We start from the raw sequence: 62,496 nt of genomic DNA on the forward strand, positions 1-62,496 counted from the left end.
AAAATGCCTGACTTTTGGCACACTTCTGTTTGTGCAGTTCACATGGCACCCTCAGTGTTTTGCAGGGGCTGCACAGGACTGTGGTATCACCGATGTCTGACCTGGCAGACCAAGTGCCAGGGAATTCTCTTGTTGAACATTGGTGTTTAAGTTTCATGGAAGAAGCACACTTCAGAAGGAAGGGGAGAAACTAATAAAGTCACCACCACCATGAGCCTCATTGTTTCATTTCAACTTTTTTGTCGCCAGCCTGGTCTTTTTCTCCCTTGGCAATTTTTTCAGATTTCTCCTTCTGAAACTGGTGAAATAATAGACTAGAGAAGACCCAACTGGTGAGTTGTATTACTCCAGTTCTGACTTTTAAAATTCAATGCTAACATGATTGGAGGCTGTGAAGAAAAATAGTAAAACTATCTTTTATTTAAAGGTATTTTTGTCCTGCTGGCACAGTAATCATTCCTACTAATAAAAAAATATTGTATAAAAGTAATAAAAATTGAAGGAGCTACAGATCTCTGTCTTATATTGAGTACTGAGTTCAGAATTAAGTTCTGCAGCCTTAGATTAGGCTGTAGGAGAAGCAACAGACAAATAAACCAAGGAGAGGATGAATGACTCTGTGTGTGCTGTGACAGGTCCAGAGCTAACAATAGTAGCACAAGAAATCTCTCCTGTTTCAAGCATTCCCTCTGACGCTGGACATGCAAGACCAGGTTGGATCACAGACGTTTTCTGGCTCACTGCTGCACACCAGCCAGGTCCAGGAGCAAACAGTGTGTCATGTGGATGGGATGGGGATGCTGTCTTTGATCTGGCCTGGAAACATTTGGAGGTCCTGCCTTATAAAGAGCTGGTCTCCATGCCCTGTGTTGAGTGAAGAGCTAGAGGAGCAGAACCATTGGTATCTCTGTCCTGCATACATCCTGCATAAAGAAGTAAATGGTCTTTCCTTTATCCTGACTGCCCACAGGACATAAAAGGAACATGGGCTTGCAGGAGAGTCCAGTTAGTGGATAATGTTTTTCTCCATGTTTCACCCCATCTTAGACCAGGCTGCCCTTGAACTAATGACACTGTGTAGCTGTGGCAGACACTTCCAAGGAGTCCTCTCTCAAGGTTCCTGTCTCAGCTCTCTCACACACTTTTCTTAGGCCGTGGCTGGAGCAAGGATGGAAGGTCTGACTGATCTTATGTGTGTACAAGCATGAGCTTCAGAGTGTGCGCAGTGCTGCCTTGGAGCCAATTTGCTGGTCCTCCCTCAGGTGCCCCCTTCAGGGTTTCTCAGCAGAAGAATGTTAGGGTTATTTGGGCTAACACTGTAGAGGCCTTATGGCTCTAATAGGCCTGGTCTCAACTCCAGCAGTTCCAACTTTCCCTCTCCCTTGACTTCTCCAGTCCTCCAGCTCTGCTCTGCTCTGCTCATGAAGAGGAATTACATGGCAGGCTGGCAACCCACAAGGTGATAACTGCACAATCCTAGCGTGTGTTGGTGAGCAGCTGTCTGCTGTCTGCTTTGGGCTTTATGGGTGAGTTTTCTGGGTGGCTTTCCATTAAAATGTGCAGCTTCTCTCTGTTAAGATAACATGTCTCCTCAGATGTAAAAGCATTTCTCAAAAGTTACAGCAAAAGTAACATAGGTGACATTTACACCGGGTCCACCTTCATTTCAGGAATGTTATGAAGAAATGCTGGATTTGTTCCAGGCAGAGGGTGCCCTTCCTCTTCCCTAACAAAGCCACACTCTATATTCGCCTGTGAAGGGCCTGTGGTGAGACTGCTGTGGTGCTTCCCTGTCCAGAGCTGGGCAGCCTGAAGTCTCCACAAAGCAGTACAAATGGTTCTCCTCTCTTGGGGGATGAGACTTTTTTCTCTTGCAGATCCAGTGAGCAGGAACCTTCACTTACTCCACTGTCATAACAGTATGACAGCACAGCCTGTAGGTCACTGAAATACAGCTTTCTTAGAGCAGGCTTTGTCCTGCCTAAAGGGAAATGACCAGCTCTCCTCCTGCCAGGGTTGGACTGATGTAATGCCACTTCTCATCTATCCTAGTGAAAGCAGTCTTGTTCTAAATATTTGTCTAGAACCCTCATCATTTGAGAAAGGTTGTTACCTTGTAGTTTCCTAATAACTGCTGAAGGTTTTAAGTTGTGGACACTTTATGGTGCAGACTAACATCTTCTAAAAGGTCAGTTCAAGCCAGTGGACACAGTGCTGCCCTTCAGTTCTTCTTGTAGGCCCCTGTATCCAAGATCTTTGAATAAACAAGGCTACAGAAAAACTTTTATGGTAGTTTTAGAAGTAGGGATATAAAAGTAGAGATAAATAAGCAGCTGGAAAGAGGATATGGGTGAGGTCTGAGAGAAATTTATATTATGACCTATATTATTCTAAATACTTGTAAGTGATGTAGGAAGAAAAGTGTTCATCATGAGATGAGGGGGGTTGCTGGTCACAGAATCTAGAACTGTTTGGGTTAGAAAATACCTCTAGTATTATTGAATGCAACTATTAACCCAGCACTGCCAAGTCCACCACTAAACCATGTCCATAAGTGGCACATCTACAAAATTATCCCAAGTTATCTGAACTGCAACCAGCTGCAGACAGTTGCAGAAGGATCTCATGGGTATTGATTAACTGGAAATAAAGGCAGAGATGAAAAAATGGTGTTATTATGTTCATGGTAATTCACACAGGAAAAACAATCTTAACCATATACATATGTGTAATGATGGGCTCTCTATTTCCTTTAACCACATAAGAAAGGTCTGGTAGTTCTTTGAGAATATAAATTCACTGTTAAGTAGTAAACAGACTCTTGGTCATTACTTGGAAAAGAAGGGAACACAAAGCAGGATGCATCATTACACTATAAATTTATGCTGTGTCATCTTTTCATATACTATCTTCCTATCTCAAAAAGTTATCATTGAAATGGAAAAGAGGAGCAGGGCATAACTGGAATTTGCTGTATAGATCTACTTCAAAAAATTACTGAACAGAATATGATTCCTCAGCTTGGGAAAGAAATGACTGAGGAGAAATACGACATAGCTCTATAAGATCATCTGCTGCATAAGAAAATTTATTCCCCGCTTCTCATGGAACCGGGGGGGTCACTAAATGAAACAGTCAGAGACAGAAAATAAAAAGGAGCACTTTTTCATGAAAATTGAATTTTCACAAAATACTGATTTTTAAAAATTTTTTTTTAGCTCATTGCCAAAGGATGTTGTAGAAGTCGGAATTATGAACAGGTCCAAAAATATTGAGGCAAACTGATACAGGAAGGCAGGCAAGGGCTGTGGAAAACTAGAGTGCAGATACACACTGGCTGGGACAGGAGCTGGCAGTGGGTCCTGGCAACAGAGACAGCCACCAGCATCTGGGGCTACAAAAGCAGGAGCACCAGCAGGAGCTCAGAGTAGGGGTTGTCACCTCTGCCCAGCACTCGAGAACATCTGGGTACCACCAGTTTGGTGATCCTCAACACAGAGAGGTGCAGATAACCTGGAGTGAAGGGTCTGAGAGCTCTGAGAGCTGGAGCATGGGCTCCATTTGCAGAAATTGGGGCAGTGAGGCTTGTCCAGCCTGGGGCAGAGACGGCTGCAGGGTCACCTCACAGACATCCCAGTGCCTGTGGGGAGGGGATGGAGAGGAGGCAGCTGGGCCCTTCACAGCTGTGCATGACAGGACAACAAGGTACAGAAGGCAGGAACTGAAACGAGACAAGTTCAGTGTGGGCACTGAAACCTTTGCCACGAGGACAGGCAGAACAGGGGCAGGCAGAGGAACAGGCTGCACAGGGAGGTTGGGCAGGCTCCATCCTGCGGGGCTGCAACACCAGCTGTCCCTGCTTGGAGCAGAGGTGCACAAGTGACCTCCTGAGGTCCATTCCAGCCTGAATTCTCCTGTGATCCTATCCTCTGATCCTCTAATCCTATTTCCTTTAGGGAGAAATTGTTGGAGGTCAGAAAGCTGTATGGAGGAAAATATGATATTAGACAAGAATGTCCCTGAGCTGAACTCAATGTATCTGTTTACTTTAATGTATTCTTACAGAGAAATAAATGTAGACAGTAAAAAAAAAAAGTAAATTTTATGACAAATGGAGTACAGTTCTGGAGATACTAGAGAACAATTCCGTGAGAAGAAACCCTGAAGCCTGAGAGTGACCTGAGCTTTATGACAATATGAATCTGTAACAGCAGTTGATTCATGTCTACCCTATGGAGCTATTGCAAGGAAGACAAAGTAGTTTAAGGCATCAACTCTGTTTTGTGCATCCTCAGCCGGTTCCTTTTGCAAGTTCCTTTCGCACAGCTGATCAATCATTCCTGCCCTGTGGCTGCAGAGGTGTCGATGAAAGCCTTCAGCACCCTGCATGGTCCTGAATGCACTCAGCGGTGTGTCAGGCAGAAAAAAAACCAAGCTCAGACCTATGTTCCTAGGCTGAGTTTGTAGGGTTTGTGGCTGAAAAGACGTAGCATAGGTGATTTCCAGAGTGACTCAAGCTACTGAATCTGTAGTGCAGCAAACACAGAGGAGGCAAGGCCATTTTCATCTATTTTCAGCCCATCTTTTGGTCCTGAGTGAATTCATGAAAGTGACAGCAACAGTGGAAGACCTGTTGGTCACTTGGAAGTCCCATGGTGATGTTTGATAAAGGTTCATGGTTCTGTGAGTGGGCTGGTTCCCCCTCAGCCCCAGAGCAGGCTGCAGCACACCTACAAGTGCAGAACAGTCGCTATATGGACTGTAGGTTGGGAACAGGGTAAGAGACAGTCCCAGCTCTTGGTTACAGAGAAATCTCTATGGTTCAGCAATACCCATCTTTTCATAAGGCCAAAACCAGCTCCTTCTTCACATTGCTTTGCTCATGCAATAGGACTCTGCAATAGTTCTGTTTTCATGAGTCATTTCAGGATGACGCATATTCAGTTTTACCCTCAGGTAGGTTTTAGGCACAACCAGCTTTTCACGGGCTGAAATTTAGACCCAGCACTGCCATTAGACAATCACAGAATCACAGAATGGGTCAGGTTGGAAGAGACCACAGTGGGGCACCTGGTCCAAACCCCCTGCTCAAGCAGGGTCATCCTAGAGTGCATGGCACAGGATTGAATCCAGATGGTTCTTTAACATCTCCAGTGCAGGAGACTCCACAGCCTCTCTGGGCAATTTGTTCCAGTGCTCAGTCACTCACACAGTAAAGTTCTTCCTCATGTTCCAGTGGAACTTTCTGTGTTCCAAGTTCTGCCCATTGCCTCTTGTCCCATTGCTTGGCACCAACAAGAAGAGCCTGGTTCTGTCCTCTTGACACCCTCTCTTCAGATACTTATATAAATTGATCAGGTCCCCTCTCCGTTGTCTCTTCTCAATGCTGAACAAGCCCAGCTCCCTCAGCCTTTCCTCGTAAGGGATATGCTCCAGTCCCCTAATCTTGTTGTTCTCCACTGGACCTGCTACAGGAGCTCTACATCTCTTTTCTACCAGAGTCCAGAAGTGGACACCTTCGATTATATCTTAATCAGTGCCTTGTTCCACTTTATGTAAGAGCTGATGAACAAGATTAAAGAATCCTATCTTTATATCCCTAAACAGCACTACCCAACTCCCTAGGGTGAGATATCACACTTTCAAGTTAATTGATATAGATGTTTCCAAACGTTGATACCACAAATCAAGCAAGACATTAATTTCAGGGTGCAGGAGCCCTGTACTTTCTTTCCCTCTCAAGTAATTTCCAAATGCTTCGCTTTCCAAGTTTCTCTTCTTTTCAATTACTATTCTCCCATGGTAGTAAATAAATTTCTTTCAAACACACATGTTTTTCTTCTTTTCTTTTACAGTACCTTCTCAAGTAATTTAATTTCTTTCAAGTCTTCAACACATCCAACTTTCTCTCCAACAAATATATATGCCAGGTAACAGAAATGCATCCTAGGCTCTTCCTTTCTATGGAGGTTTTAAAAGGTGGGGTTTGTCTCCATTAACTCTGAACTGACTAAAGCTGTTCAGCAAGAGGTACACAGGCCATATAACATATGAAAACTGCACAAGTGGGTTTTTGTTTCGGTCATCTCCTTTGGTTCCAGCAGCCACCCTAATCCAGCCACAGGAGTGATAATCGGAGTGTCTAATGTCAGAGTTCCAGCCTTATTTTGATGAAATTTACTTATTTTAATTTGCAGCAGTAGCTGGTGTGACAGTGAAACCCAAGATGTCTTCATCACTAGCTGCTGTAGGCTGATGCTTATCACTGTCTCGTCTTCACTGAGCAATAGATGTACAGGAGGGTAGGATAGTGAGGTATGGCTGGAGGTCTGAAGGAACTGAGTTCAAGGACTTCCTCAGAGTTGAGACTGGGATGATCTGTACAGCCTCTGGTTGTTCCAGGACCCACCAGATGTGTGGCATGAAAGACTGGAGGACAAAGCAATCTGCCAGTATGTGTACTCTATATCCCTCCTGCAAAAAAAACATGGGACTAAAGTGGCCATATGGCTACCTTCCATATGTGCAATATTATATATTCAAAAAAGGAAAGGTGGTGAAAAATGCACACAAATTCATTACAACAAGTGCTCACCTAAACTGCCCACACAACAATAAGGCAGTGAGGTGGTACATAGCCCTCAGAGCAGCAGAGATATGTGATTGGACTCTGGGGTATGTGTTAATTCATCCAGTTTAGTCAGTAGCTTACTGAACAGGCAAAAATATTTCTCTGATCCTTTACTACAGCCACCTGTCAGAGGATGGGTAGAGCAGTCAGTAACGCACAGAGATCCTCAAGGAACTTTCTGCTGCTTTTGTTCGTTTAATCACAGCAGCGAGGAAAGATGATTCAGGTTTTCATGAGAGCCGTATAAGGGTTATGAAAGTGAGACAGCCCTCTGGAGTCAGCTCTCCTGAGCTTGTGATCTGATCTCTACAGTTACCCAGCCCTGTGGCCCTGAGAGATCACTGAGTGGGCAGGTTCGCTCCTCTTACACGGTACTGGGCAGATCGACTTTGGCGTCTGTGATGGAGAGCCACTACCAGTTCCTGATGGCCATGGGAAACAGATGTTCACACTTGCTGACATTGTGGACATCGAAATAGAAAGCACGTTTCTATCTTCAGTCTCCTCAGATAATTGTGGTTTATTTCTTTCGGGATCTGGCTTTTATGTGCACCCTGACTGGCACCTGCTGTTTTTATTTATTGAGTATTTGATGACATTCTGCCTTCTTTTTTTTTCTTCTTTTTTTTTTTTTTTTGGTTTTTGTTTGTTTGGGTTTTTCTTTGTTTTTGTTTGTTTGTTGGATTGATTTTTTTTCTCTCCCCATTTCACTGAATTTGCAGTTCATTCAGTAGCACCTTAATTCCCAGGATCTGTCACAGTACTCAGTCTGTTTCTTTGCCTATACAATACCATTTCCTTCCTTTCAAAGACTTGTTTTCCTAACATGTAAATTGTGCAGAGAAGCCCATATGTTCCCATAGACCATGTGCTCTAAAGCACAGCAAATTACTATTTAGCAAAAGTGCTGTGCAGTCCCACGTGCAAGCCAAAATGCAATCCTTAGCATGATGCCATTTCCATTTACACTACAAAGTAGTCTCAAGGAGAAGGTTCTCAAGAGGGCACCAGAGCTGATGTGCACAGCAGAAATGTAGGTGCAACCAGAGACCAACTCAACCAGTACACTCAACTTGCAGTATTCTGCAAGATAACAACCTCCCACATGTTAAATGCTACAGAAGGCACATGCTGAGCCCCCTTTCCTGCAAATGTGAAGTGATTAAACTCCTTCAGGGATTCCTAAGTACACTGAAACCCACCTCGAACCATTTGGAGCAGAAAAGGAATTGTGTGGGAATGCACAAAGTGTTTGCTGGGGCTTCATTAAATGGCTTCCCACTTTGCTTTTGTTCTTTTTCATTTTTTGCCTGTCAAACATCTGTTCTTAGAACTGTCTCCTAATTTACTTCCCCCACGGTTTGAGAAGGGACTTTGTTTTCACTGTACCAGCACAGCTCCTTGAAAGCCTTAGTAGCAGAAATTATGAGAGGGACTAGAGAGTTCTTCTGACCTGCCACAAAACCCCACCTACTCTCTCCTGGCAGCCCCTGGCTTCTGGTGAGCAGGGGAACTGCACCTTGTTAGTAGCCCAGGGCATGGCTGGGGAACATCTCCTGTTGCAGGCAATAGGGTAGGAGCTGTGCTGCATCTCGCTAGGGAGAGCCATGTGGCTCTGCTCACCTTTGGGATCAGACACTGGGAAGGGATGGAGGGACAAAGTAGCTGCTGGAAGGATTCTTTCAACCTCTTAGCTGGTTATCCTCTGTTCCTGTCCTGTTTGATCCAGTTAATCCTTTTTGGGATGGAAATTGGACATGCAGTCTGCTTCAGTCTTCCTGAAGAATTTAGGCTACCACAAAGCAGTGAAGCACTGTCCGTGACTGAGACCTCCTTCCCATCCTCCTTCCTCCTGTAAGCTCTGCATCTCCATAGCTGCAGTTTGATTTCCCAAGTATTGTTTTTCCTTTTTTTGTTTTGGTTTCTTTTTCAAAACAGAGTTGGAATAATCAGTTTTGTTTTCTCTCTCTCTCTCTCTTTGTCAGTGCCACTTCACTTTCAGTTTTAAGGTATTGCCCAAGCTCTGCACACCCTCACAGAGTGGCAGAACAGAGAGTCTAGAGCGGGGTGAGAGCAGAGCTGCACTCTGGACTGCAGACCAGAAATAGTGTACCCATGGATGGCAAACTTTATACATTTGTGTTGACTGGGAAGTCAGAAAATGAGACCTGAGGTGAAGAGGTGCATTTTCAGCCTGACATGCTACAGAAGCAGGATGTGGAGGAAGACAGTTCTTTAATGTAAATCAATAAATAAATCAACCTTTCTTGCAAATAATCACAGTGGGACACAATGTGTAACATTAATATTATTTAATATTTTTGGATGTGTTCCTATGGAAAGCATATAGAAGAGGAGGACAAAAGACAACATCTCAGTGTTACTGCCACTATGTTGAACCTGCTGCTGTGGACGATGGCTTTTGGTTCCATCCTATCATGGACTGACTATGTAAGTCCTGGGTTACATTCTTAACTTCCTGGTATTGCTGTTGCAGTTATTATTACTGTCATTCCTGGAAGCCCTACCACTACACTGGAATGTCACCGCACTTGTTAACATGAAAACACACAACCAAAACCATCAGCTTTTGTCTCCAAGTATATGCAACCTACACGTAGGACAAGAGATGAGTAGTGGATACAGGCAGGCAGTACAAGAAATCAGAGAAAGTGCAGGTCAAGGTTTTAGTATCAACCCATCAGTGCTTCAAAAAGTATGGAAAGGGTTTTTTTAAGGCCATTCTTCAAGGAAGCATCATAAGGAGCACAGTAAAATATATGTGAAAGAGGAGTTTCACTTGAGCTTGGGATCTTGCACAGAAAACCCCTGAAGATGTCTGCTTAAAATTTCAGCAATTGGGTGAAGGAGCTGGCAGGATGGCCCTTGCAGAATCAGCAAGGTCAGACTGTAACGAATGCTGGGTAATGAGGACTGGAAAAGAAAGAAAGGCCTTGAAATTGATAGAAAACTGCATGTAGTCAAGTAGTCAAGGAGCCCAAGGAGGAGATAGGGGAAGGGATTATGCAACCATATCAATAGGGTAGGAAATGGTCCTGAGGGCACTGAGGACCTTTCTGTCCTGACCCCCAATCTCACAAAATTCAGACTTACTCTATATACTGTATTCTGTGTATCTCTCAGGCACTTCAGTGGTGGCACCAGATGTCGTGGCAGATCACTTGGAGGTTTGGAGTTCTTCTGATACCCCTAAGTTCCCCATGGACTTCTGCTCCTGGACATCAGGACCCAGAGCACGCAGTTCCTCAAGCCCACCCTGTACTTAGATTGGACAAATTTATTTGCTGCTTAAGAGAAAGGGAAACCAAACATCTGTACCAGGTAAAATGGTCACTGTTTGGTTTTTGTACAAGGTACACACTCAGGCCTCTTGAAAGCAAATGACTGTGAAGGATGTACCTGCTGTACTTCTAGAAAGGTTGTATCTTGCTAGTCATAGCAGACCTGGTCTTTGCCTTTTCCTTTTCCTTTTCTTCCCCCTTGCTACTTCATCTGCTTCTCCCAGCAGTAATATACCTTAAGACATAGGTTTGACAGCATGTGCTTAAACTGGTGTCAGTCATTGTCCTGAAATGACACTAAATGAAATACCATTTCTGGAAGCATTCCTTTCATTCAAAAATAGTTTTTCTTTATGCCTATTTCAGTCTTTCACTGGTTTCCCTGTCAGAACAAGGGTAGTGATACAATAAGACAGAATATATTCAGTGCCTGAATTAACTATTCAAATTCAGTAAATTGATTTTGAGTCCAGGATCTGAGTTTACACAGCTTGGAAGCACATCTATCCTGAAATCTCTGGATTTCTCATCACTGGAACTCATCTTGTCTCATCATTGGATTTTTGGATTTATCTTTCTATACTGGAAAATCTCTGGTGAATCCTTGAGAATGTGTGTCTCATGGAGTCACCCATAACAAGAATTCCACCTTTCTGCTTCTTTCTCCTTACTGTGTGGATAGTTCATTGGTCATTTTCTGAATTTCTTTCAGGATGAGGCAATCACATTCCTGTTTGCTGTCTTCAGTCTCACACTACCCAGCTGTCCTGTCCTGTGCCTAACTCAGTTCTTTCACTCTGCAAACTGAGACCAAGGGATGATCTTATTCTCCTGTCTTTGGATTCAGCAGGATTATTCCCTCAGCTGTTCTGCCTTTTACTGCTGGGGTCATGGCAGGTTTAACCTCAAGCAGAGTACCAAAGACCTAATGATTGTTATTTTGGGCTTGGAGCCTCGCTAACCTGGTTACAGAGCATCCAGCTGGCACATGTCTGGCTGGGTCTGTGCTGTGCTGTTCTGAGCAGCTTATCCACATCTTGAGAAATATGGGGCTGTTGCAGTCAATGTGCCCACCAAGCCTGAGTCATTCCCAGCAAGCAAAGCATCAGGGCACCAGGGACTGGGAGGGCTGCTCGTCCCAGTGCAGAGGGTTCTGCCAGGAATGATGGCCATTCTGCCACTGCCCCTTTCCTTGCATCTGGAAGTGACTTTTAGTTTGAAATTAGTCTTTCAGAGCAAAACTTACCCTGCACAGTGGCTTCCAGGAGCACTTCTTAGCTGCTTGCTCTGCACATCTCATGACAGTGTCCTGACTGCAGATCATGAGTAGTGCCCAGGTGTCCATCAGTTCACCTTGGCCCCTGCTGTCCCTGGGAAGGCAGCACAGGTGTGCAGGCTGGACCAAAGCCACCAATCTCAGCATGGCCCTGGCTAAGAGACAAGGAAAACAGGACCGATGGTTGAAACAGGGAGCATGTGTTGAGCATGAAGTGAAAAGACCAACTCCTACTCAGTGCTGTAGTGGTCATTTTGTAGATGCAGGTATACAAAACTAGTGCAGTATTTGAAGCAATGGCAGGAACTCCATCAGGGTGTGCTGCACACCTGCATGTGCAGAGGTCACCTGTCCTGCCCTGCAGCAATCACAGGTGTAATTGATTGACATATCATTTGGAAAGATCCCCATTATTACTTTTCCTTAGCTCACATCCCAAAGGCTGCTTTCTGGCAATGGTAACAAGATTTGCTTTGGTCTTAAACTTCCTAAAGTTCTGCAAATACTTAACTGATAAACCCTTTATCAATGGTGACACAAACTCCTTTGCCCTTGCAGACCACACGGCAGGTCTAGCACATCAGCTCTGCCCTGCTGATGGGCAGGTGTTGCACTGTTTGGGAAAAGCTGCCTTTGCAGATCAGTGGAAAGTATAAAGGTGGGTGCTGCCACTGTAGTTCAGATCCTTGTTTCTTTTGAGATCAGTATGGATGATGGTGATTCTTTAGCTTTAATACAGCTGCTGGTGTATTTCTGCCTCCTGTAGAACTGCCATGCACCAGAGGCCACAGGACAACCACCCCTAATAGATAGTGCTCACCTACACCACAAGGCAATTGTTGTGCATTCAAAAAAGTGGCAATCCCCTCCGCACAAGTGACAATCATGTCTTTACACCATTGTCGTAGTTGGTTACTGTCAGCAGTGCCAACATGCACCTGCAGGGTAACGCTCCAAGATGAAGAGAGAAAAATCTATCTGGCAAATGGTGTCCAGCACATCAGCTAATGGAAGATGTCTGTGATTTATTAGTATTAGAATTTCAGCTGAAAATGAAGATTTGAGACATTAACTATGAACATAGTCCAATAAATAAATCTCTAGGCGTCTTATTAGCTGTGCTGTATATAAAGAAATCCTGAGGATTTTATAGTTCTTAGAATTTATGAAATTTTCTGGTTGGACACCTTAAAGTTGGGAGAATTGCTTGATCCCAGGAATCATTTAAGTAAGTGCTTCTCTGCATCATGCATGTATTTTTGCTTGGTTCTTCTTACACTGTGTACCTGCCTGATTTTCATAATTTTTCTTTTTGGTACAGATTTTTATGAAATATTCATATTATAGAATGTGTCAAATATGAAATAGAATAAACTGAGATTCCAAGCTATGGACATGATGTTATGGAGTCTTGATCCAACTCACAGCAACCTTTAAAAACCGTGAGAATAAAACCAAACAACCCCCAACTTCTCCTCCCCCAAACAAAATCTGGCAAAACCTGCAGACACTATGAAGTTTGTGGCTGCCACAGGAGAGCACATGTCTCTGGTCAGATTGAGCTGCCAGCTAGCACTAAAAAAAAAGCACTTGACCTTTTGGTAACATCAAAAGGGGAGCTCTATTAATACGTGGGATTTCCTCTGTAGTAAGACTGCATCCTGCCTTTGCAGAAAAAGGAATTCAGACAAACTTACTTTTTTTAACTTACAGTTTTAGCCTGGCAAGAAGAAATATAATTAAGACTATGCAATTTAGTGTTGTGTTCAGCTTTAAGTATTTGGCTATTTCCCTTATGGAGCACTGCTCAAATCAGTGATTGAGCCAGGACACTTGTCTTCAGTGTCAAATGTGTGTCTCCTCTGACTGCACTTCAGCCAGTTGAGGCTAATTCCTACTGATTTGGAAGTGGCTATCAAGTCCTGTGCAGCTGAGTCACCCAGAAGCAGAGAAGTTACTCATTCAAACATGATTTTTGGATGGAGAGGCAATGCCTAACTTCCATTCTCATACTACAGGTAACAGATTATGCTTTTTTGGTGGGATATAATTTTGACTGTGGCAAAGCTTTTAAATTGGATTTTAATGAATGTTCATAACAGGGCCAAATATATGGCTCCGTTATGAACTCTTGCAGTGTATTGAAAAAAAATATTACAGCCAGATATGGTTTTAAAATAAACCATCTGCAGTAAAACAGAGTTTTTTTGATCCTTGCCTGTGAACAACCAGGCACCCATTTGAGACAGGAAACTCTGGGGGAAGGAAAGAGAGGTGTGAAATGTCTGGGAGTCATTAAGTAGTGTAGCAGAAATAGTTACCAGTTGCCTGGAATAGTAAATCCTGTTTACACAAGACTTTTTTTTTTCTTTTTTTTTCAGCTGGGTCTCAAGGATTTCCTACCCTGTGGAGCTGCGGTTCCCAGTCCTGCAGCAGCAGGAAAATGGGATCTCCCTAAGTTACCATCTTCCATTCCTGCGTCTTCTGTTGCAGCACAATTGCTGCAGCTCTCAACACTGTGCAGCATGGGAAGCTTCCCCTGCACTTCCTCTCTTTTTATCCCTGTAGGACCTCCACAACACTGCTCCATCCCCAGCTCACCTGACTCCAAACCAAGGCATCCAGGACTTCCTCCTTGGAACATCAAGAAAATAATTTTAGCTGTACCTTGCCACAAAGCCATACTTTAGGGTTAGACGCAAATAACAAAAAAAATCAGAAACAAACTCAAATCTTATTAGAATGTCAGAGAAGGGTTTGTTTGTTGGGGTTTTTTTTTGTTACAAAGGCCCCTGGAAAGCACAATTAAAAAGAATCTCTCCAGGGTAGCAACCAGCCTGGAGAAAATGTGACAGGATTTGAAGGTGCCAGTGTGAAGCTGCACATGTGTTACATGTAATGGCACCAGTAAGGGAGGAGCAGTCCAGTTACCTCACCCTCTGTTGCTGCTGCCCCACGTGCCCAAATCAGGGGACATAAAGGCCATACTGCGCTGGCTGTGTCAGTGTGGGAACACAAGCTGGGCAGGAAAGTGCTGGAGGGAAGTGCAGTAATTCACTGACTGGGATAAACTGGTGGGACACAAAGTGAGCAAAGTGTTCAAGGCTGTAGCTCACAGAGTGTGTGTTACTGGTAAGTGCTCATACTGTAGGCTGGCTGGCTCCAGCATATGCGACAGCAAGGAATCCTCCATCTAAATGTGTTTTGTGCTCAGGACTTCCATGTTTTGTGAGGCAGCTCTTTTGAATGTACATTTGTAACTGGAATGGCAGATGCTCCTTAGTGATTTGTAACTTGGATATAAATACTAAGCTGGGGTTCAATTTCAGGCTGCAGAAGGATGGCTGTTAAAGTAGTGAAATACACTGTACTGCAATGTCTTTTGCTATCTTGTGGAATGCAAGTTTGAACAAGGATCAGGATCTGACCACAGTTAGGTGCAAGACCAATGTTCAGGAAACAATCAGGGATTGTTAAAATTATTAAAGACTGTAACCATGTATGAAGTGGTGTAACAGTTCCCTTTTCCCTCTTCCAACATTGTGAAACTTAACTACTTGGTCAGAAATATTCTGTATTAAAATTCTGCCCACACCTGTGCTTATTTGTATTTCTGCCAAAACTGCCAATGGTTCTGAAAAACAAACTAGGAAAGAGCCTACATTTGGAAGGAATTAGGGCAAACACCTCTGCACAAGCCAGAAAGAAAGAAAGAAAGTGAAATTTCATGCAAAATTGAGTCTCAAGCAAAGAGATAACAAGGACAGTGTATTCCACATGATATTTATGGTTGCTGCTATTGAGTGAACTCTAGGCAGATGGAAAGGAAACTTTTGTTTTGGACAACCATTCTCAAAATCAAGACAATAGTAAGGCAAAGCAACACCTAAAAAAAGTTTTCTTGATAAGTCTTGAAAATCCCAAACTTGGAAAAAGGTCCAAGTGTGAACAGTCCTACAATTCTACTGCCCTTGTCAGGCAAAAAGGTTGTGAGAATTCACCTCCAGGTGTTTAAAAGACAGCAGTCCAGGAATTGCACAGCACAGCGTAAATCCAAACGGCTCAGCGCTGCTGTCAGCAGAATCTGAGACCTGGCAGCTCAGGCCTGAGGAGGGCCTGTGAGCTGTGCCAGCCTTCTTGGACTACCTCAGTTGGTTTAGCACAGCAAAACCAGATGAGACTTCCGTATTTTAACAGCAAGGGATTTAAAAACAAGGCCTCTACATCATCAATAGTTACAAGTCCCTGCCCATGGCAGTGGGTTTGGAACTAGATCTGTAAGGTCCCTTTCAGGCCAGGCCATTCTATGATTCTTTATACAGACACAGACATAGCCGGCAGAACTCATTCTGTGCTGGACAATGGAAGTTCTTCACCTACTAACTCATTTACCAGAAGTGCAATTGGATCTATTAAGCTCATTACTTTTATGATTTTATTGCTCACATGTATCTCAAATTACAAGACAAACTGAAAATCTGGAAATGCCAAATAAACATGAGAAAACTTTTTTCCTGAAAGGGTGGTATGTGTTCACAACAGCACTATATGCTTGGGGGTATATCCACCAACTTCACGCATGTTGGGATTCTGTGACTCTTATTTCGTGTTCTATTGATAATTATGGAATAATTTAAAACAAAGACTTTAGATGGCCTTTGCTGTAAGTACATACACTGTCTCATAGAACACCTGTAAAAAAAAAGTCTTGGAATTCTTATTCGATGTTTTTAAAACGATGCATCTCAGCTCTTGGCTGAGGCATACTCTGTCACAGGCTTCTACATTTACCAAAGATGAAGACACTCAGCAAACCCACACAGGGTGTCCACATCGTATGGCTCTCACTGGTCTTCTACATTTAATGGTAACTTAACAATTGGCTTTGATGGGGCCTGACAACACATACAGACCTTGAAATCTGTGTCTCTGTTAGCATGTGGCTGAACATATAGGCATAGAAGTGCTTCTTAAAATAAAGCTGTAAGTTCTCTCTTTGATTTTGAAAGACAGTGTCTTCCAAGGTATTTTTAGGTGAAAAGATGTGCAGAGCAAGTGTATGAAAACCAAATGTACACACATTTTCAAAACGTTGCCTTATGAACACAGTCTAAATCTTATCATGCTAAAATTGTGTACCTAAAATTCCACCATCACATGCTCATTTAGTTGCACCCAAAGAAAGCCCTTCAGGGATCAGTTTACAGCCCTGGAGGTAAGATGGCAGCGCTCGGTATGAGTTATTTGAAGAAGCACAAGAAAGCATATGGAGCAAACTCAGCAAACACTATGAAGATCCCCAGAACCAAATGCTACAGCAAATGCCAGTTACTGTGTTATGTGCTGGGTTTAAACCCAGATTTAGGCTTTGGTTTTTAGAGTAGGCCTTGGATTATCAGCTGACTTGAGCTGGGTCAGGCCAGCTGACTTCTACTGGCCAATGAGTTCATACATCATCTCAGTATAAAAAGAGAGGGAGGAGGGAACTTTTGGTCTTTCTGAACACGGCTGCAGCCCTAGGAGGACGTGCTGCTGCTGTTCTGCTGACATTAAGCCTCACTGCTGCCCCACCTCTGTTATCTTGGGAAATATTTTTTATTGTTAGTTTTTCTCCTCTCTTGCCAAGTGTCTCTTGGGAGGTGTCTTTTGAGGTGCTTTATGGATCCAGAGTAATGAGATCTGCTTTGGTGGGAGGTGGAGGTTGGTTGTTCTTTCTTATCTTTGAATATACATGTTATACTGTAGTTTGCTTTTAATTTTCCCTTTCCTGTGTAAGTATATAAACCAGTTCTGAGTTTTCGTTTTTTTCCCTCCCTTTTCTTGGCGGGGGGAGGGAGCTTTGTTGCTGTGGTTTACACTTTGCATTTTGCCAAGGTTTCAAACCAAAACACGCTACTATGATGGTAATAGCACATGTTCCTCTGGACAGCACATCAGCAAATTAAACCACCAAAGAACTGTCTGGCCTGGCCAATTACCTACAAAAGAACTGGTCGATTTTCTTATCAGTGCTACTCTCAATATGCTGTGAGCACCTTGTGTGAAGTAAACCACTTCAGTGTAAAGGCTATTTAAAATACTGACTTCTCCATAGTTAGTAGCATTTTGCTTAAAAACGTTTGAAAGAGACTATAATTTTCTATAAAAATCAGACAGGCAGTATTTTAACCCATTTGAAGGCTGATATAAACATCATACACAGAATATCCAGTATGTGCTTCTGTAATTAAGTCTAGGACAACTTACTGGGCTGTTCCCATTTGCTTCCACATATTGACAAAATGATGAAATTCCACAGCAGCACTGAGAAAGATTATGAAGAATTATGACCTATAAACTATTAAAGGCTTCTCAAATTGCCACTAAAATAACATGTAAACAAAATATTCAGATACGATGTAATATGTTTATTTTTTTAATCCAATTGTAAAGGTCCCTTTTTAAACAAAACAAGAACAAAAAAATCAACACATTTCAGAGGGCTTATCTCATTTACCATATTCTTCTCCACTCTTCACTTATAACACAAGCAGCAACTTATATTATTAGTGCTCATATAGTGCACCTATACGAATTTTGATTTGTGTATTAAGCATTATAATACAACATATTTTCTGTGAGCATAGCCCAAAGAGTACACAACATTACATTTTCAAAGCATGTGTTAAAAAAAAGACAATAAATGTATATCCAAGACAGTCAAACTCAAATATTTTGACTTGGCAAATTCTATAACGAGTAACAGCAATTTTAAACTGCGTACAAAGCAGAACAGTGCCAACATGCCTCTGGTCTGTGAGCTATGGTAAAATATCAAGCACACACATAAAGGAGAGAAGCCACCACAGAGCTAACCTGAGGCACACCCAACTGCGACCAAACTTTCCCACTCTGTAATGCAAAGAGCCCAACAACAAAAAGCACTTCTATGCTACAGAAACAGTAACTTCTTCCAAATTTGTCCCTGCGTTTCTAAATAACTTGTTCAAAAAATTTAAAGATGAACATCTACTTATACCAAACAAATATACAAACTATAAAGTCAGAGAAGCTCTGGAAGATTGCCACTTTCAACCTTGCATAGTGAGAGCCGGCATTGATATTGCTACCATAGCTTCAGCAGAAGATACAGAAACGAAAAATGTTTACCTCTAAGTGATGCACATACGTAACATTTTCTTCACAAAATTCAATTAAACATTGTTTTAATAAAACAGCTCTAAAAAGGGATAGTGTTCACAAGCTTAGAAAAAAAATACAAAAACCAGAACATTCCATAATAAAAAAATGAAAACAATAAACATTCCATCATGACAGCACCTATTTTATCACTAAATAAGCCCCATACATGCAACAAACTACAACTATTGTATAAGGCCATCAAATTAAAGGTTTACTTTTCATATAAACAAAGTGTAAAAATAGCAACAAGTTGCAATCTTCAAATTTAATGCTATGTGAGGTTTTTCACCCCGGTTTCATTTGGTAGCAATTTCAATATGCATTTGATATAAAGGTCATTTATCTAGGAACCATGATACAAATACATTGTGCCTAGGACAGTATTGTCATATCTCTGTTCGACCTTGACAGAATTGGAATGCTCAACAACACTACTGAGTTCAGGGATGCTTTCAGCAGTATCCCCAAAACCATGATAGTGTCCATAGTGCAAAGTATCTCCAGGGTCTTCCACCCACGAGGGCCGGTTAGAAACACAGCTACTTGGGCTTCCATTCAGATGGAGAGATCCACACATATCGGTGGAATTACTCATGGCTTTTTCTGGTTCCTCAGTGCCATTACTGGTATGAATTCGATGCCTACTGGGAGAAGTTATTCCAGGAATTATTCCGTTAGGTGTTAATGCTAAGCACTCCTCACGCCTGGCATCCATCCCACTGAGCTGTTGTGCGGCGGTGAAATCCAAATGTCCATTGATGGCACATCCATTTGTCAGTGCATTCAATATGGAGCTACTGCTATTCATATCTGCATTAAGAAATACACCTGTCACCAACAATTAAGAATAAATGCAAATACATCAAAATGTCTCCACTATACTTCACTTATTTAAAAAATGTTTCCATACACAGCTTTGAAAACAAATCTACCTTTTCATTATAATGATGTAGGTAGTTCAAAGTAATGACAGCTGACCAGTAAGCTTGTAGCATGGATTCTTATGTTGAAAATGCAACTATCTACATTTGACTTGTAAATATGCCTATATTAATCTTTGCAAAGACAATGTGAACTTCTCAGATTATTTTTCTTTTAACTGTATGAAGTAAGTGCAGCAGACCACATTCTGGGCAGTGTTTTCAAAGGTGGATCAAAAGGCATCTTTCCACCTTAACTGTAATGGCCTCTTGAGATGAAAGACTATGTACATACAAGAACTGAGTATTTGTGAGAGGGTTGGGTTTTAATTTTTCAGATATAATTTAACCATGACTCTTTTTTTTTCTTTTTAATGGTAACTCTCACAGTACAGTATGCACAGAAATAAGTCAAATAAAGAAATGTTTTGTTGGGGCGCTAACATAAAATGTTTCCAAGTTCCTTTATTCAGAAAGTACTTCAATTTACCTAGCAGCTTGCCAGACAACATACTGGGCAGGTTTGTTTTTAATGACAAGTTTATAATAGCATCTGTACAAACCACACACAAAATGCCACACAACAGCAAGAGCAGAGTGCACAGAAGACTAAAAAGTATCAGTAGTAGGAAATAAAATTCTAAAAATATGCATGCAAAACCCACTGACAACTGCTTTGAAGCAGTTTCTCCTTTGAAGTTAGTAATCAGTACAATTAGGCTTTGTTTCCATGAACAGATTTCATCAGTCTGTCTGAAATGCATGTTTTTGCAGTGGTACTCAAAAGTACTAGCACAAAAAATGCGTGATATACTCTGACTTAAAAATGAAATTTATGTCTATATTGGTAAAGATGAACAAGGCAAACACAGACTCTGCAGACCTACGCGGTGACGTTTATAGATTTTGCATTCTGTAGTTATCCTTGGATACATGCACGTATGTTTATGTATCCATGAACGCATGAACTCCTGTGCAAAACAGGACTGCATTTACTGCGTGTATCCAAGTTAAGCCAGTTGGTCTGTTGGCAACTTCCCACACCTGTTAAACATTGGCTCCCGTTTAAATGACGCATAAGGAGTACCACTGTTTGACAAAGAAGGATCTGAAGTTTTGGTTCTCTCTCAGTCTTTTGCATGGCTATCATCAGAAATACAAATTACACTACTGATACTCAACAGACCCCAATACGTAATGCCAAGAAATGTGTTCAGTTTGTAACTCACTGGAGTTTCCTGTTTAGTCCCTACACAGGTTAAAATAACCACATCAGCTGAACTAACTATAAATTCTTCCTAAAAGTGGAAAAACCCCTACAAACCCATCAAGACATCAAAGCTAGTATTTCAGTGATGAAAACGCACAGAAGGAATTTCATATAGTGTTTATTAACTCAAAAGTGCAAAATTTAACTTTTAAAAATCAACTATTATAGGTTGGCTTTGCCAAATCAAATATAATAAAAATGGCACTTCTATTAGGTAATATGCAAAAGTAGGTAATGAATTGTTCTAGTGATAATTATAGAACGTTACTATTTGTTAAAAATGAGCACCTATAGTAATAGAGTATATTTATGAAAGACAATCATTCTCCATATATAAGAACACTTAGTAATTATCACTGGAAAATATCATAGTCCACTTTTAAAGTATCGATTATGTATATGTATATACATTTATTCCTAATATATTAAAATATCTATTAATTATCATTCCCTTTGGTGAATCTGATCTGTGGTACAAAGCGTAAACATATTTATGGCAGAACAAATCAACCAATAAATAAGAAATGAATTTCTGAATGTAGTAATGCACTACCATAGTAATTCCATGTCTTAACCTACAAAGTGCATGGAAAAAGCTGACCCAAGAGTTTGAATCAAACTCTATACACATCTTGGGGTTACCAAAAGCATCTTGATTAAGCAGCCCTTAAAAAACCTAGAGCATTAATATTCACTAACACTAGTAACATTTTGACTGTCTTATGAAGATCAGTACAAAACACAAAAACTGTTTTCCAAGGTACACTTGTTCCAAATAGGAGTTTAAGACCTGTGATATCCACTCTTTTATTTACATAAAAACCCCACAGCAGGATGCTGCACTTATGCTATTGTGTCTGAACAAATTATGAACATATGATGTATGTCTAGACTACTTTTTATAGTATTTGTTGTAATATTTTGAATATAGCTTTGTCATAACATGTTATTTTCAAAGCTAGGATATGTTTCCCTATCAAGTCTTCTTATTAGTCATGAAATCCATTTAATCAAAATTATGTAATAAAATTACTTCTGAACTTCCTTTAACCTGACATAGCAACGAAAAGCAAGGCACAATGTAATACAAGCCTCAGGTTAAAAGTGTAACAGCCATCGTGGATTTCTGTTTATCTGAAATATTAAGAAACGATTAATAAATGTTCTCTTTCACCATTACAATACATTGCTTGAAACAGCTAATTTTTGATGCCTACTAAACCCCCAATATAATGGGTGTTACAGCAATACAATAGTTTCCACGACTCTGAACAACAATGTGCAAAAATGAAAGACTAAGTTTTATACTTAAAAATAAAACGCATATTGATTCTTGCAACGGCAAGGAGTTTGCATTGCAGAAACAGTGTATATTTCAATTTCTTTTGGTCCAACAGAAGTACTCTCCTGTTGTTTGGTGTCTTCAACCATTTGAATGTTGTTGTAGCTAACAGCAAACTGTCCACTCCCACCTGATACAACAGCAAACTCTCTATCAACGTGCATATTGTCAGCATCGTCCTCAGCTCCTCCATTCGTCATCGGTATTAAGCCATCAAAGCTGTAAGCTGATAAAAAAGGAGTCATGTTTAGTCACTGCTGCCCACTTGAAAATTCAGCCAACAAATAGATGAGTATTTTGATTATTAAAGCACAAACTTTTAACAAAGAAATGTAAATTTTGCACATCTGAAAGCTTCTGATGTACAAGATTCAAAATGCAGAGTAACTACAAAGTATTTGCTCATTCATTTTAATTTCTCAAAATGGAGAACTACCAGGGTACCTATCAGACTTTGCACCTACACATCAAACTTACTAGTTTAATGTACTAAGTGGTTGAATAAAAGAGCAACTTAAGTTATTCATGTTCAGGATTTACAGCTAACATGCCCAACAGAAAAAAGGTCTCTGTCCCACATTTGTCTACTGTCAGTGTGGATGATTCCCTCTTTCACTCCCAAAGGCCAGGGCCCAGTAATTCCCCCTATTCATACCAGACGGTTCAAGAGCTAAATGTACAGCTCTGTCTTCTGAGAGCAGCTGGTAAGCGGTGAGACTCCTGTGGGGAACATTTTAATAACCATAACCAAGATGGGCTTGACTTCACTACCTCCTATCTACTGCCCAGAGCGACTCCAGTTATCACATGGAGATCCATGTATCTTTCTATTTACGCTGCAAACATTCATGTTATAAAGAGCTGCTTTGGCAGACTGCAAGTCAGCTCTCATTATCTTGGGTACAACCAAAATTTCTGTGAACTGCTCATTTCTAAAGAATCTGAAGCAATAGCTAAAGTGTTCCAGGGCCAAAGAGATCACAGAGGACTTAGGACGCCAGGGCCCCTGGATCAGTGAACTTCAAACTACCCTAAGCAAGGAACAAAGGCATTTTTTTCTAATTACCTAGAGGAATATATAAGCGCTCTTTCATGCTGGCCAATTCAAGAGTACACCTGGCAATGCCCTCCATCCCCACCTCACAAGAACACCCGAAGCAGCCATGCTGAGGCTCATGATACTGGTTTTGTACAGCAAGTCAGGACAACGTGCAGCACACACAGCGCAGTGCAGTCAACCCACTGAGGGCTGGAGCAGAGGGGCCAGGATTAGGACTGCCATGAACAGCTGTGTAACCAGGTGGCCTGATGAGCATCATCATCATCATTTCTGACCCTGAGAACAACCCTCTGCCAACCTGCCCAGAAAGAACAGTGACATTTCTAGAACTGACATAAAATCCAGCCCATGCTTCTAAGTAAAAATGAAAAATCTGGTGTATAATCTGAAACTGGCCACCAAGTTACTTCTGTTTAGTTAGCCTCAGCCTTCAGAACTCATTTTTGCATTACCTTTGAGAAAGCTATTAGTTTGAATCATAGTGTATCAGGTATCAGTGTCACTTAATTTTGAGGCTGAAGGTTTAATACTATGCACCTGATAGTAGATACACGTGTGTGCATATACACAAAGTTACAAATAAACCCCACTCACTGCCCACTTCAGCTATTCCAGGGCAAAGTACAGCGTAATTATTTATCTTCTTGCAACTCTACCGTTTACAGGTTCTTGTAAGGGACATACATTGTCATAAAAAGCAGTTTTTTCAAAGCAGTGGTTGTACTGAATTGGCTTATGGCCATCAAAACCTGATTCTCCCCTGCAAATACAGGTTGCCTGCACTCTTTGAACACCTGGAACCTTCTGTGTAAATAGTCTTTAAAGCATAACAGACCAGTGTGGTTTCAGTGGCAAAATTAACACAAAATTGAGCTTATTTTGTCAAAAGGCCAGCTAAGCACAAAGATATACTGATGACTCATTACTCAGCTCTGTTGTTTACAAAAATGCCTCAGGGAAAGTGACTCAATCTCACTGCAAGACTTTTTACATCGATACAATAGCTATTACTGATGATGTCTTCGAGGACAGACATGTCAATTAGAAACTGCAGCTTTCACAGCTGAGATGCATCTCTTAGTTAATCTGGAAACCTTCAGGCAAATGCAGTAAAGCTTTTGCATTTGTTTGCAAAGGTCTTAAAAATTCATATGGTAACAATTTCAAAAGATTTCCTACTCCCATTGCTTTTTAGTATTTTTGTAATTGTTTAGGAGTATTATTTAGGAGTATTTTTGTAATTGTTCACTTGCGTTGTTTATTTTTATGTTTGATCTAACTTATGCACTGGACCAACTGTTTGCAGTGAAAGGTGATGCAGATACTGCTATTTCAGGGCAACATGGAGAATACACACAGCTAGTCCAGTGTCACCCACACAGACTGCAGGGAAATGCTGCCTATGGACTTGCTTGGAGTCACATTCTGAAACTCAAAGAGATGGCTGGTTAGGAACACTCAGGAGAAGCTCTTCAAAAGATTTAAGCAGTGCCTTCTAGTAGCAGAACATCAATGCAATGAAAACATTTTCCTGTAGGTCTTATGGGCAACCTGGACACTGCACAAGTTTTCTTACTCTGTGTAGCTACTTAGGGACATGATTCCTGAAAGTCTTGTATTTTATTGCACAGGGACTCTTCTTCATCGTGAAATTTATCATTTAGACCAGCTACATGAAGTAACATATCTTGTGACTGGCTATGGAGTACTCAGTTACAGTCTCTGATCATGGGCTAGCTGGAAGTGGTGCTTGGGTGCTTGCACATCAAGTACTGAACAAATATTAGTGTCAATATCGATGTAATTTATGTTGCCCATGGCATATTTAGAAACATGATTTAGGTCTCAATTTCCCTCTTAGCTAGAAATAAGCACTGTTTGAGCCCATTCTGTTTGACTCACTGAAAGTCACATGTTAGAACAACATCAACTTTAACTGAAATAGTGTCTTCAATGAAAATCTATGAAGTCTCATTCCTGATGCCAAGCACAGCAAAAAGGAGGTTTGAGTGCAGAATTGCTGCTTGTTTGTAGTGAGACTTTAATGGGATGACCAACAGAAAGGAAGGAGATATTCTCTATTGTGTTACTCAAGGTGTCTGTAAGATATAAAAACAGATTTCTTCATAGAGCTACCACAAAATATCTTCAGGTTGTAATACTGCATCATTGCTGGCAAGGAAGTATCTATCCTCAATGCACAAGGCTGAACAGGAATCTTCAAGACTAATTCTAGCCTTACATCCTCTTCTGAGAGAGCAGTTCCCCTTGTAACACCATCCTGGAAACTTAAGGTATGTTAACTTACGGACATAACCCCCCTTCTCTGAGAAACCTTTCTGCCTTATATTTCTTTCGTTCACCTTACACCTAGCACAGTTTGTGAATTGCAAATTAATCCCCAAATGGAAAATTATCATCAGAACATCCGACCCTCTGTGTGAGTCAACACAATGTTATTTGGCTCTCCCGAAGGTGAAGAAACTGAGGAAGGAGTAAAAACTAAATTTAGCTCCTACTTCTCTGCATAATTATTCTTGGCATCATGCAGCTATAGCACTCTCTGGAAACAGAAATTTCTGAACACGCCAAGATGATGACAGAGAGAACTGGGATCTTGCAGCATGGAATCGTATTCATCTGCTTCTTGTAATTAATATGTAACTTAGATATATGAGTTTGTCAATAATACTCAACATCCACTCAAAAAGGCTTTAAAATGTTTATTTACCTTTCTCAGCAACAGTATCAACCCATCCCTTTTACCTCTGGGGTCTCACCTTCTGTTCTAGCCTTCTTTGCTCCAGCAGACTCTGTATCTTCAAAGGATCTCTTTCGACTTGTCCCACCACTGAATGGATTGGGACCTGCATTCTGATGAACCCCATTTAAGGTGCCATTGCTATAGAAACGATTCAGGTGACTGTTCTGGAGGTTCAAGAGAAACTGGGCACAATCTTGGAAGCCCTGGGTATGTGCAAGGTCTGCTGCTGTCAGGCCACTGGCATTTCTCAAGCTGTACAATGCAAAGAAACTGAATTACACTCATTCATCACGCTAGCTTGCTGGTGCTGCCCTTACTGACTATCTATCTGCTGGTGATGAGAGAAAACATACATTTAGCAAAGTTCCATTAAGAAATTAGTTATTAATCTTAGTTTTATAACTAACTTATCTTTTTGCACATATATCTGGCTTCTAAGCAAAATTTGGGAGACAACACATTTTTAAATAAAATTAATATACTATGTGCTTTAAATCATCTTCCTATTTAAACTTCGCAAAATGCTTTACTCTAATACAGTCCGAAGTATCTGACCTTTACATAAACTTCAGACTAATTAAGTGCTGAATTTTACCATCTTCTGCATTTTATTCTGCAATCTATTGCTTTAACTTGAGCAAAGGATCAAATACTCAAAACAAACGTAACATGACTTGGCAATTGTCCATGGCATTCTGGTTTCTAAGGTAACAACAACATCACTATTCTTCCTAACAACAAAATATATACATATATAGAAAAAGACAGATAGATAAAGATGCTATACTTAGTTATGCTTTGCTTATACTTTTGTTTCTGGTTTGTTTCTCATTTCAAAGTGTGTGACATCATAAGTACTGGGAATCGCTGTTAATTTGAATCAAGGCTTTGCCGCGCATGAGAGAATGGCATTGATTTTGAGTATTGTAATACATCAAGGAGACTATAAATTATATCAGGGAGGGCGTGTAGAGAGGTACAGGTTTAATTTGAAGAAGGGCTGTATATCATACGGATTTAAAAAAACATACATCTTGTGCTTACACATTTGGGCTAACTTCATAAGGAAGAGCATAAAAGTGGAGACGAGAGCCAGAAATGACAGAACTAGATGGCAAAGCAAAAGATGCCAATTAATCTTTCCTAACATTTTTCTGCCTTTCCGGACAGATGTAACTGGTCAGAAAAATTGAATTTTTGTTCCTTGACTTCAACAGTTTAGACAAGTCCATTACTGAGACCAGTCAAGAGAGTAAGATTTCAGGAGATTAACAGACCTGATTCTGTTGAAACTGATACGAAGTAGAAAACAACTCATGTGAAGAGATCAAAGAACAAAGCCCAGATTTGCTTCCCAGGTCACTGTAACTTTTTTGCTATAAAAATGAGACTAAAAAATTTTAGAAGCAAGGCCATTTCCATAAATGGATAAATTAAAATACTACAAAACCACAAAACCTAGTAGGGTAGACTAGGGTTAATTTCATTCCATACTACACTATTTTAAGTCACCACTTAACTTGGACTTCTAATGAGAATCCAGAGAACAGCAGTCAAGAGGTCTAGAAAGTACAACTTTGGAAGACTGAAAAACTTAGTTATACCAAAGAAATGAAACTGCAAGGTGGTGGTATCAGTTTAGAATACCTTGAAGACAGCTGCAAAACAGAATATTCTGTCCATCCAGTGCAGGTAGTATATAAATGGGATTAATACAAAAGATAATTAAAGATAGGCATCAGGAAAAAGTCTTAGTTTCTTCCCCTCATTTTAAGAAGTTCTGCAAAATGCAGCCAATCCTTTCCCACGCTGAACCAGGTCTTATTGAGGTTCCAGCTAAAATTCAATTATTTTAGTAGTTCCGATTTACTTGTGCAGCGTACAGATGTAACACAACGAAACTACACCTTAAGAAACAAATTACAACAGATCTGGTTTGGTCCAAAAAAAAAAGCTCAGTTCTCTGAAATCTGTTTTAAATTTGTGAGCCCCAAAAAGACAGTAAAGGAAATCTAAGCAAGAGCAAATTAAAGTTACACAAAGACAAGAATGACAGAAACAATATGGTATTGAATGACCACCTAAATAACTTCAACAAGTCAGTAATTCTATTACTTAGAAAATGTTATTGAAAAATAACTGTGCTTTGAAAAATCAACTGTAAGGCAGACTACAGTTAAGTCATCATTCCTCAAACCAACATCAATACGAGATGCCAGAGGCATTTGGAAATGTACAAAGATCTAAGTGTGTAAGACTACATGACCAAACTCTGGGAAAGCAGAATTAATTACCCAGAAACAAAATAAATGAACTTAAGAGTTTTTTTATTTTAAAATGTAATGACACCTGATATTTTAAAGATCTGTCCCATCCTTACTCTTAACAGATATACAAAGATTGTTCTACAGAAGTATTCTGAAAGCACTGCATAGATTTTTAAGGGATTTAAGTCCACTGGATGTAACAGTCTTGCTTCTGAGAGTTTAGGAATCTTTCTTAAGAGTGTGAACCTGGATGTAGCCTATGACTTTCAAGAGAACGTCATGTGTTCAGAAGTTAGTAATGAAAAAAAAAAGTTCGATATAATAAAAGATTACAGAATCTAGATGACTGTAAAAACCTTTTAGTCAAACGCTAAGAAAGAGAACACAAATCCTAAATTCTCTCTGAACCTTCACAGTGAGAACACTAATATGAGAGTTTTTTCTCTATCTAGTTGTCAATGTCTATTATTTTACTCAAAGCTTGATTATTCTGGGACTTGCATATACTTTCAAATTTCAGCTAAACAGGCTTGCATTCCAATAATAATATGAAGAAAAGAAAAAGCCGACAAATTTTGCAGAAAGTTCCTGTCACTTCCTCAAAACCAGGCTAGAAAGATAAAAAAGACCTACTTCTTTAGCTGACTTTTCTAGTCTTCTCTAGGAAGAAAAATCTGTCAATGGGAACACAAAAGACAGCAAGAGCTAGCCATGATATAATATACATGCTATATATATCCTAACAAAATGCAAGTAATCCAAGAAAAAATGGCTAACTCAACTAGGAACAAAAACAAAGCAGGAAAGAAAACGCTCTTAAACAGCCATCACAGTTTTACCAGATTGAAGAGCTCTATGTAATTCCAAAGTAATTTAGAAATCTTGCAATCACCATAGGGATTCAGAGTGTGCAACAGGAAAATAGAGAGTAATACAGTCCCTCCAGAAACCCTGGGGTACTTAAATGAATTTAAAAGCTAGGACATTTAGTAGACCATTCTTTAAAAGTGCTAATCTGGACTTGGAGTGGAACCACTCCATTCCAGCAGTAATTACAAGGAAGCAGAAACACATCTATTGCTAAATCTGCGGTATATGATCTGTCTCAAATGTTGCCAAGGGCTGAATGTGAAGCAGCTCCCTCAACTCAGCCCAAGAGCTACGAATTAAGTGTCATTACTGTCAGCAGACTAGATTATAGAGATGGAAATAGAAACAGTTCACCGTCTCAACCACACGTAAGGCTAAGAGGAGTTCAAACCTTTACATGCAATCCCTGTGTCAGCCTTGGTTATGAACTGCAATCCTGTGAACTGACTGTCAAGTGAAAGGGAGGAATAGCAACTGAAGATTCATTTGGCTGCTAAGAAGACTATACACGACATGGACTGCAGTTAAAAATAATAAAAGAAAAATCAACAAGCAGAAAACTGAAAGTGGTAATCACTACATACAACTACTTCAGTTATTAGCCTTGAAAGGTATTTCATTTCCCATAACTGCAGAGATAAAGAAGAATAGGCTATTATAACAGATAAGTCCTGGGCTATAAAAGAAAAACAGTGGAAAAAAGTAAACACTGGACAACATGGATAAAACTATCTCAAATGTCATGTCTCTTGAAAAAAATCTTCTGTTCCACTCACCCTCCATTTTTTTAGTAAGTTAAAAAATCCCATTGGTACTAGTTTTCATCTTTTACCCTGAACACTTTGAAATAGGGGAAGCTCCAAGGAAGCTTGGAACACTTTTTTTTTTACATTAAACCTTCAGGAAATTTCTTCCAGGTTTTACTTTTTGTTTTGTAGGTTTTTTGCTTGCTGGCTTTTTTTTTAACCTTTTTTTCCCATGACAAAGATGCCAAACTTGAGAACAAGCTTATGAGGTTTTTTTGAGGTTTTTCTCTAAGCCAGGCTTACCTAGCTGAAACAAGACAAAATGCAAGCTACATACACTGCGTTTTTCAAGGATGATCTTATGAAGCAAGAAACTACTGGCAAGGAAGGTGTGGAGGGATGGAAACATGTTATAAATAAGAAAATCAGAATAATCCTTGAAAAGTTACATGCATTTTATGATTAGTCAGCCTTTATTAAGCAGTATTCATTCACTTGGTGCACTGTATTCATTGACCAGACTGGCCTAGTTACCATCAAATCAGACAGCTGTGCCCCAAAAACTTCATTCCATTTCTCTCCAGAAAAAATTGAAAAAGGTCAAAAACTGAAGACAACTCTAAATGTCAGTCAAGCAATAGGAACAGGTGGAAAAACTGAAGAAGGAAGACTAAAGCTCTGAAAATATATTGCCTTTTAGGCACCTATTCCAGACGGGAACATATTTGAAGGCTTGAACTGACAAACAGGAGGTAAATTCTTTACTTAACACTGCCCAGGGCTAAACCCAGATTTGGTAAGTCAATTTAGAAAGTCAATTTGCTCCATGTTTAGAAAACACATACCTTGCATCCTTTGCAAAGCAATACAAGTATTTGAAAAACGACTGAGTCCTGTTCAGGTTCTTTCACATGGCAGCATATTTTTTTGCTTTATAGTTTATTCACTATTTCCACGTAATTCTTATTACTAGAAACAAGTTAGAATCACGAAGCATATTATTTACCCTCAACCTCCTTGTAGGCTAAAATCCAGGAGCTGGAAATAAAGACATCTTGTTTTCTTCAACGTACAGAAGTATAAGATGCTAACTCCAAAGCAAAAGAAGACGTGTAACTGGAAGGACACATTTTCGTATTATAAACTTATTCTAAATAGAAAAAAAAAAACATGAGAAAAGTTGACAGAAGTCTGAATATGGATGAGTAGAAGTAGGTGAACTTGAAGGTCCTTGACAGATGAGACTTGAATTGTTCTGTAGTGACAGGTCTTTTATAAGCAAACTCAAAACACGCACTGATATACTGAGTTAAAACTCTGACATTTGCATATACATTTATTCACACACCTGTGCTTGAAACAACAAATGCTCTTGTAACACATTTTTCTTCTTCCATCAAGAGATGTCCGCAGGCAGTCTTCAAATCTGACTAGTCTTGGCATGAGGAGAACTTTTTGTTAATATTCATTTTTCTCCCTCTGGTTGACACCACCTGAACTCCCATTCTAAAGGCTGAGTTCACCTGGGAGTGCTGGTATCAAACTAAAGCAGCTATAAAGAGTACACTGATGGACCATGTTTGGGTATTTCCATCTTCTGAAATGATCTTCAAAAATGTTGGCTGTAAGTGCAATTTAACTGGTGTTCAAAACCAATAGAGACAAAGGCATTATCTGATCAAACAGGACTGGTGTACAGAAACATGAATTCAACTTGCAGTTTAGCTTTATTTAAGAGGATGTTTTTATTATTTCAATCTAATCACAGTTTGTTGTAAGTTCACTAAAGGAAGGAAAAAACCTGAGGCAAGCTCTCAAAACATATTCAAGACAGTTTCACTATGGCTAAGTCAGAGAAAGCAAAAAAAAAAACCCAATCCAAAACTTCAAATTGTTTAACTATGACTATATTTGTGCAAGAAAGATTTACTTCAGGATAACTCACAAAATTCATTCTTTGAAAGATCTGTAGGAAAGAAAACATAAAGACTTGTGCTTCTTACATTGGACTATAAATTATATTGAATTTACTTTTAAAAAAATTGCTTCTAAGTTGCTTCAGTTGTGGAAAAATAGCTGTGTTTTTAACATAGAAATACATTTGAAATACACTATCTTCCACTTATAATGTCACATACCTTGAAAAACAAAACAAACATTTGCCACAAAAAGTCAACAACAGACCTTTTCGAAAAAACATTCATATATGTAAAAAAAAATCTCCTAAATGTTTAATTTGAAAGTGATTACAGTGCCTACACCTGTGTTTTTGTTAATGCCATGCGACAATCTAAGAAAATAAACCACAGTTTTCGTACATCAATGTAATAGCTGTTAAAAATTACTGATCTCAACTTATCTATTGTTAGTTTACAAATAAAAATGTAGATAATTGTAAATTAGGGTAAGCAAAGCATGCAAATCTATAGATTCTATATCTGAATTCCTAGATTAGCATTAAAACCAATCACCGCAACAAATACCTCAACAGTATGCCTTGTGTGCAGAAAGGAAGCGATACTGAACATTCAATGCCACAACTGTAAGGTTTTCGGAGAAGCACCTGTGGCAGTTTCAGCAGTTTCTATATGGAATGCTCCCCCTTTCTAGGATTACTTGAAAAAATCAAGTCAATTCGAATTACGTAGCTGTAAAACATTGACATGTGTAGTTTTTACAGTTTCAGAATCTTCTGTTTGATTTAAACGGGCAATGGTGCATAAACAGGAAACTTATACCATAAGGGATCACATATTTGCAGGCAACATTAAGATTAAAAGTACATTAACATACATAAAGTGCTGTAGCACATTATTCAATATGTAAGCCATTATCATGTGACCACCTTAACAACAAGATACTAAGCCTTTTATGCCTTTTAAAGCATTATTACTTTCATCCTGAAACCAATTTGTCAGTTCTTCACTGAAATTTATAGAGAATGGATTAAAATTACCGGTCAACTCATGGCTTCAATTACTTTAAATTTAGTAGGCTGTATCTCAAAAGAATTAGTAGCTATTCCTATATAAAAATTAGCAGATACAAGGATTAAAACAAAACAAAAGAAGAGAAAAAAAGATCAGAAAACCCCCACAGTGAGAAAAAACGTTTCCTATATAAACAGCAGTATACTAGTCTAAAACTTTTAAGCAAAATGATTTTAAAATACTAAACATTAAGTGTTTTAACCCTTTGGTGTCCAAATACAGAAGATATGAAATAATTTCAGATTTTTTTTTCCTTCCCAGATACCAAGAGAAAAATACTCTTAACTAAACAGATGTGTGTCACTGCTAGGGACAACTATAAAATTTCATGCTAGAATTACACACTGGGCATCTACAAAAGCACAAGTTGGTGCCAAGTTTTTATTTCACAACAAAGCATTTGGCAGTTGAAATTGGTTTAGATTTTTAAAAACAGCGGTAAGAATTTCCATGAACATCCTCCAAAATCATAACAAGATGAATACACTGGACAGGACTCCTCTGAGAAGCCACTTTTTCTACAAAAAAATCCAGGTGAACCATGAATTACGAAGTTATAATTACATCCTAGATACTTTGACTCACAATTGAACAAATGGCAGAAGAAAGAATTCACTAACCATCGTAGGCAATGTTAGAATTACTACAAGAGCACCATTAGGTGGTGATTTATTGCAGTATCTTTATTCTCATTTATATGCTTCAATAAAGACTTCAAACCGTGGATTTTGTTTTTCAGTATCTTTTGTAAAAAATATTCACTTTACCAAGTAAAATTTTGCCTGAAAACTACAGGCCTATTTGACTTAGCCTGGTACCAGCAAGCAAGAATATTTTTAAAGTCTTATTTAATTATGTAAGAAGTGATTCCTAAATGCAGCTGACAAAGGGCAAGTATGACAGACCATGTGAGCTCTTCAAACAACGGTCTAGTTGCAATACTGCATAACAGAAAAGTCCTTTCCTATCAAAATGAAAATAAGCATTTCCTAGATCACTGGCAAAAATGAATTCCTAATAAGCACCTTTATAGTACTGCAGCCACTTTAACTCCAAAGAGAATGTAGGAGTTACCCAGCCAACTTTATGACAGTGAGAATTATCATTGCTGGTGCTACCATGTTTCTAGAGAGGGCAGGAATTGAAGTTGCTTACAATGAATAAGGTGTTATGGAAAACTATGAAGGAAAGTTTCATTGCAAACTCTCACTTGAAAAGATAAAAAAAATTTTGCAACATAAATTTTTGCCAAGATGCCCCTAGCAGCAAATGAAAGGATGTTATTTCTCTCCAACACAGCAACTGGAGACCAATGACGGCTTAGAATCAGAAAAATGAAGCAAGCAAGCTTCTCTCAGATGTGCTAAACTTGGAAGAAAGTTCAAGTGATTCAGTACAAAAAGCATGGACAGTGAAAGCTTGTGAATAGAATTGAAGAGGTAAATGAATTTCAAGGTATTTCTGTGCCAAAAGGGGAAAAAAGTATCAAGAATGAAAGGATGATAAGTACTAGATGGATTCATTATTTTCCCATAATAGAGGGAGACTATTGAACTACATGATTCAATTTTTTGGGGGGACAAAAATAACTTGATGCTCTCATTCAAGCAGACAAAAGACCTGTTGGATTAAGAAACTGCTGAAGTACAGAAAACCACTTCAAATGAGCTTCACAAGCAAGTCTTTCCAACTTAGATTTTCTTCCATTTAACAGAAAATTTATCTATCATGTACATACCATATCAAGAAAAGAGAATGAAGCTGAAATTGAAGGTAATGCTTCCCCTAAGTTATAGCCACCCAAGCTCTTCCAGGGCTTGTTAATCCTCCATGCAATGATACACATCATGTAACTGGCAGCATATGACACATACTAGAACACTTTTCTGACCAACTTGAACATGTTCTGGGCCATGCCACAACTAACTGCTGGGTTTTTTTGTCCAGGTGGAAACATACTAGTTGATCTATAAACAACTTTCCTAAAAAGACACAAACTAGATCAGCAGACAAAACCCAAATCAACAGAGCAGGTTAGAGCAAACATGCTCTCATTACCAATTCTCTCATTATAGTCCTAGTCAAAACGTCCTGGCAGATCAAGCCCAGCACCTGTACAGCTCACAACCATCACCGTCTGGACTAACCATCAGAACTGATCAATTACTACATTTGGGAACATACTGTACCCTTATGTCTTTCCTTGTATTTAACTCTGGTCGAGATCCACTTCATAACACTTTGGTTTCTTGACCTGACTTAGCTGCATTCAGGCCTCTGATGCCAGAAGAGCAGCAGATTAGTTTATCTTACAGGAAAAAAAAATCTACGTGAAGAGAAACTGCACAGTGAACGTTAGCACAGCATCTTACATGAAGGCAGATCACTCTCAATCAAACCCCTCAAACATTCCTTAGCTATCCTCATATGAAAGTCTTGGGAAAATGTCAGTGTTCTTTATCCAGCTATTTGGACTGAAGAAAAGCCAAGAAACCAGTGCTATCAGGTTTGTCACCAAAGAATAAGCTACTCTGTCAAGCTCACATGTATCTTGTGAACTTCCTCTCTAAGTTCCAGAAAGATCATAAGGTATCATTGCTTTAATGATGGATTGTCCTTTATTCATAAAAAGCACAACCTCTCATATTCTGTGTTATTTCAGGGTTGCTGTCAGTAACCACTGTTGTTATTCCACACTCACTAAGAATAATCTGTGTTCAAGTTGAACAGGAATTCAGTGCTAAGAGTTTGTCTCAGCTTCCTGTAATTATTTGAAGCAGCTGTAACTATGAAAACTACCCTTTTCCACACTGGTTTACTCTAAGACTGAGCTTTTGTATCAGTTATACCTATGCATATACACTCTGCTTCAGTATTTCTAAATATTTTGAGACTAAATCCAAATTACTGCCTTATATCATGGTCACAAGCTCCTACAAATCACCTTAAATTCTTCTACAATCATGGCAATCAACAGGGAACCAAACATGGAAGAAACGATCAAGATTTACTTGCAATTCTTTTGCAGAATTAGCATTTCACCACTGAAATGTACATGTCACTTTCAATTTGCCTTTCTGTAAGAATATTTATAAAGTGAGAAAGGCAGAACAAACTACAAGACTACTACAGTGACAGCCCTTAAAATGCTTGTTACATACAGTTAAACAAGAACTGCCACATTTTCTTCCCCAACTATATAGCACTGTCTAATAATGCAACAACAGCAATTAATGCAACAATTTAACTGCTATCTGGACAGAAGGCAATCAAGTTTACAACAAGAATTGCGTATGAAGTGGTCTGAGTTTGAAAAGTACCAACAGATTATATAAGCATCAATATATTAATTAACAGATAAGAACCTCTCTGTTGAAAAAGCACTTAATCCTATTCTCAGACAAATGATCAGCAAGAACCTGAAGCGCTGTTCTCAAGGTGAGGTTAATGACCATAAGGAAGGAGGATGTTGGCTCTTCTACACTGAAATCATGTAGCAGTGCAGCTTAAGAAGTGAAGAGATGACCCAGTCACTCCACAAGTATGTTAACACCAGAAATGGATGGCAGTTCAGTATTAAAAGTTTGGTAGTTAACTAGGCAAGAAAAACAAGCACACATTAAAAACTTCAAGTAGCTGCTAAGATTTTAAGAAACCAAGAAGAAATCCAGAAACTAATGCATGAGATCTCTGAACCCTGAGATCCTTCAAGAGAAAAGGCCACGTGAGCTTCCCCTCCAGACTGGAAAGGAACTGAGGGTTTACATCACAAAGGAGAAGACCGATTCCTGTCCTGTTATCATGAAATGCAGACATCACTACTCTTATGTCTCTTCACTAGAGGTGACAGATTTTCAGAAAGTAAAGAAATCTCAAAAGTACAAATAAGAAGAACAAAAGCTGAGATATCAGAAGAGTGGTCATGATTAAAATGTGAACACAAACAGAAACATATTACAAGAATTTCACAAAGGGCTAATCCACTAAAAAACTCCAATGAACAGATTTCTGTTACGGAGGACAGAGAGCAGTTGTGAAGAAGAAAAAAAACGAATTAATTATGCTCTTTTAAACAACACAATACAGTTTGTGGCACATGAATTTGCAAAGCAGAAATAAAATTAAGCCACTGTAAAAGAATGAGAGTAAAGTTTTTGCTGAAAAACTTAATCCCAGCAATAGGACATTTCTGGTATTACAGGAGTGAATTTACACGGTCAAATGAACGCCAGAGAGCTTTAATGAGAACGGGCTGACGTGTCTGCCTAAACTAGATCAACATCACAGGATGAATCTGTCATCTGGTAGAAACAGATGTACTGGTACATTCACCCCAGCATGTCACACCTGGAGACCAGATTATAAGAAACTAGAAACGAAAGTATCTTTGGGGTGTTGTAACATCATCATGGTATACAAACCAATTTTCCCAAAACCCTTAAGATTTCTGGCAGGCAAACAGAAAGGTTTCCTATGATACTATTCAAGCATCTTGATCAACAAAACTCTGAAGCAAGCAAGCCTTTACGTGTAATTCGATGGGTGCATACCAAGCCACATCCCTGTTCCACAAGTTACAACTCTCTATCCCAGGATAATACAGTGCTGGAAACTTGTCTCATAGCTCTAAATCAAGACACTAAGGAATACACAACTGCTTAAATGACAGTTGCAGAAGAATTTTTATTGAGAAATAAGTGGACAAAATGCTGAAGTGCAGTATATGCAAGCAGACACGAAATGAGGGACGTTCAAGTCAGGATAATTAACATCTGCATTTGCTTATTCTTTCTTTGATTCAACAGTGTCCTGTATTTACAGATGAATTTGATATTTTTATGTATGCTGTGATGCAATCTAAGTAACTGTATTAATATACAGCATTTAAGAAATAGTGCTAAAGAGCAAAACAAAACCTGGCACCAAGAAGGCCTTTCCTTCATAAAAAGCTGTGGACACTTATCTGTCACCATGATAAATAATACACAATTAACCACACATAAATTGCATAAATATGCTTTTTAGTGTAAATCCAGCAGTTATTATGGATACTTTAAAAGGTACTATCCACATTAAAAAGTCAGTTACACAGCAAACCTTTTCACTCATATGAGGACATTGTGACCACCTGCTTCCCCCTCTTCAAGGGTCCATGAATACCATAGTTAGTGGAGCAACCATTTTTATGGCTGTAGGACATACTGTGCACAGAATATGCTTCAGCTAAAATGAAAAGGTAAATACCACAAAAAAAATCAAAATATTTTCACTAGGGTACAATTATTAATTTTAATACTATTAAAAATTTACACAGGAATAGAGACCCAAATTCTCTCATCAATTAGGAAAACAATGCAACAGCTTCATGAAATTTAGAGACTGCAACATACTGTCTTTCTCTGTAAAAGCAATACACTAACAAGCCTGAAATAAAGCAAACAAGAACAATTCAAGTGAGGCCATTTTGTTAAAACTAAAATTCTTACTTTTATCTTTAACTGGACTATTGTCAATATTCTTTGGCTTCCAATATAACCAAAGGAGTGAATAAAGTAGAAATATGGTAAACACTGGTACCAAGATTACCCTAGTCCAAGTTACTTCATTTTCACAGCAGTATTTCAATAACCACTCATTAATAAAAAATGTGTGTCTTGCAACATTCCACTACTGATTACTGGTGTTTGTGTAATTGCATCCCTGTTCTACTTGCTATAAAAAACTAGGGATGGTGCAATTTTGGATGTATACTATAAATACCATGTAAAAGTAGACTACTTGACTATTTGCAGTCACAAGGGACATTCTCTGCATCTTCACAAAACTAGATTTCGATACTGTAACTCCACAAAGAAAAAACTGGATTAGAAGATCTAATCCCAGTAAAAATAAAAAGGTCTTATTCATCATCAGTACAGATCAGCACTAGTGCTCAGTTCTGTATTGAATAATAGTCTTGATTTGGTCTTATATAGTTAATTATCATTTCAGTTAATATATACAAATTAGAATTCGATTTTATGGCTAAAATCCCTCTCCTTTTTTTCTAACTGAAGCCATAAAACACAGGAGTCAAAACTTACAGAACATCTCCATTTTTAAGTTGTTACACGGATCAGAAAATCAACATAACCATTAATATGGGGCATTTCAAACCCAGATAATCAAAAATAAACCAATGTCATAACCATACATATTGATTTCGCCTAATTTAACATACTGAGCTTGGAAACTGAATTCTATGGAAAAAAATCCTCACCCCTATCAGTCAGTAGCTACTTCTCTGAGGTGACAGGGCCAAGTCTTTATCCTCTAAAATGACTAAACATGTGTTGCTCCACAAGCCTGCTGCATCTGCATCTCTGATTTTACCATTTCCTGGATAGGATCTGATGCTTAATTCCCTATGAAACTTGTGACATGTCTAGTCTACTGAAACACAAATGGAATTCAAAGTTAAAAAACTGAGAATTCAAATTATTCCCTGTTCACTAAAACTGCTATAAACCTACACTACGTCTGCTGCAAATAGCTTTGGTCAAAGGCAGGTATCACTTCACATTGTTTATCCAATTCCACAACCTCTTTTTTGGTTGGCTTCTTTGAAAAAAACTCAAGATTACACACTAATTGATGATGATAATTAAGGTTTGCTCAATTCCACAGTAAATTTAAAACCAAGTTTATCTTTGAAATATCTGAAAGTGAGTGCAAAAAGGGAATTTATAAATTTAAGTCTGATTTCACGATCTTGTCAATAACTGAGACAGCTTGTTTCATTTTTCTATGAAGCAATCCCTGGTTCACTACTCCTAACTTGAAAGGTAGTGTATTTCCTGAGCACTCTACGATACCACTGAAAAGAGTTATTTGGTGGTATATTTATCAGGGCAGCATTACAAAAGCAGTAAAATGGAAACCAAAGGGTAAAACAAGAAATTAACTAGATGATTCTTATTTCACTTACAACTTCAGTTTTATATTTCAGGTTAAAATACAGTAACTAGTTCTCATTAAAGATAATACAGCTAGTTCTAATTAAAATAAACTGCTAAAGTATTGACATTATTATAAGCCATAGAGCTTATACTCAACATTTCTAGGTGAAAACTGCATCCATTTTGTCCATTCTGTAAGCTGCAAAAGTTTGTGAGCTTTTCTGAATGTTTGTGCAGTACATAAACCTTTAAAGAAAGAAGTTAACAGGGCAAATACACAATACACTAACAAACAGTATTAACTAACTGCAAAGAGTGTGTGAATTTCTGTTTTGGACATAATGTTGCTTTTGCATTGTTTTCTGTATTCATTCACCAGTGCAAGGTGTAGATTTGTTGTAAAGATAACAACATACTGAAAAAAGGGCACAATTTGGGGTCATCTAACAGAAGCGTGATAAATATTTTAATGTATCAGATATAAATGCAGTAATAATTTACCATACTGCTATCATTTAAGTAAAAGAATCTTTATTACTAGACACGCAAAACATCTTGGGCTTCATTACAGTTGAACATGTCTAGGTGTCTTTTATACTCAGGTGTCTGCTGTTTTGACTTTTCTTTCCAAAATTAGTATCTATGTTTACTGGTCTAAGTTAGTTACACACACAACAATCGACAACAAGAAAAAATACCTCACTTACTCTATTTGCGCACCATGAGCCACAAGGGCACTTATGGAATCCATACTACCAGACCGAGCTGCTTTATGAATAGGAGTTTCACCAACATAATCCTGTAAAGACAAACTACATTTTGTCAAGCATAATCTTATGAAAAAATTAAAATCTAATTGTTACATTACTCACTTTAATTAAGAAAGCAGATATATAAAAGCAGCATTTTTAAGTTAGCAAATACATCAGGAACTTTATCATTAAAGTTTGCAGTAGGCTGCCATGTACAATAGATATTTAGCAAGAAATAATGCTAAGGACATTTAACTCATAAGATAAGCCTTATCCAATAACTAGGCAATCAGCAGTCATATTCAGCAAGACTTGTTAAAAACCCCATAACGTGTAGCACCATAACAAGTTGTTCAAAACCTTTATCTCTTAGCACTTTCATTTTTCAATACTGTTGGCCTGAGCAGGCCCCCCTGAGCTCGGAAGCAGCGAGGCTGAGTTTTTGTGACTGTACAGTTGTCACATCTTGCTGACACCACAGTCCTGCGGTGCACCATCAGCACTCAGCAGGAGAGGAGCATGTGTGCAGAATTACACTGTAATAGAAGTATGTTCAGTGTTCACAGGACAGGCCAGACCTCTCCTAAGACATAAACCCTGACCCACATCCTATTTATTCGTCTTTTCTTCCATTAGTATTAACCAGCACATCCAATTCTTTTATCTTTTTGCATTATGTGCAAACATACTGGGAGTAGTTTATTGCTTTTCAGGCAACTCCTCCCTACCAACTGTCTTCACAACAGGGAGAATCTACAGCAATTTTGCACATCCAAGCAAGTAGCAGGTAAATTCCATGCATTGTGATCTACAGGCTGCAGAGGAAATTCAGTACTTGCAATTAACCATCAGTATTAAGAACCACAGAGAAGAACCTGTAAAGAAAAATTGCCTTGAAGTAGGAAGTAAATGTTATTGGTTTGTTAACATGATTATCACAGTCCTTAACACTTCCAGTGGATAGCAAGGGGTAATTTTTCTTTTTTTTTGTGTTTTCTTCCCCATTCTCTTTCTTTCTCTCCAAACTTTCGATGGGCTTTACTGTCTGTTTCACTAATACTAAACACGGTCTAACTGTATGTGCCTCTGTTTTGCTTCCCTGTTCTGTTTACTAAAATCTCCACACTAGTTATTAACACAGCACCTTTACTGACTCACCAGTCTTTACACACAGTACGGTTCATGCCTAACTCTACAGTTCCGGTTATACTTTAGCTCTATTTGAAATGTGAATATATTAAAAATATGATCATACTACCATCCTGATAGGCAGAAGGTATCAAAGTGTCCAACGGTCTGACAACCTTTTAAGAAATTTAATCACATCTTTTAGACCATGTAAATGTAACTTCAAAATGACTTTTGGATTGTATTTTGTAATCTTAGTTTTCTACTTGTCAATTTTATTTCATGGTAAAAGCAGTGTTCAAGATATACATTCAGCCAAACAGTGAACTACAGCTAGCACACTCAGCAGGGAACAATAATGGTACCATACAAAGTTTACTTTCTTATAAACTAATGAAAATTGCTGAGGCTGACAAAGTTTGACATAAGAAAAGAGCAGAAACTTCTGTAGAGATTAGAAAAGAGCCATACAGCCCTTCTTCCACAATGGCTGTCTGTAGCTGATGGATAGAAGACTGCTTGCCAATGAAGTTCATGTAATTTCTCCTATTTATAACTTTTCATGAAGTAACAGGAAGACAGAAGTTTAACAGACAATACAATTCCATTAACTAACATACATAGAAATTCATTTGACACTAATTTATCTTGAAAAATTTTCTTCCTAGTTTATTAATTTTCCAATCATGGAAGTTGTCTTTCATTCATCATTCTGTTGTTTCCTTCCCTCACTTTTGGTTAAAGACATAAAAGCATAGAAAAGAAGTGATTTACCTTTTTTCCCTGCATTAGTATTTACAAGATCAACCCTAAGTTAAAAGATAATCATTCAATGTAAAATTCAGTTTAGGGCAAGTCAGCTCAACTAGCCATGCATATGACAAAAATCTCTACTAGCCCCACAAACCTATCACACTGCCCACAGTAAGATGTAAAGAAGTGAATTATCAAGTCTTGCTGTGGGGAAACAGAAAAAGGATGAGAAAAGACCTTTGCAAAAGGACTCTTCACCACCACATGACAAGAATGAGCTATGCTTGTAGCAGCTAAAAAAGTCCATCACCAAGTAGAGGAAGATTAGTATCTCAGAAGAGAGTATCTGTTTTGAGAAGGGCTACTTTCACTCACTGGCCCAGAAAAGCATGTGTCTAAAGCTACGGAATTGAGAAAATACTTAGAAAATACCAGAACACACAGATCTAGATTTTAATAGCATTCCTTTTAATGACAGCACTTAAATTTCAGTCATCACTATCATCTTCCTTTGAAATTCTCCTAAGGGGCCAAATATGTTTGCACTAAAAGTTTCTGAACTAGTCTCTCAGCTCTATTAAGGAATTCTCTCTGAATTGTGAGCTAGACTAAAAGGAAAAAAAATTAGATCCCACTTTTATTTACTAATTTTTCATTCCAGCCAAAGAGGAAAACAAAAGTACTCTGCATGCGCCTCAGAACAATTTTGTTTTGATTCAACAATTGGAGTGGATGTGCTCAAACAGGAAAACAAATTAAGAGGTTTTTTCCAATAAGCTTCTGAGAACACTTCAGGGTCTAGCTTGCCAGCACATTTTCATGGGTAAGACACCCCTTTCCTATCTTTATTTGGCTATGTGAAGCAAAAGAAGATATTTTTACTTTGAGGGGCTCTACAAATTCCTAATTACCCTTGACAATACCTCATAATCCTTTAAATCGTTGACATTTCCTGTATGTGCTTCAGTCTGATATAATCCCCTTTGCAGTAACATTCCCTGAAAGGAAACAATAACTTGTACTGCCCTTTCATACCTAGAGCAGAACAAGGTCCCACTTACCCTCCTCTTGTAACACTGCACCAACAGCCCAAACTTATCTCACAATCTACAAGTTGCATTATAAATAAATGAGCAGAAATGCCAATTAAGTTTCACTGGCTTAGTATTCAAGATAACATGTTTGTTTCTGTGGAAACTAAGTATTTTGTACACAGCACTCCTGAAGAATTGACAAAAAGAATCATGAAGCATCAGACATTCGTTTTTCTTGCAACTTCCTGCTGAACATCTTCCTCCTCTTCCCTGAAGAAGCGTGGCTATCCTTTCACAAAGACAGGGGTGGTCCTCTCTAGCTCAGGATCATGACTAGATTGACTTCCATTTCATTTTACTGAATAAGTACCTGGCTTTCTTCTTTAATTGTCTTTTTATTTCTGTGGCTGAAGAGTCTTTTGCTTTTTTTGCTTTAATCAGAAGATCTGTCTCAGCTTCACTGATCAGCTTGCATCTCCTCACTTTGCTGCTTAACCTCAAATGACATTTCCTCTACTGACTGAGTACTTTCCTCAAACTTGCTTATTCCCAGGCCACTTCTACATGTGGGATTTTTTCAGTTCAATCTAATGCATTTTATACTCCACTTTCCCTGTTTCTGTCTTTTCGGGACCCAACCTCTGTTGGCTTGAGGATCTTCCAGGTGAATTCAGAGCATGTTTCCCATTTTCCCCAAGTTCCAAGGCCCTGGATATGATTCAGTTAATTTCACTTACTGGTACTTTTACACCTCTTCCATTTATTAAAAGAAAAACAAAACAACACCCCCCACCCAAAGAAAACCCAAAACAAAACCAACCAACAAAAACCAACCAACAAAAAACCCCCAAACAACTTACCAGCAGGTATTTATTTTTAAAATAAAAAGTTCCCACACACATTTACCCAGAAAGCTTTCAACTATGTGTGCTGTTTTGGCTGGGATAGAGTTCATTTTCTTCAGAGTGGCTAATATGGTGTTTTGTGATCAAAGCTGTGTTTTTTATTACACCAGTGTTTTAGGTGTGGGCTGGGACATGGCACAAGTGAGAACACTGATCCAAACTGACCAGAGGATTATCCTGTACCATATGGACATCATGTCCACCAAGAGAAGCTGAGGCTGGTGAGGGAAAGTCTGCCAGGCCACTGGCTGGGCATCAGTCAGCTCATGGTGAGCAATTAAGCTTTATTAGTTGTGGTGTGAGGTTTTTAAAAATGTTTTATTATTAGATTTACTTGGATTTGCTTTTCTTTGCTTTTTTACCTGTTAAAAGTGTCTTCATCTGAACCCATGAGTTTCCTCACACTTTCCTTCTGATTCTCCCCCTCAGCTCTCTGGGTGGGGACAACAAGGAGGCAGCTGCACGGTGCTTACATCTCTGCTGGGGTTAAACCTCAACACTGTGCAAGCACTTGTAAAACACTTCCACTAATGATATCTGACTAAACACAGAAGCACTATTTTACCTGGTAAGAAATACAAATTACTCCATTCCTCAACAAAACTGTCTGAATTTCAAGTTCTATTAGATGATCCCATTTTCAAAGCTACTCACATTTCTTAGATCCAGTACCCTACACCCTTTCTCAAGCTAGGAAGTAGCAACTAAAGAGCACTGGATACTTTTCCTCTTTCTTTGCTAAAGATGCTTTGAATTTGTGCTCCTTCTGAATTTTGACTGCAAATGAGAACTAATGGTATATTCCTACCTCGATTTAGTCCAAAATGTTGCTTAAAATGTAAAACTGTAACATACCCAAAGAATTAGTGTTTTTTACCTCCCCACCAAGGATATCAGTGTGTTTACATTTCTTGCTAGCATGAGTAATCTAACCCTCCTAAATCTAGCTGCCATCTCTGTCACGTGATGATAACTGGCTGCACAAAAACTAAGTTGCATCACTTGTAAGGATGCAGTGCTTCTTTTCCCTTCTCTTTATGACAAGCCACAACATGTTTGGCCAATCAAGACAGGCAACATACAACAGAAAGGTTTAACAGGTTGAGGCTTAAATTACTTAAATGAATTTAATAGTCTTCTAAATCAAAAATTGCTCATTATCTGATGTTAATATGTACAGCAGCCCAGAATCAATCTGCATCATGACAAGGATAAAACATCAGAAAAAATTCTCAGGAAAAGTAGCAGAATAATTGCTTTGCACTACTACAGGGAACTAGAACAAGCAGGCAGCCAAATGCAGGTCTTGAGTCACATTACTATGAACTATCAGCTGGCACTGCCCACTTAAGGGAAAAAATCCAAACAGCAGGACATTCTTTTGAGTTCACTGCTGGGTAAGAACAGTAACACCATTGCTTGGTACTTCAGCTTTCCTCCTGTGCATTTTTAATGGTGATCCTGTGGGGAAGAACTAGCCAGCACATACAGTTATATAAGAGGGCTGGGCATCACAGGATATACTCACAGAACTTATCTGGGAAGCAAAGTACAGTTGGGACAAGCAGTTTTCAGCATTTGTCCTTCACTGCTGCTGCCTCAGAAGTGTCCTGGGCAACTGTCACCAGCAAGAAGATAAGACATTTTTAAGTTTTCCTAAACTCCAGGGCAGCATGAGCTACAATACAATACCTCAGGGCAGGTATGAGAAAGCGTGCACGCAAATTCTACTGAGTACCGGAGGTTTACGTTATAACTGAGAGACTTGAGTGGATTCCTTTGAAGCTATCCTTTTCTTTTTCCAGAAGTGATGGGTTAGTCTGTAGCCAATAACCAGGAGTCAGTTTGGAAGGAAAGTTTACTAGTTTAAATATCAAGTATTCCCAGATCTTTCTCAGCATGTGTTTTGTATCCAGTGTCCATGGAACACTTGTCCTCACACAAGCATTAGCCAGTGACTATGTCTGTTTGGAGTACAGCATCAGTCAGCGAGCTGGAAGGAATAAACAAAATACACATCAGGAAATAGTGCTCCAAAAGCTCAAGTGTGGGTGGAAGCCCTAGATGATCACCTGAAAGTGCTTGCAATTTAAATAAGGAAGCAAGATCATTTAAGAAATTCAAATCAATCAAAAATGGTAGAATTTTACTGCAATTTAATGAACAGCTGAAGGAACTGGGGAGAGCAAAGCATGCACTGTGCTTTACATAGCCATGTATGAAGCATTCCAGCTATCTGTGGGATAAGTCCTCTGCTTTAGGTATCAAGAAAGGCACACCACTTAGCTTGCAGTGCTCATGCATGTGAAACCACTCTGACTGACCAGCTGCATCCTAATAAAGAACTCGAGAGATGTTTTTGTTCCTACTACCATTTTAAATTAAGCAAAGGCATCTTATTTTATCATCAAATTGAGTCTGAAATAACTCTTATTGTATGTTCAAATAAGTATTTTGAGGGGCAAAAAAAGCTATTACATTGAAGTGTAACTTGAGCCTACCCTTAGGGACATACAAGGCACCCACAGTGTCAACTCAGTACCCATCTCTGCTGTGTGCTTGGCCAGTCAGTACCCATGTCTGCCCTTAGAAGTCTGCAAGATACCATCATCACTATCTGAACTTGAGAACCACAGTACTCTTCTCCTGTGGAGGACTATTTGCTCTGGTGACAAGCCACTAATACAGAGACTTCTGAATCACTGGCTTGCCTTGGTGACTTCTTTGAGCTGGAATGAGTTTCCTGCCCACTTATCTGCATATTACACTGCCTTCTGCTTTCTTTTACAGTCATCTGCATGTTGCCCTGAGCCCATGGAGAGATCTCCCCACTCTTCTCCTCTTCTTCTGGGGGCTAGCTGCTACTTTCTTTTCTACAGCCTCACTCACTACCTGTGATTTTTTCCCCCCATCACGTTCCAGGACAGCAAGCTTGTTCTTCAACTCCATTTCAACCTCACTGGTCAGCTCTTCTTTTTATCCTCATAGCTGGAAACTTTCATTCTTCTCATTCATTCATTTTCATTCATTCTTCTCTTCTCATTTAGCAGTTATGTGTACATCTTTATTCTGTGCATGCCACATTTCCTCTCTAATCACCATTTCTTTACATTCTTACCTGGTCTCCAGATGCATTTATAGCTCTTGTATTTTCTCGTCTGAAGGTTCTACCACTATGAGGCAATAACTTATTGCACAAGTTACTTTTGTCAGGTATCAAGGAGAAGATGCCATCTATAGCCTCTGCATCCAGTCACCTTCAGTGTTTCTACAATTCTCCTCGTGTCTCACAGCTGTTCTCAATGCACCAGCCTTCTTTTCTGAAAACTCAACACAAACTTCCCCATTTCTTATGTTTGCATAGCTTAAAAAAAAAAAGAACCAAACTCTAGAAAAGCAAATGCTTAAGTTTTTCAGCAGACTTAGTTTAACTCTACTGCACGTAAAACACAGTCTGGTCATTAAGTATTTTAAGAAAAATATAACATTTAACAGACCAGACATTTTACAGGTGCTGTGCTATACCACAGCTTCCAATAACAGCATATGCTGCAGGATTAATTACTTTCATAGACTATTATTAAAAATACTTTTTATTACCATTAAAAAGGTACATGTTATGTATGCCCAGCATACATAATAGATTCATTCAGTACTTCAAACATTTTCTTTTTAAATGATAGATTTTAAGCACTTGATTCTGTTACTGTACCAGAGTACAACAGCCCTTTATGGGAATTTTGCTGTATTTATGCACTCTCTGCTGCCAAACAAATTACATACACACAGTAAAAGGAATAAAAAATTATAATAAAAAAAATTTAAAAGTCACTCATCCATCCTTTGTTAGTAGAGTACATGTTTCTGATCTATTTTCAGGAAGTTACTAGAAAAGCTTTGGTAATAATCTAAAAAGGAAAAAAACATAAAACCATGGGCATCTTAAAATAAACCATGGCAGACCCTTCTAGTCAGATGTATGACTAAACCATGAAGCACCTCAAAGGTCTCATGGCTCTGTAGATGATGGCAAATTTTCACATACTTAGCATATTAAATCAGCATTATGTTCCTCACTAGCCTTTTCTTTTGCCCCTAAAGCAGCACTACAATATCAGAGTATTTGCTAATGCTGCCAACACCAAAGCAGCATTACCACTTTGTTCAAGAAGTAGCAAGATGTCAATTCCTAAAACAAATGTCCTCCAAACCCCTAGAGGCTTAAAGGACATTTATTAGTCCTATCTCTACTGTATGTAACAAGTCTATAGCTGATAATTAAGCCATTTGACTTCAGCTGGTGTTACGGTATTTGAATGTTAATGTAAGGATCACATATGTCATAAAAAGGGATCAAGACACTCCTTCCAAAACTCTATGCATACATGAAATACACAGGAGTCCATACCTGTTTGTTTATGTTGGCCCCCGCTTGAATCAGCCAATTCAGGCACTGTGGATGTCCTCCAAAAGCAGCAATGTGGGCTGGGGTTTGAGCAAAACGTGTTGTACAGGCATTTACAGAAGCTCCAGCTCTTACTAACTGCATTAGGCACTCCAGCTTTAAAGACAGGAGGGAATAAAACCAAGAATGTTACACAGATGTGCTATCATGATTAGCATGTGCTAAATAAACACATCAAACCTAGAAAAGCTGAACTTCCTAGAGAGACAACATGGATACGAAACAAGACAGAATATCAAAGTTAGGGTATCTCACTCCTGTTTCACTCCTCGCTCCCTTGGCTGTATCTCAAAAGTACTTCTCACCTCCAAAACTGAATTCCACATGGCTTTATGAGAAAGGGGAAAAGACAACATAAAAAATTCTCCAGACCTAACTACAAGAGCTATTTGGTTCACTTTTGCTAAGGAGACAAAAAAAAAAAAAAAAAAAAGGGGGTGGGGGGGTTGTTCTGACCCAGCAAACATGACACTAACCAGACATTATTAGATAACATTTGCCAAAACAAGAGTGTGTTGTCAGGAGATACACAGACGTACTCTCAGAGTTTAAAGGAAGGTTAAATTAGAAACACACAAGATTTTTTCATTTATTTAATGTTTTTCTGAAGTGACAGAAGATTAGTAATGAATACTAATAGTTACTAACATATAGCATGCTTAAACTATAAAAGGAATAAATTTCTTATGCCATTTCCCTGTTATTACAGATGAGAAGCTATTAGAAACAAAACAGGTTGCATGTTTGTGGCAAAACAGAAAAAAAGGGGTTTTTTTACATTGCAGTATTTCATCACATTATATTCTGACTGACTCTCCCAACATAATAAATAGAAGCGTCAGATAATCAGTTACTGTTTTTAAATATTCAGAGCATCTCATCTGTAGAAACCAGGCAAACCACAGCCACCATGACCTCAACTTGCAATAATCAAAACAACGCTCCTTTCCTGTCACACAGTAACATTGTCTTCTTGTTGAAAGGAAAAGGAATGTACTCTACTGAAATAAACAGTTTAGTCTGGGCATCCATTAATTATAGTTAACAAACAACCACCACTGCACACACCCACACAATACTCCCCACACTGGCTCAGGGCATTGGTTCACATAAACCAAAAATCTACGGGGGTCTCACAGCTCAAGAAAACATGAGCCACCCCACAGCTGCATCTGTCCATAAAGGAACAATTAAAAAGCACCAAATGTAGGCTTGCAGTGTGATTCAGACAGAAACATCAACATGAGGATTAAAACATTCTTCTGTTCCTGTATGTCAGTCTTTCTTTCTCCCACTTTTAACCTGTAAATTCCTGATCTTGCTGAATTACATACAGGAGATAACAGTACCAACCACTGTAATGAAGGATTTGACACTCGTTTTGCAAATATGTCAGTAACTACAATTGTTTCCTTCCCTCGCGCAGTTCAAACAAACACATAAGAGCCCTATCCTTCAGGAGATAAAAAAAAATCACTCTTTTTGGACTGTAATGGAGTTAAGGCTGGACACAAATGTACCATTAACTCATGAACTGCATGAAGGGTGAGTCTAACTGCAATATTGCAGAAATAATGAATCCAGCTCCACAAACCTCAATATTACCAAAGACCACATACCTTTCCAAAAGAAAACATACATTTTGGATTTGCCAGTCTTAGACTTTCCCTGATGTTCTCATGTTAGCACCCCTGTTAACGCCTAGTAATTACTAATTAAATTGTAACACTGTAATTATTAGTAAGTCATGCGATGGGAAAAAAGCTCCACCTACACCGAGATGTTCAGCTACCGCAAGTGGAAAAAAATTTCAACCAGTTTTTAAAACAATAGACTTTGAAGAGACTTAATTTGAAAACACTTTCAGATAAGCACTACAGCTTCAGGAAAGAATAGTTTTTCCTGCACAGGCACCGAGCTGAAAGAGTTCCATAATTAGACAGGCATTACAGACCATCAATTGAAATGGGAAAAATAAACTCATTCTCCAGCACTATCTTTGCTCTGCTTAAATGTTTGATAATAGAGCTACACTCATGATTATTGGTACAACTTCATCTTTAAATATTAGGTTTTCTTGTTTCCCCCTTTTTTTAACATTCTCTGTCAGGGCTTTAACAATGAAGACATTTCAACCCATCAAAAGCTGAAGCACAGGTGGGCTTCTGTACCATGGCTGTCAGAAAAACCTGCTTCTTGGAACGTCATGGAAGAACGCAGTAATTCCACAGACAGGAAAAGCCAACACAACAAAACCCAGTAGCTCCCTTGATTATTTATGCTTAAAATCAGGGCAGACAAGTCCATTTTCATTAAATAACCTGAATTTAATAAGCAGGTATTTTTCACTGTATTGTTACAACAAAGCAGAGGTTAAATTGATTTGGTCAGGAAGGACAGGCCCCCATACAGGCCACAGCACTGGCCAAGGAAGAGACGGGCATTTTTATCTGTACTACTTTTGTTCCAAAAGAAACAGAATGTACTTAATACTATTTTGCTTCCTATAATGTAAACAGTCAAATGGAAAAAGCAGAAGAGCAGAAGCAAATAGACATGGTCAGAGAAGATAAAAATTCACATACAAGTGATTAAAAAGAAAAATTAAATTAAGGTTAGCCCAAAACAAAGTGAATTAACAGTGACTTTGATTTTTATGCAAGCCATTCATTTTCTACCTCTGGCAGCTTTTTTAGACAATTCTACATTCTGACCATCTTCTTGGAAACCTACAGAATGCCAGGGTGTTTTAGGGCAGTATATAATTAACTCTAATTAGAATACAGCAATTCTAATGGGAATTAATTCACATCTCAGGAGACAAGGACTTCTCTTCAGTCAGGGAATGTCCTGAAATGCAACCCCACCACAGGAACTGCACACAGCAAATAAGTTTGGACTTGCTACTACCTCTAAAAGGAGGTCCATGCTGTCATTATAACCCCAGATACTACAACCAGAAACACCAGTTATTGTACTATCATGTTCAATTGAATTGGCTGGTATTTTATTTATTACGTGCAAGCTGTAAAAGTATGTTTGGAGTAAGTTATTCAAGAATAACGTGTTTTCATTTTTAGTCTTTAAGAGACTCCATTTTTACTGGTCCCAGTGTTACATCAGTATCTCCTCCCCCCCCCATAAGGGACCTTTTCTCTTTTGCATATTCCTTTAAATTCAGCCGGACTATTGCTGCTACTTCCTTGCTGAAGCACATCTACCACTGCATGCAAGAATGCAGTTTTACACAGGTTTAATGTAAAATTGTTTTGTACTGTCCTTTGATACAGTGCAGACCATCTTCCATGTTCAACCTCTGCAAAGGGAAAAGAAGGACCTCTGTCTGTGCTGCTAAAATTCGCAAAACCTGGACTCTTGCTGTGTGTACATGTACGGATTGGTTTAGATTTCACTGCTTATGAGTTGCTGTTCCACGAGGGCTTCTTCCAGAAAAAACTTCACCAATTTTGTCCTTTCATGCTACAGAGCTGCAGTCTGAACAAACACAACTGCTGGGCCATGTTGCTAAAGGGCCCTCTATCAGAAAGACAGACAGGAAGTTCTGTCACCGTTTAATTTCTCCCAGGAAAAGGAAAAAAACAAACATGTAAAAATAAAAGAAAAATACAGAAAAACAAAGTGAAGAGTCCTGTTCAGTAACTCTGACAGAACACTTCAAAAATTCACCTTTGAAGACAACGATACTTCGAGAACTCTCCACTTGGCTTTGATGAACGTGAATTTGGTGAAAAAAAGCCATAAACAAGAACATAAGATGTGCATCTGAGTGTCCACTAAAAGCAGCTACTGTGGCACTCCCAGCAACAGCCCATTAACTGGTGAAACATAAAGTGTAACAATGCCACAGAAACACAAAGCCAGATTTGGGATCCTGTAACTTTTTCAATGTGCTGTACTCTGGCTCTGAAAAAGGAACACCACCTAACAAGACTATAAAACATAACTTCGAGAAATTGAAACTGCCTAGATCTGAAAACTTTTAGGAAAATAAGTACATACATGCAAAATTGTATAAAAGCCATTTATAGCCTATGTCATCTCTGCAAGTCCCGTTCCATTTATCAGACTTGTTCCCCACTATGTAACACCACCCATCAAATTTTGCCCATACCTAAGAATGAATATGGCAAATAAGAGCACAACATATTGCAGACTGACTTGCTCCCTTTGTTTGCTGTTTCTGCAAGAGTCTCTTCAACAGCAACTGAACACAAACTCTCACAGCCTAGGATGGTGAGCAGAAAGCTGGAGATGCATAAAGGAATAAAAGACAACACAGAACAGTAAGGCAAAAGCAAGACTGCCACAAGCTCGCACTGAAAAGAAATTCTTATGTGACAGAAAACGGAAACAATACCACAACACCATTAGTATCTTTACATTTTCTATGAGTGAACTTCCTGATAAAATTTAAGGCACTCCAGTTTTTTCAGAGTGTAGATTATTTGCTTGGTTTTGAACACATAAAAGGGTGCTTTACATTTTGGGTTTTGTGGGCTTAGGGTTTTTTGTTTTGCTTTGTTTTGGGACTGACGGACTACTTAGTCAGGCTTCTAAAACGTTTCTTAAAGAAGCACTGCAGATACGACCGTGTAATACACTGAAGCCATCTCTTAATGTACTTTTATAAGCCATGACAACTGCCTAAGTACATCAATCTTCCTCCTCTGGCACACAACCAACAAACAAACAGAAGTATATTGGAAATGGGAGGGAGAACACGAACAAAGCCCCTCGAACTCCAAACCCAGACAAATCTACGAGTTAAAAACACCAAACCCCAACCACCTGGGCTGGAATTTTGCATAGGCTGGGACACACACTGCATCAGGAACAAGAAAGGCCTATACAAAAATCAAGAAATTAAGATACCTCTCACTCTAAGACCTGAAATTAGCATAGCTACTTCTTACGTTTCGGTTTTTTCTGCATTGCAACGATGCCAACACAGAAAAGGTATAAACCGCTAATTGTTTTTCATGCTGAAGGCAACAGAGGAGCCTCCCAGGCAGGAGCGCCTCCTGCCCACGCTCCCAGCGAGCCGGTCGTCATAACACGGGCACCACAACAACACGGTCTCCGGGTGCGGAGCCTGAAGATGATACGGATCACGATCAGGCCCTGCAGACAAAGCAAGAGGCGCGCCGGGAAGGGGGATGAGCCAGGGAGGGTCAAGCAGGGGACGGGGATTAGCGGGGACGTGGAAGGGGTCGCGCCCTGACGGTGCCTCCCGCCCGGCCGGGGATAACCGGAGGGCAGAAGCGTGGGAGGAGCCCCCCGCCCTGCTCCTCGCTATTGGCTCCTGGTGCCGGTGCCCCGGGCCCATTTGGAAGCTCGGCTGGGAGGCGCGGGGCCACCACCGGGAAGGCTGCGGGGAGGGAGGGAAGGGGGGAGGCGGCCGCCAACGGCAGCGGGAAGGGGATGAGTGATGCGGAGCAGGCAGGTGCCGCCAGCCCCGTGACCTGAGCCACCCCCGCGGGCACAGGCCCGGAGCCAAGCGCCGGGGCCGCCCCCTCCCGTCCCGCCCGGCTCCCTGAGGAGCGGCAGGAATGGCGGGGGGGGCGGCGGCGCCTCCCGGCACGGCGCGCGCCACGGGCAAAGATGGCGCCGCGTTCCGCGCGAGCGGGAATCGCGCCCTCTTTCTTCCCATTCCCACTCCCGCACCCACCCCCGCTCCCGCCGCGCCCGGCCAGGCCCCACCTTGCCGAAGTGCGCGGCCCAGTGGATGGGCGTCCAGCCGTAGAAGGAATCCTCGGCCGCCAGGTCGGAGCAGGACGAGCTCTGGAGCAGCGCGCACAGCGCGGGCAGGTCCCCATCGCGGCAGGCGCGGTGCAGGGGGAAGCGCAGGGTCAGCAGCTCCTCGCTGGAGAAGCCCGCCTCGGGGCCGGCTCCCAGCGACATGGCGAGCGGGAGAGCGGCGAGCGGGAATGGGAAAGAAGGGGGGAGAGGGGGAGGAGCAGGCGCGCGCTGCCCGAGCGGGAAGCGGCGGCGACTGCGGCTCGCGCGCGCGGCCCCGCCACAAAGGGAGCGAGGAGGGGCCGCGCACCAGGCCCCGCCCACGGGGGCGTGGTCGAGCCGCCCGCGCGGGGCACAGAGCGGGGCGGGGCCCTTCTCCGTGCCCGCCCCGCTCCCTCCGGCACATCCCTCCTCCTCGGGCTCCGGCTATCACATCCCCCCCTCTCCTTCTCCGTCTATCACATCCCTCCTTCTCCCTGCCTCTCCTTCTCTTCCTCTCTTTCTCTTCTTCTCCTCTCTCCCTACTCTCCCTCTCCCTCCTCTCGTCGTTCCTCCCTCTCCCTCTCCTTCCATTTCCCTCCCTCCCTCCCCCTTCCCCCCCTCCCCCCTTCCGTCCATCTCCCTCCCTCCCTCCCTCCCTCCCTCCCTCCCTCCCTCCCACCCTCTCTCCCTCCCTCCCTTCCTCTCTCCCTCCCTCTCTCCCTCTCCCTCCATCTTCCTCTCTCCCTCCCTCCCTCTCCCCCTCTTCCTCTCTCTCTCTCCATCCCTCTCTTTCTCTCTCCCCGCCCCTCTCTCGTCGTTCTCTCTCCCTCCCTCCTTCCTTCTCCCTCCTTCCTTCTCCCTCCTTCCTTCTCCCTCCTTCCTTCTCCCTCCCTCCTTCCTTCTCCCTCCCTCCTTCCTTCTCCCTCCCTCCTCCTTCTCCCTCCCTCCTCCTTCTCCCTCCCTCCTCCTTCTCCCTCCCTCCTCCTTCTCCCTCCCTCCTCCTTCTCCTTCCCTCCTCCTTCTCCTTCCCTCCTCCTTCTCCTTCCCTCCTCCTTCTTCCTTCCCTCCCTCTTCCTTCCCTCCCTCTTCCTTCCCTCCCTCTTCCTTCCCTCCCTCCTCCTTCCTTCCTCCTCCCTCCCTTCCTCCTCCCTCCCTTCCTCCTTCTCCCTTCTTCTCCCTTCCTTCTTCTCCTTCTCCTCTCCTTCTCCCTTCCTCCTTCTCCTTCCTTCTCTCCTCCTCTCCTCCTTCTTTCTCCTTCCCTCCCTTTGTCTCTCCCTCTGTCTCTCCCTCTGTACGTCTGTCTGTCTCTCTTTCTCTCTCCCTCTCTCTCGCTCCTTCCCTCCCTTTCCCACTCGCTCCCTCCTCCCTCTCTCTCCCGCATCTCCTTCCCTCCCAGTCCCGCTCTCTCCCGGCCGTTCCCGGGTTTCCCAGCCCCGGCCGGGCGGGCCGGTCCGTGTGTGCGCGGGGCAGAGCGAAGGGGCTGTGCGGGGGCAGCCGCTGTAGCGGGACTCTCTCACATAATGGAAGTGCTTCCAAGCACTCGGGGATCACTGTGAGTTTGTGCTGCACAATGGACTGAAAACCAAAAGAGAACCTGAATAAAAAGGTCTGATTAAAAAGGCAATGCCAGATTTTGAATCGCGACCAGATACCAGTCCTTGAGTAACGTCCCCACAGAAATTTCAGGACCCTTGTTGGTTGCTCCTAATTGTTTTCTATCCAAAGTATTTGTGAACTACTTTTTCTGACAATAATAAATTGATGGTGATTTATGGTAATGAATAGTAAAATCAAACTGTTTTAAGTGTAAGAAAATCTGTCCCAGAAAATCATAGAATCATGGGATGATTTGGGTTAGAAAGGACCTTAAAGACCATCTTGTTCCAACCCCCCAGCCGTGGGCAGGGGAACCTTCCACTAGACCAGGTTTCTCAGGGATCCATCCAGCCTTCCCCTGAACACCTCCAGGAATGGGGTGTCAAGGGATAGTCCTTTTTCACTACACACTATTAAGCAATTCAAGTCAGGAATTATGTTCTAGGGCAAAGAAAGTACAAAGCAATTTCTGTTAAAAGTACCTAGAGACCCAGACATTTAAAAAGCTTTTCCCTAACATCAGTTTAAATTGATCATAAAGTTTAAATTGATCATAAGGGTTCTGGCTTCTCAGCAACTGTGGTTCCATAGGCATTCCTCACAATTGCTTGGCTTCTTTGGATTTTGCTGCAGATGGAGCTGTGTATGTATAATATCCAATGTTCAGAGATAAGATTGTAACACAAAGAAAAACACCTGCCAGCAGAAAGAACTTCATTCTGGCTTACAGCCAGCACGAAACACCCATCTGACAAATGCTTCCCATAGCAAATATTCTTTTTTGTACATATGTAAAATCTCAGAAAAGGAGGTGGACATTCAGCCTATGGGGTAATTTTTTAGTCTTCAAGAAGGTGATTAAGGAATTCATTCAGTGTGAAAAGGTGCTGATCCAGAGAGGGTGCCTGGTTGGATTGTACTGCTCTTGTGCAGAGAAGGTGCTTTTGAGAATGCTGTTGAAACAGCAAACTGGAGATTTGGCTTAAAATTTACCTTAAAATATCACAATGATGGCCTAAGCTAGAAAGAGTGAGTTTAGACTTTAAAAATCATAGCAAAATGAAAAACCTCTCTTGTGTTTTCAAAGTTTTGTTTTGATCTGCACAGTCAAGTAATAACATATGGCTCTCTGTACTTAGGACAAGCACCACAAATCTGGTATCAAGATATTTGGCTATAAGATCATAACAATTATTGACTTCAAATGTGGTTTTTACAGCAGTATCAAGATAGAACATGAAGATGGAAAGCTTGCTTTCAGAAACTTTTGTTTTAACCTTAGCTGTCTTCTTATTTAAACTGTAGAGGCTTATTTCATTATATTTTTATCTGCAAAATGGGAGTAATAAAATCATGTCCTGAGTGGTGGTAAGAAGCTCAATTAATCAAAGTGCTTCGAGGTAAAAATGTAACACTGTGTTGTGAATATACAGATGAGGCATTTCAATGCTAGGCATTACTTCAGCTCATATTTGTATCCCCTATATATTATTATATCTTCACCAAAATAAAATATTGCTTTGGTTTCTAGAATGCTGCCAAGTTGTAGACCTCAAAATGATGTGCAAAGGAGCATGAATTGCATATAAGCCCTTTTATAGATGGTGACACTGAAGCACAGGAAAGCTAAATGCTTTGGCCAGGGGAGGGAGTACTTTTAGTTACAGCAACTCTCAGTTCAGCACCTTGTCCTTTGCCTTACAAAAACATTCCTTTTACGTTGAATCTGGCCTTTGTTTTCACAAGCTGTGAGTTCATCATCCTGTACACACTTCTGTTCCTGGAATATGTGGATTTCCCCTCCATATACAGCTAGGCTGATAATAACACTTTGTATTAGCTTTCGTCATTTGGGGATTAAATAATGCAGATCCCATATGATAGAACTGTTGAAAGGAAAAAGAGGGGAACAAAACTCAAACAAACTTTCTACAGTGTTGTGTGTAAGCATGGACGTAGTTGTTCACGTATTGCTTATAACTATTGTGAAAAGCAATAAATATCAAAAACATGTGGCCTATAGTGAAAATTAACAAGACTTAAAGGTTCCTTAACTTGAGAAGATTAATATTCAGGATTTGCATGTGGTTTTTATCTCTTATGGAGTAAAGAAACTGGCACACCAAATACAGATGGTGGTCTGGCTAGTTCCCTTATGGACACTGATGTCATTCACCTTCTAGTAATCCATACATGATAGACAACTACCATTGCATTGTCTTTGGAAAGGGGGAAGCAGAATATAGAGAGGGGAAGAGTCTTTAACAATGCTGTGTGAGAATTTGGCATGTGGAACTGAACTCTGGTATATCTTGTTTCGTGACTAGATTCCTTGTTATGAGGTCAACCTTTTTTATTTCCATACTAGTGATCTACAGCAAAAGTTCCAAAATAGACAAGCACAGTGCTCTCTACATGACACTGATTCCTTAATCAGTCTGTAGTTGGCATATGACTTGCAAAGTCACATTTGTCTGTCTATTTTTTGAATTGTGAATCATTATCCAGATAAATGTGCAAAGATGTATGTTTTGATATTCTGCATTTCCATCAACTTCCTTAAAATATTTTGGCAATAGGCTTTAAAAGTTGATTAAATTTAATAGAAATGAAGACTATACTGTCGTATCTTGTGAAACTGAGGACATGGAAATTCTGGTTTTATCTTTTAACATTGTATTTCAATTATGTTATAATTCATTGTTTTGTACTTTAATACCATTGTTGTGGTTAGATTCTGGACAAAATGATATAAATCTTAAAGAGATTTTCAACAATCTTAGTGTGCAAAAGATCAAATACATAAAATATAAATCTGTTTGGGATTCTAACTTCTTTCTAGATGACAGACTTGGTTTCCCTGATCTGCTATTATGGTCTGTTTGCACAGAGCATAATTCAGGAAATTGACAGTCATGGGTTAAACTGTGATTAACAAACTTCCATGAAAAAACAGGCACAGCAATACATAATGTATCAGGTTCTTTGGATTTTCTGTTTTATATAAAGACATGTTGAGAATTTAATATGTTTTATAAATAGAACTATTTAATAGAATCCAATAAATAGAATGCTTAAAGTAATATTTATACAAAAATACATTATAAATTTTTTATCACTCAGAGAGTTCACCTACTAAACTTAGTAGAACACATTCTTGAATATTTGAGAAAAAATAGTTATTTTTAGGTCTATTTGCATCAATTTCATCCTCAGTTCTATTCCTGGTCTTTTAAGGGAAGTGAGAAGTTTTCTGTTTCTGTCAGATCAAGGAGGTAGACTTCATGCTTTGTTGGGGCGTTTAACAAAACTAAATTTCTTCTAAAAGAGAAGCAGAAAAAGACACAGAAGAGCTAATAGGCAAAGTGGAGTGGAAGAAGAGATTGCTTTTATTTTAGCCAAGTTTGGTTTTATGTTCTCTTTTGGCTAAAGGCTGAAAAAGAAAATGGTCTGTAAATGAGGACTTCTTGATTCAGTAGTCTAACAATATAAATTTTAAAAGGAAATACATTATTTTAAACCCATATTTTTTGAGAAAGTATTTGCTGGGTTACATAGCTGTAACATGCTCATCTGTTCTGTGCCATTCTAATACAAATAAATGATATTTGACCATTTTTCCTTACAGACAGGGTGAATATGGAGCCTTCCATTCTTGCTGTAGCAACCTTGCATTGGTTAACACTTAGGGCTTTATTTAGTTGCCCATACATACATTTCTAGTGCCATTTGAGATGCCCAAGAGTATTCATCCCTGTTGTCAGCTGCTGCTGCAGAACAGGATCAGTTTACACAGTTCTCTGCTGTGCCTGCACGGGGACAATGGGTGTCTTGGGAGTCTAAAGGATTCTTATGCTGACACATAAATCCTCCATAAATGTCACTTGCATTGATGTGCCCAGTCACATAAGGAGTTCCTCACATTTTGTCTGCTCTTGAGTCCCATGAAACCTCTTTTCTTTGGAGGAGATTGTCACAGAGTCACTGTCTGCTTCTAACATTATACCTGAATCTAGTTCTGAGTCTGTGGGTCATTATAATAGCTACTTGTGTTCCTAATTTTGAGAGTGGTTTTCTGACAGGACAAACTTATTCAGATGTTTTTCCTCTCAGTTTTTCTCTTAATTTTTTTCTGATACTCTCAGTGAACCGTGATGAAAATATAACATTTCTTTAGATGCCACGATTTTTTTAGCAATGGTGGGAACTTTCCATCTTTTTCCTAGTGTAAATAGAGGCTGACTCATAATTTTCAGGGACTGGTTCAAAGACTAGGTCTGCTTCCTATTTTTAGTTAAATTAAACCACAGCTGAGTGGTGCACCATTTGAAGTATGTTGTTCTTATCTGAATTTTTTGCTGTCTTCCCCTTTCTTCAGCAAAGACCAAGTGTTCCTTTGAAATCACTCCTAAAACAGAATAGGAAATAAACATTTTTTTAGATGCAAATATTGGGGAAAACAGCTGAAATATTTTGTCAAAATTTATTTCATTAACGTAGAAGCATTAGTGCTCAAGTGCTAAAACTGACTTTGCATAGTATGTGAGGCCTCTAGAGGCACAAAGATCAGAAAATTAATACCAGCAGTAGCCTGACGTGGAAAAAAAAGCCATGAGTGGAAAAACAGTAAACTGAAAGTCCTTTATCCTCCTTTCCAGTCCTCAGTTCTCAGAGTTTTGTCTGGCAAGGAAAGCAGCGCAACTGTCGGACTTTCAAATAATTACTGATGTATTACTCCACTAGAGGCTAGTAGCAAAGAGCAGCTGTGCCCTGTAGACAGAGCCAACTTCTCCCTTTCCCATCCCCCATTTCTGACTGCCTTCCCTGGAGAAAGCAATCTCACTGTTAAATAAACTAGGGTTGGGTTGCAAGACAAACCAAGAGTTCACTGGAAAAATATTTACTCATGCATAAAGAAGCCCTTTTAAAACTTTTGCTCCTTAGGAAATGATGCGATTTCGTGGGTAATAAATAAAACCAGATTTGTTGCACTACATTTGTAAAGCTGCTATCTTTTATGAACCTGGGAAGAGTGACCTTTTTCAGCATAAGACTTCTGCCTCCATTCAACTATTCTCTTCTTCATACATGTGAATCATCTGGGCCATGCTCAGCCAGGAGGTGTAGTCCCTAAAAGATAAGGGAGTTTGTTATAATTGTTGGCTTTTTCATAAGCTACTTTTATTTTTCCCACATTCCTTACCAGTTTTAACTGAAAAGTAACATTTCTTGAGAAGCAAAATATCAGCTTTGTGGTAAAAAGCAGTTCTGTAAGAAATCAATACCAAACCATTTCTATTTTCCATTTGCATTGAGCCTGAGCCACAGTAACAAAAAGGTCCTTCAATGACGTCATCTTCAAACCGTGCCCTGATTGTAAACATACACAAAAAAAAGAGAAAAAAGTAGACTTTTAAGCTGAATATAAATTTGACTTGTTGAGTACGTGCATTCAGTAACTCCTATCTGAAAAAGTACATGGATGTGTGGAGGAGTTTTGCTCAAGTTCCTGTTTAGATAATTCAGATGGTGACTCCTTGAATTCCCCCTGATACCTCATTAGAGATGCTGTCTTGCTCCACCGCCACGCTGTGAGGAGCTGCCATTGCTGTAGCCCACTGCTCAGTGACAGAGAAAGCGACGTGTTCGTGTAATGTGTGGTGTGCTCTGAGGTGTTTTGAGATGTGAGGAATGCCAAGGATATTGTGAAATGCCTTTACCCTTGCACCCCAAGCGGGGCTACCACAGGGCGCTGCACACTGGAACTGTGGGGATTTGTGGCTGCTGGTATGAGATCTATGTAATGGAGCATAGCAAGCCTTTCACACCAAACCAAACTTAAGGGTGTTAAGAACCATTTTAGCCATAATTACTCTGTGTACCATTTTGTTTTGCACTTGGATGGATGCTTGAAGTGGTACATTTATGTAATATTAATTCAAATGTTAAATGAAACAACAACCAAGTTCATAGCTTCATTGCATCTACATGGATATGGAGTTAATGAATTGTGTAATAATTTTGCAGTTCAATAATCCAGGAATCTTCAAGTGGAAAAATATTTAATAAAGGGAAAAATGCCATATCCACTTATAAAGAGAACAAATAAAAATCCAGAGGAAGGTGAAGAGTGTGTAATGTCTCTGTCTGAGCCTGACAAATGTTCTTGAAACCTGCACCCTGTTCAGTGAGATTAGATGATTGTATTTGAGGGTTTTAGTCCTTGCTCATTTAAGAAGGAATATGCTCCTCCTCAAACTGTGATTTAGTAGAGCAATTGTAGCACCATCTTTTTGTCAGAGGATGGTGCCTGGTATTTCAGTTTGTGAAAGGGATTGAAAAAGACCAAACAGCCTGTGTTGTCAGAACAGGTTTCTATTTTAGCTAGCATCCTATGAAAGGAGCCATCTTGTGGTTGTCTCTTTTGCAAATAAAATGTTCCTGTAAGATTGCCTTGAAAAGCTGAAGTTAAAGTTGTATCGATACCTCTGTGATGACTTTCCTTCTGGTTGTTTAGAAATGTTACCTTCTCACTGACATATGACCTTACATATGGTTTTTACTCA

The 62,496-nt window shown here is 39.8% G+C and overlaps 1 protein-coding gene across 2 annotated transcripts; it reads right to left on the reverse strand.

Annotated features, from left to right (window-relative positions):
* Positions 1-17,595: 17,595 nt before the first annotated feature.
* On the reverse strand, positions 17,596-54,651 carry ANKRD10 (ankyrin repeat domain 10). 2 transcript variants are annotated; one of them, XM_071569004.1, is made up of 6 exons: positions 54,317-54,651; positions 48,539-48,691; positions 40,266-40,357; positions 25,764-25,999; positions 22,054-22,149; positions 17,596-19,201 (listed from the first exon to the last, which is right to left on the reverse strand). In XM_071569004.1, the coding sequence occupies exons 1-6, from the start codon at positions 54,515-54,517 to the stop codon at positions 18,735-18,737; spliced, it is 1,245 nt and encodes a 414-aa protein (XP_071425105.1). In that variant the 5' UTR covers positions 54,518-54,651; the 3' UTR covers positions 17,596-18,734. The 2 variants fall into 2 exon arrangements, with proteins under 2 accessions (XP_071425105.1, XP_071425023.1); XM_071568922.1 differs by having other exon boundaries at positions 17,596-19,219.
* Between the last annotated feature and the right edge of the window lie 7,845 nt (positions 54,652-62,496).

Source organism: Pithys albifrons, chromosome 1 (genome assembly GCF_047495875.1).
Source record: "Pithys albifrons albifrons isolate INPA30051 chromosome 1, PitAlb_v1, whole genome shotgun sequence".
NCBI classification, from domain to species: domain Eukaryota; kingdom Metazoa; phylum Chordata; class Aves; order Passeriformes; family Thamnophilidae; genus Pithys; species Pithys albifrons.

What these genes read in the sequence shown, in the direction of transcription:
- ANKRD10 (XM_071568922.1), bottom strand. Translation starts at nt 54,517, where the DNA reads ATGTCGCTGGGAGCCGGCCCCGAGGCGGGCTTCTCCAGCGAGGAGCTG. An exon ending in GCTCATGGTGCGCAAATAGA is followed by an intron (nt 26,000 to 40,265) that starts GTAAGTGAGGTA and finishes TGCATTGTACAG; the next exon opens with CTTGAGAAATGCCAGTGGCC. An exon ending in AAAGAAGGCTAGAACAGAAG is followed by an intron (nt 22,150 to 25,763) that starts GTGAGACCCCAG and finishes CTTTTTTATCAG; the next exon opens with CTTACAGCTTTGATGGCTTA.